Genomic DNA, 70,654 nt, shown 5'->3' with positions numbered 1-70,654 from the left:
GGAATTCCCAGCTCGGCGGGAGCCGAGGAAACAGGATCCGCCTCAACCTCCGTTGAAGCGGATGGGGCAGCATCTGTTTCAGGGGCGGACTGCGCCCCCCCCTCTCCCGCATCTGCCGGGCGGCTGGGGATGAGACCCCGCTCGGCGAGCTCCTTTTTGGTGGTCGCCTCGATCTCCACGGCCTTCAGTTTCAGATGAGCGGTAGCTTTGGAGCGCCACATGACTTCAGCTGCAATAGAAGAAATTAAAATCAGTTAGATAAAAAAGGTGAAGGGAGTAAAGAGTCTCTTACCCATACGGTAGGGAAGATTGGCCCGAACGGGAGATAACCCAAAAATATATAACACCCCCTTGAGCAGCAACTGGTCGATCTTGTATCGCTGACCAGACAACCAGTTCGCTGCATGAAGATAGGCTGGATTGCTTCTGAACTTGCCGAGCTCCGGCTGAGTCGGCACAGCGGTCTGCTCAGGAAGTCGGATATAAAAGAAAAACTCCTTCCAGTGTTTGTTGGAGGTCGGCATGTTATCAAAAAATTTAAAGCCTATTCTACTTTGGAAAATGAAAGTGCCCGGCTCGGATTGTTTGGGGTAGAAGAAGAAGTGGAATATTTTGGGGTCAAGAGGGATACTGTGCAGCTTGAAGAGGACGACCACCCCGCTCAGCAGCCTAAAGGAATTCGGCACAAGTTGGCCGAGCGGGATGCGAAAATAGTTACAAACCTCTACAATAAAGGGATGGGTAGGAAATCTAAGGCCACCTTGGAATTGGTCTAAAAAGAAACAGATTGTGCCGATCGGCGGATCATGCGGTCGGTCAGTCGGGTCGGCTATAATTATTTCATAGTTGTTGGGAATCCCATACGTCCGAACAAGGCGCCGAGCACCCTCCTCATCAAACCGACTCTCCATGGTCATATACCAGGGACCGTGAACGTTGGTGGCGGGTTCAGAGGAACTTGCCATCTCGGAGGGGCAAGAGGATAGCCAGAAATCGAAAGAAGGGGAGCGAAAGAGGCGAAATGGGCAGGGAAAACCTAGTAAGTGAAGGAAGAAGACTCACTGAGAAGGAAACGGGCAGAAAAGATCACCGGGGAAAAGGTAGCAGCCGGAAACTGGGACTGGATCGTCGGAGGCTACAGCGGCAGGGGAGGCAGACAGAGGAAGCACGAGCAAGCATGCGGCGAAGGGAGAAGACGGAGGCTTTATACTGCCGAGGTTGGTTGGCCTCCGCCGTCGGATGCAGGTCACGAAAGACGAGGCCCTCATCCGACCGTCTATTTCAAAGCAATCGCGTCCCATCGTACTAAGCATCGCCGCCACGTGAGAAGAGCCACGTGGCGCCTTGCCACTAGGCGCAATTAATGCGCGTCATACCGCGCATGCTGCGACTTAATGGGAAGGATTTGCGCGATTTTCGAGAAGATTTAAGCAAGCAAACGTCCACGTTGAACAACAAGGCATCCGAAACGAAGAGCCGAGCGGCTGAATCCGGCATAAGGGCCGAACGGCTAAAAGGAAGATTATGGAAGCGGCGACCGCCCGCTCGGACACATATAGTCCAGTCAGTCGGACTCACTGCCTCCTTCGACTAGACTTGAAGGGAAGGCAAGTAGAATGGGGGACCCACTTCCTGAAGGGTCTTAGCTTGAGAACCGATGAAGGGCTGACTAAGCGGTTAATGGCCGAGCCGATCAGCCGGGTTGGTCCGAGCGGAGTTAGAGATAACCCATCCATGGGGTTGGGTGTCCGACGCCAAGGCAGGAGGATCGAAGGGCCGACCGGGAGACCGAACGGCAGGGGCCAAAGAGCCGAGCGGGCAACCCGCCCGGACAAAATAAGGGCGAGGGGACAAAAAGGTGGCCGAGCGGCCTATGCGCTCGGCTCGGGATATGGGATATCGGTAGAAGCATGTCTGATGATTAGGCCGTACACAAGATCGCACGATGGAGGATCTTGCCGTCACATCATGGAAAGGTTGATACAGTAGCAGTATGGCCTCAGGGACGCCTTTTCTGACGGATCCATATCTGGGCATGGCCCTTCTGACAGACCCATACCCGGGCATGGTCAAATGCAGGTGATTGCTTTGATTGGCGCGCCCAGGCTTCTTCGAGGGGTCTATATAATGCCTCAATTTCTTCACCGGAGGTATGCACGTCTTCATCTTGAGGCCACCTTTTTGTCATTCCTCGCCTGACTTGAGCGTCGGAGGACCGTCGCCGGGACACCCCTCCCGGCTCGGTTTTGTTGCAGGTTCGCCGGAGCACTCGAGGATCCAGCAGAGAGCGCCACGTGCCCAGCGTCCACTGACTCTTGGTTCGGACAGGATCATTATTTATGCCAACTTGCCATGTTTTGTTTGCCTATCATATGTCATGACATCATATTTATATTTAGCATTCATATTTTATTATGAAAAATACAAAAATACCATGTCATGTTATACATACATCATGTAGCTATAGCTTGCTTTTCATTTTGAAAATTGCTTATTTTGATGTATGCCATGTAACATCATGCATTACTTTAATTCCCTTGTTATTTAAGGACAAATGGCATCTATTATAAATGGTAAATATCCCAACAAGAGGGATTATATCAAGTGGCATCCTAGATGGATGATCATGATTTTTACAATGCCTAGATAGAGATGCATGATCCCTTAGTTTAGGGCAAGACCAAATATACATCTCACAAAGAACTATAAGGTGACTTGTATGTGTTTTAATACACGTTAGATACAAGTGAGATGTTAAGATGGTGAACTAAATTCAAGATGTTGATCTAGTGCATCTTGTTGAGTTTTAGGTTCATCAAAACACATAGTTATGTGTCTTCCAATCATTGGGAAAGCTAATGTACAAGTCATGTGCATTGAGCTCAAAGAACGTGGTTGGATATTGGTTTTAAAAATGATTTCAAAATACTTTTGAAAAACCTTGGTGAAGACTATCTTTTGATAGTAATCATCATTGGAAAGTTAGACACAAACTAGGAGAAAACATTGAAATTTTCAAGAGTTTTCAAATTTGTGTCAATCTTTGAAAATAGGAAGTATTTTCATAGAAAACTATTTTTCCTTGATAAAGTATACTCTAAATAATGTCTACATGAGTTTTCATGATGAAAACAAGTATGGTTTGGTTAAGAAAAACCAAAGTGAAGTTTCGGTTGAGGTTAGTTTCATTATTGAATTTTAACCTCAAAACTTCAAGTTTTGGCTTTCCTAATTATTTAGGAACCCCAAGTCATTGTTGGTGCAATGATAGAAGTTTAACCATGTTTTTAGGGGGAGTTACTCCTTTAAAACATAAAAATCTTTTCCAAGACCAAAAGGACGTCAAATGTTAAGGTAGCACATGACATTGGTATGGGAGGTGTTGCCAAGGACAAGGGAGAGTCATCCAAGGCCAATAAGAAGGAATATGCTAGGGTAGCATATAATTATAGCAAGGATGAGGTGTCCAAGATTAAGGACAAGAAGAAATTAATCAAAGACAAGATGTCTAAGGTTAAGAAGGTGAGTTTAGTAGGCCAAGTGTCACCCGAGGTGCATCGAAGTGACCTAGCTATAGTGGATGAGTCACCAAGGGAGGTGACTAAGGTTAAAATTCCTAAGGTTAGGAAGAGCCTTTGGGACCCATGGTAGATGGGTTATCAAATGTGCCAAGTGGTTAGGAGACGAACTTAAGTCTCTAACATAGTGGGTTGGTACAATTGAGTTGAGTTTCATGCATAGAAATATGAATTGGGTTCATATTGCATGAAAATTAGTTTTTGATATATAGATGTCATATAAACTAATGCTAGTGATGCATTATGGTTTAGTATGGGCAAATACATCAAGAGGAAGCCAAAACTAGGACTTTAGGTCAAGGTTCAATTGAACTTTTTAGCTAGTTTTGTGTTTTGTGTCAATCTTGGGATTGGTGATAGATATATTTTTATATATATTTTTCCCAAGTAGATATTGATATAATAGACCTCTCCACAAAATTTGGGGATTTTTGGAGGTATGTGAAATTTCTGGCGCATTTCTGAAGTTGGCCAGAAAAGGCTGATTTTTTCATGAATAGTGTACCAGTCGACTGGTAACACTGTTCACGAGCACAGAATGTCTCTGTAAGCTCGTTTTCATGGGGGCAGTCGACTGGTACTTCTTGCAGTCGACTGACATGGTCTAAAATTATTTTTCAGCACTAGAAAATGACTAAAAGAGAGGTGAACATGTATGTAATCTTATGGGAAATTAATACATGATGTCTATGGTCATTAGAGGTCAAAGAGTCCGATAATTGGGATATTGTTGGAGCTCTTTTTGATGTATGGCAAAGGGGGAGAAATTTAGGTTTAAGTGGGAAACCTACATACCTTTGCAAGAAATCCTAACTTAAGGGGGAGCTTAGGTGAAGGGGGAGAAGTTTACCTCTGCAATAAATCCTAACTCAAGGGGGAGCTTAGGTGAAGGGAGAGCCTAGGATTAGGTTCCATGATTTATGCATGTGTAGATTGCATGTTTATTTGCATTATTATTGATATATTATTTCCCTAACTTAAACGGTTTGCCAAACATCAAAAAGGGGGAGATTGTTGGAGCAATCTAGTGACCCTAGGTTTTGATGTTTGGGCAAAGGTTTAAGTTAGTTTTATTGTTGTATTTGATATGCATTGTGAGTGTGCAGGATACAGGTACAACAAGGAAGTCCAAGTGTGATCTTGGCAAAGGAGGAAAGTCCAAGGATGAGTCTTGGCGGTGTAAGTCCAAGCATGTAGTCTTGGCAACGTAAGTCCAAGTGTAACTTGGCAATGGATGAAGTCCCGGAGGCGCGACCTCTTGGCAAAGGAAGACCCGACAATAATGACAAGGCCGATGGAAGCTCCAGAAGGCAAGACGTGAAGGATGGGGAGGCATCCGAGGGACGCAAGGCTGATGGAGGAGGCTAGAAGGCTAGGTCTAGGTTGGTCGGGCAGGGACGAGTGATGAGAGATTGTACTCGGAGTAAAATATAAGAATTAGGGTTTACTGTAGCAGTATTGTAGCATTACTGTAGCGTTACTGTAGCAGTACTGTAGCAGTCGACTGGTGCAGTCGACTGGCAGCGAACAGAATGTGTGAAATCGAGCCGTTGGGGTGTAACGGTCGAATTTCCACAGAGGGCAGTCGACTGCATGTTTTAGCAGTCGACTGGTAGGCGGGGTTTTCAACCCGCGGGCTATAAAACCAAAGCTTGGGAGCTTGGTTTGAGTTGACGAAATTAGACTTGGTTAAGGTCTAATTAGTAGTCTACAAGTGCTCAAGAGTTTTCCTTATATCCAAGAGGTCTTGGTGAGTTTGTGGTGAGGTTTCTCCACCCACAAGGAGTTTGAGCTAGCCGGAGGTCTTCCGGGGAGTAATCCACCGACGGATAGGGATCGTCCACCTTACGGACACGCCGTGGAGTAGGAGCTTTATCTCCGAACCACGTAAATGATCGTGTAGCTTGGTTTGCATTCTTTCTTGTCTTGTATTTTGTTTAGCTTGTTTATTTTTGTATTATTCCGCTGCGCAAGCTAACAACGTAGGAAGCGAACGATTTGGGTGAGCCGCTATTCACCCCCCTCTAGCGGACGTCAAGGTCCCAACAGTGCCTTTGCTGGCATCATCGTACGGCTCGACGGTGTGTCCGATGGGATATCGACGGTTTGAAATGAACGGCCCGATGGGGGCCTCGGTTCCCATGACCTGCATCGGACGGTCGAGGCCGATCGAGGCCGATCAAGCCCGACCTTATAAAGCCGTCGCCTCCTTCCACCGCCGCACTTCTGCCTCCGCGTTCCTCCATCTCTCTTCGGTGCTTCGGCGTCCCGGCGACTTCAGTTCTCTTCTCCGACGATTCTCCGCCGTTTTCCTTCGATCCTCAACTCCTTCGTAAGGTTCTTCCTCCTTTCTTCCTTTCATCATTTTGTTTTCTCCGTGTTCTCGGTCGTGTTCCTTTGGTTTCTGTTTTTCTCCTTTCTTTGCTCGCGCCTTTGCTTTCTCTTTCGATTTCTGCTTCTTCCATTACTCTGGCGATGGCAAGCTTTTCTCAACCTGCGGACCCGGCTCTCGGCCCATGGTATACCACCATGGAGTCGCGGTTTGATCGGCACGACGCCGAGAGCCTGTTTAACGCCTATGATATCCCTTCCGACTTCGAGCTAATATTACCTTCACCCTCCGCTCGGCCACACAGACCGCCGAGCGGCGCCTTTTGTCTCTTCCGCGACCAATTCGTAGCCGGTCTGAGGTTTCCCCTTCACCCCTTCATTGTCGAAGTTTGTAACTTTTTTGACATTCCGCTCCGCCCGGAGATCTTCTATTATTTTTATTACCCCAAACAATCCGAGACGGGCACTTATCTGTTTCAAGCTCGGCCCGGCTTAGTCTTTTTTGATAAGTTGCCTTCTTCTAATAAACACTGGAAGGAGAATTTTTTCTATCTTCGTGTTCCCGGGCGGCTCCCCTTCTGTACGAAATGGCAGGTCGGACCGTCCATCTCTCCCGAGCTGAAGAAATACAAGACCCGACCGGACTATCTTCAAGCAGCAAATCTGCTAGCCGGTCTGAAGCTCGACATCAATAAGCTCCTGCCTGAAGGAGTGATGTACATATTTGGTCTGAGTCCGAGCCGGGCCCCCCTCCCGAGCAGCTTCGGTAAGAACTTTACTTAGACCTTTGCCTTGAGTTCTAACTGATTTCCTTCTCTTTTCTTTTCAGCGAATATCGTAATGGAGTCGGTGTTGTTTGGCATTCTGAAGAAGAAAGTGGTCGCGCTCGAAGCGGCAGCGGCCAAGGAAATGGAGCAATTGGGCATTGCTCCGGTCAGCTCTCATGAGGACGAGAGCGAAGAGCAGGCGGGCGAGTCGGCCGCTCAGGCTTCGCCCATGGATGCAGCCGCCGGTGCAACTTTTGGCAAAGAACCGGTTGTTCGGGATGAAAGTTCTGATCCGGAGGATGAGCTTCCACTCAATAGGAAAAGACGGAGAGTTGAGAAGCCCCTCCGTTCGGCAACTTCCGCCGTGCAAGCGTCCGAGCGGATGGGCACCGCCTCCCCACGTGGCCAAGCACCATCTGTCGAAGCTCTATCTTCCGACCGGACTCCCTCGCAGTTGGAGATGCCTGCAGCTCCCATCGAAGCGGCTCCAGTTGCCTCCCTTCCTCCTGCACCATGCCGAGTTCTCCGCTCGGGCATTTTGTCCACCTTCTCCAGCCCGACCTCTGATCCTTTGGCGTCCGCTCAAACGACTCCGGGCCGGGGACGCACAGTTAGGGAAATTCTGCATCTCCCTACTGAGGCTTTTATGGCTGAGTCCGATCGGCCTACGACCCCCGAGCATATGATCACTATGAAGGGGCCTCTCGCTGAAATGTGGGCGGGACGCTCGGGCCCATGTGACCATGATACCACTCGACAAGCTGGCTGATAGCCACATGCAGCAGGCCACCGGGGTAAGGTTTACTTCTTTTTATTGTAGTTTTCCCGATCAGCCTCCTTAACATTTTATTGTTCTTCAGTGATGGGTGGAAGAGATCGCTGTCTCCAACCGCTTGGCGATGGTGGAGGACGAGTTGAAGAGGCTGAAGAGTCAGGGCGGCCCATCATCTTCCCGAGGCCCTTCTTATGCCGAGCTGCAGAAGGAGCTCGACAAAACCAAGGATTTGTTGGAGGCCGAGAGGAAGAAGACAGTCGACCAGGCTTATATGTTGGACCAGCTAGACAAGAAGGTCAAATCCTACGACCGCAAGATTGAGCTGGCCACCACTCGGAAGAACACCGCCATCGCCGATCTGGAAAAGAAGAACGTAGAAGCGCGGGGCCTTGAACAACGAGTCAAAGAGCTGATGGAGTAGTTGGACGGCGAGAAGACGAGCCGCTCGGGCGAAGCGCTCAAACATAAGGACGAACTGAAGAAATTGCAGGAGGCTCTTGAAGCTTCCCAAGCCACCTTCAAGGAGTACCAGGAGACTGAGCCGAGCCGGTTCATCGTGCTTAGGCAAAACTACATCCGCTCAGACGAGTTCGCTGAGAAGGTTTGCAACCGGATGGCCGAGGCCTTTGAACTGGCGATCACTGCCACGTCAGATTACTTGAAGGCCAAGGGTCTCCTCCCAACTTCAGTGGAAATTCCCGCCCGGGAACATGCGGTGCTTCTTACAACCATTCCCAAGCATATCTTTAATTATTTTGAGTGAATGTGTTTTCAGGAATGATTCCGATCGGCGTACCTACCACGTGGCATCTGTAACCCTTAACCGCTAATATTAAATTAAATGCCCACTCTTGCTATGTTATCCTCTTATTTCGTGTTCTTTTTTATTATGTCGACCGGTTACTAGACCTTTTACCCACAGGGAATTTCTTAACCTCTTTGCTTTACCGATCGATCAAACGCCCATCCATCTTGCCTAGGATTTCTATGAGCTTTTCGCTCTAAGTGTTTTTCTTTGCCTCGCCGATCGGTCAACGAATTTTCGTTCTTTCATGGACTCTCTGCCAATGCGTCGTTGAAGTAATTCGACGCGACGCTGCCTCATCTGGGGAGTTTATAGTTGCCAGTCCGACTCTAGAGTTTAACGTCGCCGCTCGACGGTCTTCCGACCGGGTGGTTTATAGTCGCCGGTTCGACTCTAGGGTTTAACGTCGCTGCTCGACGGTCTTCCGACCGGGTGGTTTATAGTCGCCGCTTCGACTCTAGGGTTTAACGTAGGAGCTCGAGGGTCTTCCGACCAGGTGGTTTATAGTCGCCGGTTCGATTCTAAAGTTTAACGTCGCCGCTCGACGGTCTTCAAGCCGGGGGTTTATAGTTGCCGGTTCGACTCTAGAGTTTAACGTCGCCGTTCGACGGTCTTCAAACCGGGGGGTTTATAGTTGCTGGTTTGACTCTAGATTTTAACGTCACCGTTCGACGGTCTTCAAGCCGGGGGGTTTATAGTCGCTGGTTCGACTCTAGGGTTTAACGTCGGAGCTCGACGGTCTTCCGACCGGGTGGTTTATAGTCGCCGGTTCGACTCTAGAGTTTAACGTCGCCGCTAGACGGTCTTCAAGCCGGGGGGTTTATAGTCGCCGGTTCGACTCTAGAGTTTAACGTCGGAGCTCGACGGTCTTCCGACCGGGTGGTTTATAGTCGCTGGTTCGACTCTAGGGTTTAACGTCGGAGCTCGACGGTCTTCCGACCGGGTGGTTTATAGTCGCCGGTTCTACTCTAGAGTTTAACGTCGCCGTTCGACGGTCTTCAAGCCGGGGGTTTATAGTCGCCGGTTCGACTCTAGGGTTTAACGTCGGCGCTCGACGGTCTTCAATGATGAGCTTGTAGCTCAGATAACATGCTCCTGGTCGAACGGCACGGGGTCTTCGTCATCGAGCATTTGGCTCGGATAATATACTTGTTGGAGTGTATACTGAAAGCCTAAGCTTTTGTAAACATTTATTTTGAATCAAGAATCACATTTGGTCAAATTATCTACATTTAGTTGTAGTTGTTCAATTAATTTATATTGTAGATAACATAGTATGTGGTGCTACATACAGAAGATGATGTTATCAGTATCTTATAAATTATAAACAGTAGCTCACGACCAAAATGGAAATGAACAAACCATTGGAAGGTCGTAGTGTAATTAGGAATTAGTTTATCTTGACTATATAATTACACTAGTACACTTAGAGTGTATTGAGTAGGACCATTTGAGGTTGTTTCTTTTATACTGACTTTATAAAGGAACAAATACCTCAGTTATTATGGAAGTGTGTGCTCTTAATCCTAATATAATAACAAGCACATATATTTGATATTTATTTCTTTAATTTATCAATGGGTGAGATTTAGTTCGATAAATCAATAAGCTCGATAAGTTGGGAAATGATATTACTTATAGTGTGTGTTGTTGATTATAGAAGGAAACTGTGTCCTAGTAATCTAGGTTGATAATGTCCCCAAGATGAGCTTATAAAGATTGTCATGTTAAACCCTGCAGGTGGACTTAGTCCGACATGACGATGAAGTTGAGTGGTACTATTCTTGGATAAAGATATTAATTAAATGAGTTGTCAGTAACTCACTTAATTAGTGTACATTTGACATCTTAAACACAGGGAGACTAACATACTCATAATAAGAAGGAGCCCAAAAATATAATTTGGGATTGGTGCGGTAGTTCAATAATAGTTCTCTAGTGGAATGAATTATTATTGATAAAGTTAAGTTGTGTGTTCGGGGCGAACATGAGATGCTTAATTTTATCGAAAGACCAAAACCAATTCCTCCTCTCGGTCCCTATCGTAACCTCTTATTTATAGAGTACTATACCCACCTATACCCACCTTCATACCCATGATAAGGGGGCTGGCCAAGCTAGCTTGTGGTTCAAGCTAGGGCCGGTCAAGCCTTAATTCATGGGTGGCCGGCCCTAGCTTGAACCCAAGCTTAGGTGGCCGGCCCCCATTAAATTAAAAGGAGTTTTAATTTAAATTTTTATTATGTGGAAGATATAATTTATTAAAAAGAATTAAAATTAAAATATTTCTTTTAAAAGGATCTACAAAAGATTAAAGAAAGAGATTAGATCTCTTTCCTTATTTGTAGATTGGAAAGATATTTTATTTTTTCTCTTTGAAAATTATTCACATGATGAAAAATTAAAATTATAGAAATTTCTTTTATCAACCATGAAGAGATTTTAAAGGGAAATTTTATTTTTTTAAATTTCCAAAGACAAATAAGGAAGTTTTAATTGTTGATTAAAAATTGTCTTATTTGCTCTCCATGAGGTGGCCGGCCATGATTAATTGATTAAGAAATTTTATTTATTTTTTTCTTAATTAATTGTTGTCAAGGAAAGTTAAGGAAATTTTATTATAAATAAATTTCCTTATTTGCCAAAGTCAAGGAATATAAAAGAAGGGGTGAGGGTGCCTTCATGGGTGACAACCTCTATTATTCTCCCCCTCTTTTCCTTGGTGTGGTGGCCGACCAACCTCTCTCCCTCTCTTCCTCTTTGTGGTGGCCGAATCCTTCCTCTTGCTTGGAGCTCTTGTGGTGGCCAGATACTACTTGGAGAAAAAGAAGAAGAAAGAGAGAAAGCTTGCATCCCTTGGAGCTTGGTTGGTGGTTTTTTCTTCATCCTTGGTGAAGCTCTTTTGTTTTGGCCGAACCTAGCTAGGAGGAGAAGAAAGAGCATTGGTGGTTTCTCATCTCGGAAGATCGTTGCCCATACAACGTCCGAGGTTAGAAGAGAAATACGGTAGAAGATCAAGAGGTCTTTCTAGAAGGTATAACTAGCAATTTTTCCTTTCCGCATCATACTAGTTATTTTTGGAAATAATACCAAATACAAGAGGCTTACGATTCTAGTATTTCGAATTTATTTTCGATGTAGTGTTCTTATGTTTATTTCTTTTCCTTGTGATTTGATTGTTCCTTTCGGTTAACCTAAAGTTATTTTAGGAAATTAAATATTAGCTTTCCATAAAAGGTTTTGTCTAGTCGGTGGTGGTTGCTCCCATATCCAAGAAGGCCATGTACCTCGCTACGTCAGTACTAGGAACCAATTATGGAAATTAATATTTAATGGAATTAATAACTTAAGGTGATTTGGGTCGAACGTGTTAAGTTCCGCAGAAGATCCAAGTCAAAACCAAAAGGAACAAATAAATTAAACTATGGATCAAATGTGTTAAGTTCCGCAGGCGATCCAGGTTTAATTTAAAAGAACACATGGTAGCTAGGAAAAAGTTCAGACCTTTGTACAAAATTTTTGTACAGTGGAACCTCTAGGTTTTCCGAGTAGCAACCAACAATACTCCCGGCCTAACGGCACGGGATTTTCACCATCGAGCATTTTGCTCGTATAACATACTCCCGGCTGAACGGCTCGGGGTCTTCTCCATCAAGCATTGGACCCAGATAATATACTCCCGACTGAACGGCACGGGGTCTTCGCCATCGAGCCTTTGGCTCGGATAATATACGCCTGGCCGAACGACACGGGGTATTCACCATCGAGCCTTTGGCTCAGATAATATACGCCCGGCCGAACGGCACGGGGTCTTCGCCATCGAGCCTTTGGCTCGGATAATATACGCCCGGCCGAACGGCATGGGGTCTTCCCCATCGAGCCTTTGGCTCGGATAATATACGCCCTGCCGAACGGCACGGGGTCGTCACCATCGAGCCTTTGGCTCGGATAATATACTCCTGCCCGAACGACACAGGGAGTGTTTGCTCGTAAACGATGATAACTTTTATGACCGAAAAAAGAATATAACTAAAAAAAAACTGACCTGCCGACTAGCAAAAAATCTGACTCAATTTCTCGACTCCCGAATACCCGTGGAGTGAGAAGAATACAATATACTCGTCGAAACACCTCAAAGTCGGGTCATCCGTCTTTGCGTTCCAGTCCAGGCTCGTTCCCATCGGCCCTTTGTTTTGGCCCCATATTGAGAGTTGCTCCGGCCGGTCGGCTGTTGCCGCCCGACCGCCTGAAGCCGACGTTGCCTGTTGCACTATCCGATCGACTTGAGCCTTTTGCTGTTGCTTGACCATCTCGGCCGCCCGCGCTTGGATGGGCGCGTCTAATTCTTCGGGAGAGAGCGTCACCATAAGTTGTCGTCCTGCTTCTTCCATCGTCCCTGCACGGATTCAGGTGCGTTCCCACAGACGGCGCCAATTTGATCCTGTCTTAGCGCTGAGTCGACGGACGCTGGGGACGTGGCACGCTCCGCTGTCTCCGACTGGTGGTGTAGCTCTTCGACGATCCTGCAAAGAAACCGAGCCGGGAGGGGTTTCCCGGCGACGGCCCTCTGACGCTCAAGTCAGGCAACGAGAGAGGCAGTGTAACGAGGCTACAGTAGAGATGTGCGTATACCTTCGTTAACGTCTGGGGGTCCTCATATAGGGCCCCGGGGAAATGCGGGCACGCTTCCCGATGTGTGCACATTTTTCCAAACTTACCTTAACGAGCCTGTGTCAGAAAAGTACCTCTGGCGCCATTCCGCAATCGTCCGAGCATATCCCGGATGTGACGGTAGAAGCTTCCACCGTATGATCCTGTGTATGGCTCGGCCGCCAACTCTGCTGTTTGTCGGCGGCAGGTGTCTCGAGGATGATGTTATCCCCTGTCTCCTTTGTCCTCTTGCGTCCTTTGTCTGTTCCAGGGCCGAGCGGGTAGGCCGCTCGGCAAGCATATTACTCCTGTCGTCGGTTATAGTCATCAGTCCGACCGGGATACCTCCCGGCCGTATGCTCGGATGATATTGCCCTGCCTATGTTGCCTGGTGCTCGGCCGAACGGACAGTCCGTTCGGCCTTGAAACCTTTTTGCCTTGAGCATCGGAAACCCGACCCTTAGTCGGGTTGTCTTTCATTTGGTTCGGGGGATTCACGGCCGGTCGGCATGCGATGCCCGACTCGGTAGGCCTGCTTCCTTCGGTCGGCCTATCTCCGTGTTGACTCTCCTGACCTTTGACCTCCACGTGTCGTTGACCTTCCGCCAACGAGGGTCCCCCGTCCTTATCACCGGATCAGTTAGGAAAGTGTTTCTCACACCATTCCTTAACAGAGCATGTAAATTTTTAACATGACAGTAGAACTTTTATTGTACGATTTACCTATTGATCATGCCCTATTGTCAGTGGCGCTAATTACCAGAAGAATATAACGAGATATAGAAAGGGTCCTACTGTTTAGTCGAGCTGAGGAGCTGCTCGGCTAGGATTCCCTACTTGATAGCTCAAGGATGTTCTTCTTTGTAGTCCCTCGGCTCAGTGTGTTGTCTCTTGTCTGATCGGACATGCCGTCTAGTCAGATTACCATTCACTTGGTCACAGTTGTGAGCCTTTGATGTCCTTTATATAGTCGTCCCTGTCGGATGAGCGATCTGCTCAGATGAGTCTCTTGGCTGATCAGATCCTTTCTGTCCGCTCGGCATGTTGCCACTCGTTCGATCGACTTTGGTTAGCCAACGGTTTCTTTCCTTTGACCGTCTTGACTTTAACCTCCACGTCAACTGTTGTTCTCACCTTTGACTCATATTTGATGGACTCCTTTTATTGTCGTATAAGAGAGAATGAATGATAGTAAAAAATAATGTTTAGATGGTGAGTTTGTAAACATATCATACGTGAGAGAGCAGTTCGGATCCTCTGTCCCGAAGGCGCGTCTGTCCCCGTGTCCCAGTCAGAAAACGATAAAAAAAAAAGTGCAAAACACGTGCTCTGTGGAGCGCTCTCTACACTCGCCGATTCTCACGAAATCAACTCTGTGCCCTAACCCAAAATCCAGCTAACCCTGCTGCTTCCGCCGTCACCGTCGAGCTCGACGACAGCCATCTCCGTCCCCTCCCCAACTCCAGGCATCCCTCCACGCCCTAAAACCTTTCCTCCCCAGCAACTCCAGCCCCTTTCTTTTACTGTGCTTTGCCCTAAAACCTTTCCTCCCCAAACCTTCGGCGACTCCAGCAGCCCGCGACGCCCCTTACATCTCCGCCATCTCGGCGACTCCAGCAGCCATCTCGGCGACTCCAGCAGCTCCGGCTTCCCCTCCCTTCGTCGACTCCAGCAGGTCTGTATCTCCCTCCATTGACAATTTTTAACTTTTTATAACCTTTTATTAGCTATCTCTACCACTTCACAAAGCATAATTCTACATGATTCAAATCAATTCAATTTGGAAAAATAAAAATCATCTCATGACTATCAAATCCAATAATAGTTAGTCTAATCAAATCCTTGCCTTTTGTTAATTTCTTTAGCATCAAAATGATCTTGGCTCTTGCGCAAATATGTGTTGATCTTCCAAGTTTTTGAAATGGTTATCCAATGAATGATTAATTTCAAAAAATATTCTTATATAATATCGAGGTGACAGACAACAAAAGGAGTGCAAAACAATTTCTTATGCTTCTGCAACAATATTAATCTAGTGGAAGATACCGCCTAAAACACTTAATGGAAATCCCTGGTGGCACTTAATGGTGATTATATTTATACATTATGACAACCAATTTTCTACCTACATTATCCACAATCCTACTTTACATAAGCACCTAGCAAATCTCCAAGGTGTTGATTGACACATTCATAGGTGAATCGCAATAAGGACTAAAATCACATAGGCTACCTTGACAAAATTCTATATATACTCTTGTAATGTATGGTTGTTACAAATAGATCTTATTGTAATCACAAGAAATCTTGCAGCAACATGTTTGATAACGAAACATTAACAAAAAAAAAAGTACCATAATAGTTTTTTCCTCTTTACCAAAAATTTACCTTGACAAAATCACATGTTGGGAGACAGTTTGGTGTCAATTATCATTCTGTTTTCCTCTTTACCAAAAACTACATATCTCTTGTGCCCTAAGTCTTTTTTCAACAAGGCTTGTGTTATTTATATATATACACCTTTTATGCCACTGATGTAGCATAGGCTTTTGAAGAGATTGCATTGCATCTAAATATGATAACTTAACGATTAAACAAATCCCCACTTTGTTAAGTCATGCTCAAGATAATATAGATATGATTTAACCAAAACAAGGAGCATGCTCTTTGTATATATAGGTCAACTCATGTTGTAGATTTTTTTAACATTTGTTGTTGATTTTCTAATGATTGTCATTGGTTTTATGGAATGCAGTTTTTATTTATGTATTGCTTAGATTCATAAGTATAATTTATATGTTATGAATACTTGATTTAATCATTTAGTGATAGTGAAAATTATGTTGATATCACTTTCAGTGGACTAAATGCATAAAAAAGTATGATTATTACTACTTTCAGTGAAGTTTATCAATTTTTTCATAAAAATATGTGATTTTTTATTACTTATCTAAATTGTTATTGTTTAGTTTAATTTTATCGAATCTAACTTTTTTGAGTATTAGGTTGCTATTGAATGACATCATCAAGTAACAGTAGCATCAACCATACCAAATTGAAAATGTACGATGCAAGAACTGTGGGCTAAATGCATTGGTGCTAGTCTCTAGATCAATCAAGAACCCAAGAAGATTATATTATGGATGTAAGCAACATGGATGGTTAAAGTGGGTGAGATCTGATGTTAGACAAAATGAAGACACCAGTGATATACATTTTAGGATGTTGTTAAGAGTGGAGTCAAGGATAGGAAGGGAACACATTACTTATCTTGGACATAATATGGGAAATTGGAATGTACCGCATATGGTCTGGATATTAGTAATAGTAAACTTAATTCTTTTGGCTGTATACTTGTTTTGTTTGTTAGTTGGTCTGGTTAAGTAGTGCTAGTGATATAATGTATAATTATGAATGATGTTGACATTTTGATTTTTTTTTGTTTATGAATGGATATTAATTATATATCATTACTTCAGTTAGTTTTGTATATCAGCAAATGATGTCAACATTTGTAAGTGATGAGATTTGTTCCGTATATGCATTTGTAACAATCTTGAGATTTGTTTATTTAATATTCAAGAATGAACTGAAAATATTGTTGTATTTTTTGCCCATCTTCTTTTCTGCGTTGTTACAATTAAATCTCTCATCTCTGCTGAGATGATGTAAGTGCCAATTTTTATATGCAACAATTGTGTGTTGTTACAAATTTCTTCTCATTTTATTTCTACCTAAATTTCTTCATGTCCTTATTTACTTAAAATACTTGCCATGGAGATTGTACTCATGATAGGAAAACAACTTGCAACTCTGTAGTCCTTCCATTTGATGCTCTATTTTGTGCAATTTTCAGTTTGTCTACTTTTTGTTTGCTTGCTTCCCTCTTTGGAAGTTGTATTTATCTCTTCAACTTTAAACCATGAAATTTTCAGGTTTAAAATTTATGTCTTCATATGAGTGAACTGGAGTAAAGGTGATACTTTGACTTGATTATCATATTGAAATCAACCTCACTGATGGCTTATGCACACAGATTATGCGTAGGTGATACTTTGGCTTTTATGGCTTATGCACAAAAGCTATTTGTTCACAATCTGAATGCCATTACATGATCAGAAATATGAGCACACAAGCTATTTGTTCACTATCTGAATACCATTACATGATCAGAAACATGAGCACATAAGACATTTGTTCACAATCCAATTGATTACCAATACATGATCAGAAATACATGACAACACAGAAGCTATTTGTTTACAATCCGATTGATTACCATTACATGATCAGAATACAACACAGAAGCTATTTGTTCACAATCAAGCTTGTACAAGTTTCATAGAACACTCACTAAATAAATGTTGAAACTAGAAAGTTCACATAAAAATAATTAGACAAAACAAATCTGCATAAAAATTATGCAACACAAAATATGGTAACCACAAAAGTTCCACAAAATATACAGCACATAAGTTCTTGGCTTAGCCGTAAATGAAGTATGCGTATTTGAGTTTTGAGGAGCTTGCTTCATTACATATTTGTTTGCATTCCATTGTAACTTGATGTCGACGATGCCTATATTGACATCAATCACTCTTTGTGGTGTTCTTTAGTTGATGTGCATTCCATTGTAGCAACATCCACACCATTGAAGCACCTGGAGAGAAAAAAAAACAAGGAAAGCCATGTAAGTCTACTAAAAATGGCAGATGCTATTAAAAATCTTATCAAATATCATATATATAACAAGAAAAGATACTAGAACTAGTGAAGTTTGATAAGCAGCGCATACTATACTATCACAATATTAGTGATGACATATTATTATCATTATCGAGTTATATAACTACTAAAAATCATATATGTTACTGTAGAAATCATATATGCTACGGTGGAGTTTTACAAGACTTATTTGGGACCTAAATCATATCTAAATAAGGAGGCACTCAATCCAGCTAGTGGTAATTTACAGATAGTAGCAAGGTTACAGATAGAAATTTAACTCACCCTCTCATGTGCATGTTTACCAGAAATAAAGTTACGATAGGCAAATTGCTATCAATTTGGCATATTTCAAACTATGCTAACAAGGTGTTAACAATAAATGTTTCCTCATTGATCGCCAAAAAATAAAATTGTGCTAACAAGGTGTTAACAAGCATACTGATACAACAAATTTAATCTTATGACAAATGGTTAAAAAAATAACAAAGGTGTAAACATGGTTAATTTCTTAATTGCCATCCTTCCCGATTATTTGTCTGAAAATAATCATTATCAGAGTGAACCTGAGACAGTTGTGTTGACAAAAGTGGTGGAAATTGAGTTTCGGTCATACTCAAACCTTTAACACAGCTATAATTTGTAGGCTAAAATAATAAAATATAGTTTTAGATAGTGATAACATAATTATTTTAGTTAACATACTAAAGTAATCCTTAACTTGATTGATCATCTGTTGACATTCTACACTTGGCATGCTCGATATACTTTCATAATGCTCTTCTACATCCTGTTATAAAAAAAATAGAATGATTTAATTCTATATACTTTCTCAAATGTAACGACAAAAAATAAACAACACTTTAGTAAGAATGGGGATGAAACCTTAACAATTGTTGAAGTTTGGTTGGTTCTTCTTGCTGCTTTCCTTTTCTTTAAAATCTTATCTAAGCCACCTTTCAACCTCTTACCTGAAACTGTTTTCTTCTTTGTTTTAATTCCTTTGACTCTAAGAGAATTTCCTTCACCAATTTCGAATTCTCTTTCAATTGAGTGTTGGCCAGTTGATTCATTAACTTGTAACCTCTCATCCACCATTTTAAACATACTCAACAAACCATCTTTAACAACCTTGTAAGTGTCTTCCCTCTCCGTTGCCTTGGTAACCAATTGAACATACAACCCACTTAATTCTTTATATCGCAAATTGGTGCAAGCTTTTGGATCCAAACTACCTTTGTTCGCAATTAAATCAATAACTCCAATGTATCCATCTTTTACTTTTCGTGTCCACCTTTTCAATATATACTCACTTGGGATCTTCATGATATTTTTCATTATAAATATTTTCAAAATATGAGAACAAAAAATCCCAATAAAATCATATTTCCTACAGCTACACTCAATTTTTTGACCCGGTGAATCAAGTGTAACTATATGATGGTAACTCTTTTTGTAAGAAGTAACTTTATATTTTGTATGTGATCCAACATCTTCACAAATTTCTACAATAGAATCATGAGATTTGTACCACTCTTGTTCAAACAACTTGTATACCTCAGGAGTATAAATACAACTTGCATGCTTTAAAATTTGAATTGGATACAATAAACATGGAACACTTGTATTTGACTTAAAATCAGCTTTTAACTCCTCATATCGACGATCATCAAATAGTCTTTGGAAGTGATTGAAAAAGTCTAAAAACTTGTGTTGATAAGTGACGTATCTTTTCACAATACTATTCATTCTCTCACTTCTTTGGGTTGTAGTCATATCCGCACAAAACATTTGTCGCCCATAAACTAAAGCCCATTTTTCCTTTATGCGAAATAGACGTCTCAACCAATCATTATCTTCAAGTGCATACTTGGTCAACATTATGTTCCAAGCTGAAATAAAATCTTCCTCTTCATCAAAATCATATATACATGCGGCAAAATCTTTAGTAAACTCTTTGAACAGAGAAAAAACTCTACTCAAATGTATTGCGACATTTTGATAAATGTGTCAAATATACAAACGATGATGTGTTTTAGGTCATCTGGAAGCTAAAGCCTTTGCCATTGCTGCATCTTGATCTGTAAGAATAGTTATTGGTTTTTTCTCACATATAGCCTTGGTAAATGTATCAAACAACCATTCAAACGTCAAAGATGTTTCATCATATAATAAAGCTGCAACAAAAATTATGGATTGCTTATGATGATTAACACCTACAAACAACGCAATTGGGTGACCTTCATTATTCTTCCTGTAGGTTGTGTCAAAGCAAACAACATCTCCAAAATTTCCATAATCAGCTCTCATCTTAGCATCACACCAAAAAATATTAGTTATCAAATTATCTTCATCAACTTGAATAGCATAAAAAACATTGGGATCATCGAACTGCATTTTCTGCAAAAACTCCAATACACCTCCTGTATCACCAACTCTCATATTTCTTGTTCTTTTGGATCGCAAGTAGTTTTTGTAATCTTCAGGAATAAAACCTAAATTCTCTCTTCCACCTACTTGTCTCACCATAAGATCATGAGATGCATTTGAGGAGATTTCCACATCACTTGCCATCTCAATATGTATCGTCGTAGAAGAAGATATATTCCTATGACATCTGTAGAGGTGAGTTTTGTTTGGACTTGAAAGATAATGATTATAATCTTTAACAAATTGCTCTACAGTCAAGTTGCCATTATTTCGACAACTAATCTTCATTTTAGCCTCACAACCAAATCTTGTTTTAGGACGACTTGATTTCACATAAACATCTCGTTTGTCTTTTCCCCTTTTTCCTTGTGCACTACAACAAAAAATTCTGTCAACTAATTTACCCGATTTATCATTGTGGCTTTTGCTCCTTCTTACGCCAAATCCAACTTGTTTAGCATATTTCAAATAAAATTCACATGCTTCCTCTTCTGTCTTAAATTCCATACCCATTTTTTGTATCAATTTTTCTGTGATAGATTGGTCAGAACTCATCAATAACATGGTAGAGTCCATATCCTCATTAATAACATCAAACTCATCATCCTGACAGTCTTTGTTTACATCAAAACTCAATCTATGACAACTTGTAGATTCAACCAACGACAACTCCATGGTAATTACAATTAGGCCTGAAAAAAAAACCAAGAAATGTATATTCATAATATTAGGTGCAAAAAGAACTTATGTAGTACCAAGAAAATGAATTGGAGTTATGCAACAGTAGGTTATTAGGTGCTGTGTTTGACTGAAATTATCTAATTTCAGTCCATTAAGTCATGTTTAATCAATTTAATGATCCCTAAACCTCTAAAGCGCTTGGGTAGCATTTAAGGATAAAGAAATACAGTAGCAACACAACAGTAGCATATTAAAATTTCCCACAACAAACTATCTAAACAGAAGTATGATAAACTATACCACAAATATATAGATCAAAATTTGAGGACTGCAGGTTCCAATTTCTTATGTTTGATTTTCACCCAAATCAAACTACAGAAACATAGATATTGGCTGGAGAAGGGGAGGAAGAATGGTAAAGGGGAGGAAGAAAAGTATACCAAGCTAGAAGAAGATGAAGCTGCCAGTGACCGTCAAGTTCGGGAGGAGACGGAGATGGCTGCTGTCGAGTTCGGGAGATCAAGCTGCTGGCGACCGTTTGTTTGAAACATCAATTTACGACTTAATTAAAGTTATAATAGCATCTTCATTGGAGGATAACTTGAAACACCAAATGTCGGGCAGAAGGAATAGAGCTGTGGAAATTTTGGAGGACCTGCTGGAGTCGATGAAGGGAGGGGAAGCCTGAGTTGCTGGACCGACAAAGGGAGGGGAAGCTGGAGCTGCTGGAGTCGCTGAAACTGATGACGGAGATGTAAGGGGCGTCGCGGGCTGCTGGAGTCGCCAAGATGGTGGAGATGTAAGGGGCGTCGCGGGATGCTGGAGTCGCCGAGATGGCTGCTGGAGTTGCCGAGATGGTTTGGGGAGGAAAGGTTTTAGGGCAAAGCACATTAAAAGCAAGAGGCGTCACAGGTTTTGGGAGAGCAAAACATAGAGATGGCGTCGACTGCGCCGACGGAAGCAGCGGGGTTCGGCGGGAGGGATGCTTGGAGTTGGGGAGGGGACGGAGATGGCTGTCGTCGAGCTCGACGGCGACGGTGGAAGCAGCGAGGTCGGCTGGATTTTGGGTTAAGGACACAGAGTTGATTTCAGGAGAATCGGCGAGTGTAGAGAGCGCTCCACAGAGCACGTGTTTTGCACGTTTTTTTTTGTCATTTTTTGACTGGGACACGGGGACAGACGCGCCTTCGGGACAGAGGATCCGAATTGGTGAGAGAGAGGAAGAGAAAAATTTGCTTTCCATGAGTCGGAGAAAGAGGGAGGGAGTGGAGAGAGAAAAAGAAAGATATTATAGTAAAAAGGCGAAACCCTCGCTCCCAGGGCCCCCACCGACCGGACCCACGGTCATTAAAGAAAAAAAAAAGAAAAAAAAGAAAGATATTGAGATTGCATGTGGTTGATGGGAGGGTAGAATGAAAAAATTAGATAAACTAATTTGTTCTTTGATAATTACTAAAATATTCCATTCAGGAAGATAGGTGTGTCCTTTGCTAAAGAATTTAAATTATATTTCGAATAATTAAATTATTTTACCAGCCAACTCAATCGAATAACCTTTTATATATATATATATATATATATATATATATATATATATATATATATATATATATATATATATATATATCCTAGAAAATAAATTTGCTTGTAAAATTAAAAAGATTTCCATAAAGTTACGTTGTTTCCGCAACAAAGAATTTTGAGCCTCATTTGAATATTTCCCCGCATTCTCCTCGCACGGCGGCAGCGGCAAGCCCAAATCTCCGAATCCCTAGGGGCGAGGTGAGGCAGTGGTCGACGCAGTCGAGAAGGGACTCCTGGTCCAAATCCCTAGCAGGTTGTTAATAGGATGGGAGTGAAGCCGATCGAGCAACGTCCTAGTGGACGCAGGCTTCTGCGCAAGGCTCTGTGATTGCGGGCTCAGCTTCCTACTACCAAATGAGAGTTATTGCTACTCTGCTCGATCGCTTTCCTACTACTATTCTTGAACGTGGAAATTGGGATTCGCAAATACTGCAAATGGAGGATCTACGATCATAATGCTGCAGGTCACATTGTTTTCTTTATCCTTTTTCATCGTGTTGCACTGATCCTCGAGTTTATCATCTATCAAATTATATTTTACATTATTCAATGCCAAAAATGAGCTAGGTTTGCATGCGAAATAACTTAAAATTTGCAATTTTGAAGGTATTTTATATAGAAATGATATGGAAGTTTGAATTATTATTATAATCTTATTGATTTCAAGCCATGCTGCTGCTTCATAAAGAACAGCGCTGATTGTCTGATCTAGGGTAATTTGAAATTGAATGTCAAATTCATGTGTTTCGCATATCTATGAAATAATTAAACAAGTGATTCTTTCTCAAAATATGTGAAATTATACTAATGATGCAGATAGCTGCTCTGCATTAAGTTTATTTCCATTTAAAAATCAGATATTATTACAAATTCCCCCTAATTGTGAGCTAACCTTAATTAATTCATGAATGATTTTAGTTCCTTATTTAAAACTAGTCTAGAATGATATGGTTAAGACAAAGCGTTATGCCATACAGTGTGCAAGTTTATTCATTTTCTAGTCAGTGAACACCAAGTCGCTTTCCCCTGAGGCCACAACTCTGCAAAGAGCTTCATGTGTTTCTGGGAAGCTATCAATTGGCATCACACAAGAGACGAGGAAGCCGCAGTCATAAAATTGGATTGTGAAAAGGCATTCAACAATGTCAATTAGGCGATTCTTGAACACATGCACTATTGGCAGCAATTTCAGATGTAGGGGGCTGCATTAAGCTAATACCTTATCACACTAACTAGTTATGCTTCTCATAATGCCTTTCAAAATACTTGCATAGAAGGGTAGCAATTGGGTTTTATATCTGGTCATACTTGAGGATGTAGTAGCACTGGTTTTAAATTTTACAATTTGCTAATTGTACAATCCAAGTCTCAAAACCACATCACCGGAGATTGGTAACTTAGATATTGTCAGGGCCACTTCACGTAGTGTCCGTCATATCAATATTGGTAGTCAGTAGGACATCACCAAAGATCTAGCAAGAGTCTTTTAGTTGTCCCTTGCACATCCTCCTATTGTGTATAAAGGATTCTGGTTACGCTTATGTATCTGACATGGATTTCCGAGATGAACTTATTGCAAAGATTCCTTGAACCTCGGCAAAAGGTCTACTTATCTCAGGAGGATGCCTACTTATTGACAGTGTGCTCTTAACGATGGTTTTCTATGCTGCCTAGGCCTTTCTTGCTTCTTTTTGTGTATTGCATGAATCGGGTGGCTCTTCATTTAGCAACAACACTCACCACAGCCTTGTCCCTCATGTTGCTTGGTGGCATGGTACATCATCTCCTTGCCCATCAAGTTCAGAGGCAAAATGGTTCTCTCCATTGAGATCCAGATGCCAAATATGAGTCTTATTCACCGGGGTGTTCTTTTGCAAGACTCTCATTGTGTTCTCAGCCACAATTAAGTTGCAGCTTTGCCGGAAGACTGTTCAATTGGTCTTTCATATTCCACCTTACTTGTTTACATTGTTTCATCTCCAATCTTTGAAAACTGTTGGCATTGGAGCTTGGATTGTTTGGTTGAAAGCTCTGTCAAAACAGGTCCATCATACTAGACTTACCCATGTTCTATCTGGATTTCCTGAAATGAGCTCATTTTGATGAAAAATTCTGCTCAGTCTCAGCTTTGTTCAGAAGATGGTTGGACTCTCTCAACAGTTGTAGTTCACAATTGCATAAAGAGGGCATTTTTGTTTCAAAAGCACCTATGTGTACCTCAGTAGTTTTTTTTTTTATTGAATCATTTTAGTGTCAGTCCTTATCTCCTCTTCAGTTAGCGAGCTTTTGGTGAAATCCCTCCTTTCGTCACTCATGTTAATGTTCTTTTTGATGGTGCTGCACACACCTGGAATGGGGCTTTGAGGTTGTTTCAATTGTATAATTTCTATCATGCTTTGTGGGCTTTTGTAGCAGTGTATGCTACATATATTCATGACTCTTCCCATCCCCTAGCCACTTGGCAGTCGGTTATAAGCCGACCTCATGATTTACCTCCCTTCATATATCTTAGGGATGGACTCTGAGTGGCGTCTAGGGTGAGCATAATCACCTTTTGCTACAATATATATTCAGCGAGGAGAATCAATTTATGTGTTGGTGAGACAAATGCACAACTCAAACAACATGTGAGCTTGTATATTTCCAGCACAAGATAATACTATAACCAACAAGCACAAGGCATATAAAGTCTTTGAATGGAATTGGATCTTTTTGCAAGAATATGAAGTATGAAGCTTCAATTTAACGAGCAATAGTCACAGTGTCTCAGTCCCATACTTCATTCACATTCTGTGGTTTTACTGTTAAAGTCCACGAGCATTGAGATTCACATTGTTGCTATATGCCATCTGCATAACCCCCTGCAGCCCTTCCTCCCATGAATTACTCACCTGTTCATAAACAGAAAGTTAAGTGCAGCAAAGAAAATGAACTTATATGAGTAGTAGAAAAGAACATATTGTAAACAAATACCTGCATTTTAGATTCTTTATATTCATGCACTGCAGCCAGTTGGATATTCATGGATCTTCCAAGCGAGTCGGGAGGGTTCGCCATGGCTTGCAACCCAGGTTGGACCAAACCCTGCTGAGATGTATGCACTGGAGGATGAACACTGCTTGATGGGAAAGCCATGGCTCCTGATGTGCCATTATAGGACTGAAGTAGCTGAAAATGAAAATAATCAAACATATCATGAGCTATTCTATGAAACAATTTAAGTTGATAAAAGCAGAAGATTTAACCTGCCACTTACGTATTTAGAAAGAACTGAATCTATGTCAATGCCCAACCTTGGATTAATAGCTGCGAGCTTCATGGAAAGAAACTGGCAACATAAAGTATGAATTGCATTACTCAATGTTCCTCTGACTATTTATTCAGGAAACTAAATTTGTTCATGACTTGAAGCACACATACCTCGACCTGTTGTTGCAGTGATTGAACATAGTTTATGATCTCATCGAGCATTACTGCCTTTCCTGTGACCTACAGTATCATGCTGAAGTCGATAAGAACCACAAAATTTGTTTTTCATATGTGGAGATTTAAGGAGAACAAAAGAAATCTGCCTTGCTGCAACCAGGAACCAGGTCTTGTAGAAGCTTCATCCTCTCGTTGATCTTTTCCCTTCTTACCTGTGACATATGAATGGATATCTACCATATAAATTTACTTTTGTACAGGTTCATCAAGGAGGTGGCATTTAAGGTGGGGGCAAGAGCTTACTCTTTCTGCAAGACTATGGCTGTTTGTCGCTTGGCCGCGCCGCGCTCTGATGTGAATGAATTCATCCTTCAAAGATTCATTGCTGTCTTTTATTTGCTTTCCTCTAGGCTTATCAGTGACAACAGATGGACTATTTGGCTCAGCATTCTGTTCAAACTCCAAATTCTCTTCCATTTCCCGAGATACATGTGAAGCTTCTTGTGCTTGATCCAATGGCATATCCTACAACACAGTTGCGCACATTAAGAAGTCTACTTGTGATCAGTAGAAGGAGGAAACATCACAGAAGTAATCAACTACATTAAAGGGAGAAATTAGATGAGAACTACCTCATTGTTTCTCTTTCTTTTCACAGCACCAAGAGCTATGCAGGAAGATGGATGATCACTCGAGACAACAACGCCATCAAAATTATTCTTATGTTCTTTATTCTTTTCAATCTGAGCTCCGGATTCATCACCTAATGTAGCATTAGCACAAAGACTTGCCGATTGAGCCAAACTAAAAGGACTCATCATGCCATCTATACTACTATTAGTGAAGCATGACAACCTTGCAGCTCTCCCAGCAAAAGCTTTGTCAGCTGGGAAATGTGATAGATTGGCAGCTTGAAGTAGAGTTCCTCCAATTGAAAATGAATCTGAAGAATTCCATTCCACATTCAAACTCGAGTTTCCGTTTACTGGATTGCTGCATGCCGGCGAGTTGTTTTTGCACAAATCCAAGTCTGTAGGTTTTGCAGACTGGTTCCAAAAGCCAATGCTAAATGGATCATCCATAGGAATTGACGAGCTTGAGAAAGGACCACTCTGGTTTGCTTGACCGATTGTGACCGAAGAATTGCCGGAAACTGACCTAATGGAGGGATTGTTTGGTAGCAGAAATGAGGAATTTCCAGGATTGCTATACTCCAAATTATCTTCACTCTTGAGTGAGTGACACTGATCCTTTTCATGCATATCCATCGAACACCCCTCTTTTGCTGACTATGAACTAAATCAAACAGTTCAGCAAATGTGAAGTGCTCCCACTTTGATCTCAATGCTATGAAACTGAACTGTGCTCAGAGTTTACAAAGAAAACAAGGTACATGGATCAATGAACATGAAGCTACTTAGAAACGAGTATAAAGAGAAGGAAAAAGGTGAAAATTCAAGATCTCACCAACAATGAAACAAGAACACTGGAAGTCTAGCAAGATCAAAGCAAGCCTTTTATTCAAGAAGATGGGTAGGGCTGACCAAATACTCCAAAGACCGACGAGTTGAAGAAAGACACAACTTGCAAGCACCTAGCTGTAACCAGAGGTGAAAAGTAATCAATCATACAAGGAAATGAATTAAGTTGTTCCATAGTTAAGATATTACTGTACCAGAAACAAACCTTTCATGGCCAGCACATAGCCACAATAAATTTTCTTGACTGGACAAAGATAAATACCCAAGCACCAGATTCCTTTTACTTTATATTCACGCTGCCTACACAACTGTAAGTCCTACTTCCATTTAATATTTCAGATTCTATCTAGTGCCTTTTTTTTTAATTGCATCTAGCATTTGATCCTACTAAACTACTTGATAAGATGAGTAGACAGACAGTTTTCATGGTCAAATTACAAGTCCTAAATTAGATTTCTCTATAAGAATTGGAGGGGATCCTAACTCCATAGGTCTGTTTCTTTATTCCAAAGCACCATTATAATAGTAGAGGGTGGGTTTCTTTAACTTTATCTAGGAATTATTTTATTCGATGCTTATTTTTAATTGCTCACTCGACATGCATATTGCAAGCTGACATTGCCAACCATTCCAGTGATATCATGTTTAAGATCTCGAAAGGTTCTCTCACAATGATTTGGCTCATTTGAATTGGTGTAAATTTTATGCAAATTTTATTTAGTCTCACATACGTCAACAGATAAGAAAATTTGTGATCAATATTCATCATTTACAGGAAAAATATGCATGCATCTGACTTAGCTTAAGAATTCATGGCAATTCTACTTGTTATACATATAAAATTTGCACGCTTGTCTAAGATTTATATGATTTTGGGGGTCCATGAAGATAATGATGGAATATAATGACCTTGGGAGGGTGCCTGAGGCAACGTTACGGACTTTCCTTTTATTAACCTCGGGAGTAGTCTTTAATTAGCAAAGACTAAGAAAATAAATTAATTAAGAATTTAGTGTATCTAAGTGGGTTCCTTGTAACTAGAGTTAAAATGGATTGAACATACAAAAAATAAAATGAAAATGAAAAATAAAAAATTATAAAATAAGGCAAAATTAAAGTTTGAGGATAGAAAAAATTTAAAAATTCTTTAAAATTTGTTCAAGTTAATTTATGTTAGCAAAAATGCTTTGAACTAAAAGGAGTGAATATATATGTTATATAATCCCTCTGAGAAGAGCTAATTAATTTCAAATCGAAATATTTGAGATTCTAGAAAAAAAAAATGAAGAATGATAAGATATCTTTGTAAATGAGTTGAGTGGATCCTAATTATAGTTTAGCTCACTCGTGAAGTTTGAGATTTTTATCCAGATATATTATTGTATTAAATATATTTTCTTTCTTCTCTTTTTAACATATTATAATAGTATAAAATTATATTGAATTTTATCGAGTGAATAAATAAATTCAATCTAGAGAAGAAACCATGCATTACTCTGGAAGAAGAGAAACGTAGAGTTTTATCTCTTTCCATTCCCTCACTTTATGAAAATAAAAAATTAAATATAGGAATTGATCATTTCATGACATATCAGTCATACTTCTGTCTAAATAAACAAGTAGACAGAAGCCGACTTAGCTTTGACTTTAAATTGGGCAACATTTATATTCACATGAGTTGCTATTTAATTAGCTAGATTTCCTTCATATTTGTGGTTGACTTTAACAGTAGATACTAGTACGACCAGCCAATGTCATTGATAATCTAAACCAAGCTTGCATTTAAATTTACATTTGAAAACCAGATTGCGTTGGAGTTTTGAAGAGAACATGAAAACTCAGGGGTTGAGACATGCTTTCATTTGAGAGAAGAACCCTAGTTGCGTTTGCAATCATTGCAAGGAAAAGAGAATGAGTAGGTAGATGAAAAAACCAGGCTTCCTTAACAAAGAGGGTTAGGAGTTATCTTGGGAGTCTTTTGTGCATTTAATTTTGCAAATGGCAGGTACCAGCAGGACCATCTCAAGATGTTATTCTACTGTTTTTGTTAAAGACTATTCTGGCTGTAACAGATGAATTCACCCAAGAATCAATACTCTGTCCAATGTCATTATTAAGTGTCCTTGGGACTCGAGCATGCTTAGACTATGCTTTATATTAATCCCCTGTGCACTTTGCTTTGTTAATTACCAAGGTTAGATGCTAAACTTTAAAGCGATGGCAAAGCGTTTCAGGAACATGGAATTGTACTTGTGGGTTTAGGTAAGTCACCTTGCTTTGTCTAATGCTCTCTTGTGACTTGTCTTGGAAATTACCCTCTGTTTTCTCTCTCAACTTTTCTCTACATACATTAAAAAAAGAAAGTTGATAGATTGTGGAATTTAATTATTCGTGTCGTCTTCTTTTACTTGTCAAGAAGAATGAGTAGGTTTCTTTAGCAAGTAATCTCTTTTCCTTGCAAGGGGAAGATGAGTGCATTGATTGCCCATAAGCTCTTGCTTGTCCAAGAGAGCTCAGGCAATGGACAATTTTAAGGAGGCATGGCACTCCTTTTGCGAAAGTAACATCCTTTCGAGAGATCTCTTAGGCATGGTTGAACTTTTACCTTTCCATAATCCAGTTTCAGAGTATCATCGCTTGCGCAGAGTGCATGCCACACACACCTCTTCCTTTTCTTCGAATGAAGGAAACCATCATTCTGTAGCTGTGCTGCAGCTTAAGGTTGAACTAATCCAACATGGATAGGTGTTGGTTTTCAGGATTTATGATGGATATTGCATTTGTACTCTGTGTGATTAGTAGGATTTATGATGGATATTGAATTAGTACTCTGTGCGATTAGTCCTCTCATGGAGGACCTTTGGAAGTTATTCCACAATCTATCGGGGGGATTATTGTCGGAGTTAAAGGGAACTTTGCTGAATTGAAATTACAGTTCAACTTTAGATTTATCTACTAGATAGTATGAGCGGATAATCTTAAGTTGTCAGTCTAGCTCTTAGGCCTGTTGAATTGCTCCTAGTGCTTCCCGAATCAGAGTGGGAAATCGCTGAACTGCTCCTGAGCATGTTATTGAGTACCGTGAGGTTCGAGCATTGATTCGGCTGAACGACGAATGCTCCTGAATGCTTTTCGAGTCTGAGTGGGAAGCAAGGTGTCGAGTCATCGAGTGCTGAGTCGACAAAGTGCTTCTGAGTGGAAGCCGAGTGCCTCTGAGTCCATGCCGAGTGACGGCGAGTTGTCGAATGCAGAGTTGGGAAAGTCGAGTCGGGAAACCTAACTACCCGATTGACAAATATCGCATGAGTGGATCGCTATACCAAGTCAGGATAGCAATTCTGAGTCGGGAAAGGAAACGTCAAGATCTGCATTTGATATAGTTTCCTTAAAATAGATTTGTCCCCCTCCGATTACGCTTTGAGATTACGAGGCATGTCTCTTTCCCATGATACAATGATAAACTGTGATTACTACTAAGCACTGGTCAATCGTGATAAACCGAGTTCCTACCCAAATACTTTCACAGAAAATGTAAGGCGGAGGGGAAGAAACAAGGAGGAACAATAGTCATTTATTGTCTTGAAATGTCAGCCATATCTGACCAGTATATTCTTGGGTCTTCTTCTTCCTATGGATTCCCAGCAAGCAGTGCAGTGTTTCTTCAATGGTTAGGTTTGTGCATCTCTTAGTCTAGTAGAACCGTCTTCATCACGCATTGCTAAGGGTGGACCTGTAGTCGTGCATCTCTAGATTGTGATAGAACTGTCTTAGTATGCCTAAACATTTCATTCAAGATCAAGAGGTTTACCTATTGTGAATTATTCAGTAACCATGATATTCACTTTGAGGTAACAAGGAGCCCAATTACTTAAGGTACTCTATTCTTAAGTTGAACAAAAATCAAGAAACTAGTATCTGTATTTGGTAGAAGTGCAGTATCACTCGAACCATTGAAGTCCATAAGAGGAATAAGACAGAAGTATCATAAACAATCAATGGATAGCAATTATCTCATGTCTTGCAACTCAAATTTAAGTAGTTTGCCTCATAAAATTGATCAAAGGTGAGCATCTGTTAATGAAACTCTAACAAACTTCCACATATCGCCCTTTTCCAGACTTAGCTGCAAAAGATGAAGGGAAAAAAAAACATAATATCAAAGGCAGTCGACAAACAATACACTTGCGTCTTGCGATTACCTTTTAGAACACCACTAACTGCTCTTCTTAGGAGTCTGCTTCTGTTTGGGAGTGCCTGTGGCTTCTGTTTCGTAAGATGATTGGTTCCTCTCTTCCAGGTATTTAATTGGGTCAGCAAATGATCTTGTACAAGGCCATCTATACAAAGGGGCAAGAAGACATGGATAAAAACTGAATCACTTTGAAACAAAAAGTAATACGAAAACTACCTGCTCGATTTTATAACCTCATTATCAATCGTAGTTTCGTGGTCGTATATATCCCCTGTGGAGGAATTACAGACAAGAGATGAACAGAATTGTGAGTGTTCTCTACATCTGAAAATTAGATTATATATTAGCATCTAATAAAATATGAAACCAGTTAATATTCTGATTGGTAATGGCTTTTTCTAGCCAGATCATCTAATAACTTCAGAATTCTAATCCCAAGAATACAGCAACAATAAAACATGGAATAACACAGATTAGGATCAAACACCATAACTGGTGAACAGCTGTGTTAGTAATCTAATTGTTAGTTTATTTCCTTGTGATATGTGTTCTAAAATATATATTTATATCTTTTTCGTACATATATAAACATGTACATGGAGATCTAATATCTAAAGAGATATTTAGATCCTCATAATACACTCAATTTGCATTTGCAGATAAACAGAGCCTTGCAATATAGTGATCATTCACATTCAGTTGGTCAATGATGGACTATGTTTATAACAACTTAATTTAGTTCCATGTATCGAGTTGTGAGCTAATAGGAGTGTTTAATGAGTTGTGGACTAATTGATTTAGGCTTAAGCATTTGAGCCACTATTTGGGTCTGATAATTAAGTTAATGAGTTGGTACTCTCACTGTGCAAATTGTGAGCAAACCTAATTCTAAGCATGATGAAACGTTGTTAAAGGCTGCCTATGTGATAGTGTAGACACTATTCGGTTACACATACCACTAGTTAGGATGATTTGTGATGCAACATGGGAGCAAAACAAAATTCACACAGCTAGGATGACAATAGAGTGGGGGAGATTATGGGATAAACTTATCCTCACCATCCCTTGCCCGCTTCTTCTGTGGGTTGGGTCCGGACGGGTAATAAAATATAATATAATGCATGATCATCTATAAAGTATAGGTTACAAACTGAACTTGATGCAGGGTATGCAAAGTCAGGGTGAAAAAACTATATCCCACTTAAGGCACGATCTCCCTGTCAGGCCTAAAATCATCCCTAATTAGCAATATGTGAAGTTCAACAATGGCTACAGTATCATGCAGGAAGCCTTCCCAAAGCCTCTCAATACCCAAAGACAATCAACCTTGAGAAAAAAAAAATCTGCTGATCTCTAAATCATGGCGATTACCAAATCAAGAACTACCAAACTCAACTTATTCTCCTGAATAAACGCATCTACCAAAATACGCTCTACAAAGTTAACTTTACAATATCAAATACTTTGCATTAATAAGTTAGACTATGGTTCTTGATGGAGGACATTCAATTTAGTCTCGCATGGTTATTTTGGGGCTAGAGGTTGAGATTGACAAGCTAATGGATTAGAGCTATGCAGATATTGACAATGTTGGGATGCCAAAGACTAAAATAACTGAAGTTATCGAGAATAAAAGAATATTTCCAGCTGCCAATAGGAACAATAAGACGCAAAAGCCATCATCATATGATTTTCTAAGCTGAACTTAAACAAATTTAATCTATACCTCCATCTACAGCCTTCTTGGAAAAGTACTTGGCCCTTAAACGTCGAGCATAAAGAGCCTCATACCTCCTGTGCTTCTCTTCATGCTCTGCAGCATCAATGTCCCTGTAACATTGTGACATACTTGTTCATGTCATTGCCGTTTCAGGAAACAATTCAGTGCCTGCATTGAAGACTCGAAAACAAAAAAATGTTGGGGAGAATTTCGATCCATCAAAAAGTTCTCGCAGATGATTACATTAAGCATATCGAACCAGGCGATAACGCTTTTCCTAACTAAAAATCTGCGATAAGCAGAACTCCATTTGGAGGACTGACTTGGGCTCATGATACTGCGGAGATGAAGCGGGGTAAGAAACATTTTGAAAAGATACTGAAAGTTGAGCCGAACAATGAACAGAGATTCTAGGAATTCGTCCGATCTGACTCATTCGACCGCCGAGTTCGTTATCGAAGAAAGACGACGGAAATAGAAGGAAGAGGAGGAGAAAATATGACTTACGGAAGCTTGCCTTCCTCGTCGGACCTCGTCTCCATGGCGGAGTCGCTTCGTCGTCGTCGTCCACGCCCGATCGCCGTCACTGACGCCCCCCGCCTCCTCTTCACAGGGGGGAATAAAGCTTTCCTCGAGGCCGGGATCCGCTCCAATTGTTACCTCGTCAGAAACTATCCCTAGCCGTCTATTTAGTGGGTTCTTCGCCGCAAATATGCTACGTGGACGGACAGATCGTTGCTTATCAGTAATAGTGGAAGACGATAAGGATCCCACGATGCTGTCCGCCTGCGTTCGCAGGTGGAAAGAGAGGGTTGTTCTGAGGCATCAATTCATCGCGCCACAAAAAAAGGCACGGCGGAGAGGATGATATCCATCTCCGCGATCGAGATCCACCACTCGATTGGCTCCTCGTCCCGCGAGAGCGATGCTCCAATCCTCTTGAATCTTAATTGCTGGCATCTGCCGATCAGGCAAGTGAGGAAGAGGCGGAGAAGATGGCGATGGTTGTGTTCCGGGCTGCTGCTTCGGCGACGACGATCGCGACCGCCGGTCCTCGAGCTCCCATCCCCAAACCACAGGAGCAGCCGATGAAGATTGATCATCGACGGCACTCTCATCCTCGGCAGCGGACTCCTGCCGCGCTCTCCTTTGTCGCCGTCCTCTCCGCCACCGCTACCGGCGAAGCCAAGGCTTTCTCCGAAGACATAATCTCTTCTCTCGCCAAGGTTCCACTTAAAAAAGTCAAGTTTTTTTTCCTTCTCTTTGTTAACTTTATCTTGTTCGACGACCAAATTTATCTAATTGGAACCCACATTCGACAAATTTACTGAAACCGATCTTAGGGATGATAAATCTTCAGGTTCTGAAAAGGGGAATAAAAATTTTAGGGTTAGAATTAGACATTTTCGTGACACAGTTAAATTCAAACATGCTCTGTACACTTCACTGCTAAATTGCTCTAAACTTATTCTCAGGCGGAGGATGCGGTTGATGCTGCTTCCACAGTTTGGGGCTTCTCGCTTGACGTGTTCAAGACGTTGATAGATACTCTAAAGCCGGGGGTGGATGCTGCCCTGCCAATCTTGCAAAGCGCGAGCAATGAGGCACTGAGGGCAGCCTCTCCGGTTGTTTCTGACGCTTCCGAGCAAGCCAAAGAGGCTCTTCTGAGCGCCGGAGTTGATCCCAGCCCTGTTTTCTCTGCCGCTCAGGTTGTTTCCTTGCTAATTCTCAACCTATGAGTCTTTGCCCATGTGTTCCCTTTATTTAACTCAATTTGTTAGACAAGTTTTTGCTTGGTCGTCGATCATCAACTATATCCAAGTATGTGAATATGAAAAGGATTGGAGCAAAATTCAAGAAACAACCCTGCAAAATCGCACTTTGAAGACCAAGTTAGGTTCTAGCTGAAGACTTAGAATTTCAGGTCAAAGCTTGCACACTTTTTGTGAGAAGGTATTGCCCAAAAATTTATAAGGTTGTGGAGACTATGGTTCAAGTTTCTGGTCTGCTAGTGTAGTTAATTTGCAATATGATTGAAGTTTGCTTTGATGCCTAGTCGATCATCACTTTAGTTGGGGATACTATGTTATGAAGAGAGATCTGAATCTGATAGATGATGGTTGACCTTGGCATAATCAAACTTGTCGCCCTGTGGTAGTTCCATGTTGATGTGAACTCAAAATGGCTTTGGACCAGCATGTACAAAATGGCATTATGATGTAGAGTAGGGACCTTCTTGATTGGGCATCAAAAAGGTCTGATCGTCTTGACCAAGATCTTTTGTTCGATGAGTAAGGCCCTTTTCAGTTGGAGGTCAAGTTTGAGGTACGACCGATCAGTTTGCAGAAGTTGCAATCAATCAACCTTTACTCTATTCATTCATCTAGTAGTTTGTGTTTTCCTTGATCTGTTAATCCTTTATGTAATCTTCAATTCAGTTTCTATCAAGAAACAATTCATATCCATTAGATTTTTTCCCCCCTTTTCTTGAATGTATGACCTGCTACAATAGATATACATTTTCACTTCTCTTTCTTTTCGACAGACAATTGCAGGTGCAGCACAACAAACAATAAAAATCATCGAAGTAGCAAAACCCATAGCCTCAGCAACTGCAAAGACAATCACATCCTCCGATCCCTCGACCCTGGTTGTTACTACCGGAGCATTGTTTGTCGGATACCTTCTTTTACCACCTATTTGGTCGGCACTCCGTGGCTACCAAGGTACCCAAGTGGCACATTCACAAAATAGTTCACTCTGAAATCTCCATCTGCTTGTATTTTAACACTTGTTCTGCCTCTGTGTATGTTTCATAACCAGGCAGTCTCAGTGCTCCTCAGACACTAGACCTGATCTCTGCACAAGATTATGTACTGATCGACATAAGATCAGAGAAAGACAAGAACAGAGCAGGTGTTCCTAGCCTACCCTCGAGTGCCAAGAACAAGATCATCTCGGTGCCGTAAGCATCACTGTCTGAATTCTTCGCGCCAAAAACATCAACAGGCGCATGCAATTGTCTCACCTTTCATTCTTGCAGCTTGGAGGAGCTCCCGAGCAAGATCAAAGGGCAGGTGAGGAGCCCCAAGAAAGTCCAAGCTGATTTAGTGGCGATGAAGATTTCCTACCTCAAGAGACTCAACAAAGGATCCAACATAGTCATCCTTGACTCGTGAGTTCCATCCTATTGCTACTCCACCACAATGACTCGTGTTCAAACATTTTGATGGTAAGCTGAATTTCAAACGTGCAGTTACTGTGATATGGCCAAAACTGTGGCGAGGACGCTCACCGAGCTCGGCTTCAAGAACAGCTGGGTGGTGGAGGATGGGTTCTCCGGAGGCAGAGGTTGGGTGCAGAGTAGATTGGGGTCGGATTCGTACAATGTGTCGCTCGTCGAGGTTCTTTCTCCGTCGAGGGTGATCCCTGCCACAGCAATTCGATTCGGCACCGCTACTAGTGCTGGACCAGCACCAGCAGCTCCTCAGTCGACTAGGAAACTTCTTCCAGGAAGAAGTGTCGATAACTGAACGTTCTTGCAGTCTGTCAATTCTTTTGTAAAAGGAAGCTTTCACAATTTGTTCATCCTCACTTGTGTGCTAATGGGTACGAGTGCAACCGAGCCCGTTCACCCCCGTTGCAAGTAAGATCAAAACGGGTGCGACCCAAATTTCAGTCTCTAACCGTTGTATTCACTGAAAGATCACCATACTCAATGTGGTGCAACGGTTAAGGTGTAACGGTGCTAAAGGAAATGTTGTGGTTTGATTCTCATGAATATGTACTGTACTAAATTTAGTGGAAAAATTTGGATAGACGACGATGGACCGAAGTATCGATTTGACATGGATGGCCTTACAAGGATGGTGAATACCATGGGGTCCATTGTCGTCTACTTGATAGAACACTTCCATAATTTGCTTTGGAGATCGATAGAAAATTTTTATAGGATTAAATCAGTTACCTCTAGAATTAATTGAGTCGTAAGAATTAGATATTTGAATTATAAAAAAAAAGTTCAAACTTTATAAAGAACCAATGATTACAAACTTTTGAGTAGTATTTTTTTAGGTCATTTTTGCAAAAGATCATAATCCTAGATGCCCTACATATGTGGATAGGTAAATCAATAAGAAATTAAATAGTCCATCACATGATAGAGTATTCTTATCGGTTTTATTGAAAATCAACCCTTATTGTTATAAATTTACTACGGACTAATTATTGATAAAAAGAATTTTCAAATTTCACAAGTTGTTCTTATTTGATTGCTGATGCCATTACACCAAAACCAGCCTTTCATAAAGTTATCAACCTTCCCTTTCCGGCCACCCAGCCACCCACTTTCTCTCCCTAAAGCAATTAATATGCCCTCCTCCTCCTCCATCATCTTCCCTTCACAGCTAAGAAAATGGAAGAAAAAAAGAGTGGCTTGTGTTTTGTCGAGCTATAATATCTCTTTACTCAGCACTCTCTACTTCTCTCCTGTCGATATCAAAACCAAAGTTAATGTCTCCATCTCTTTAGCATGCTTTTATACGTATATGTAGATCCAAGCAGATACATAGAATAAGAGCACATGCATCCTCAAGTGGCTTCTACTGTTGACAATGGAGAAAGAAGAAGCATTAATTACATATGATTTGCTGGAACAGTTGACTTGGATCCATGTTCAGTTGACTGGTGATCCCACAGACACGAGTGTAGGTGAGATGCAAAAGTAGTGCCAATAGTCAACTGTGCAGGCCTGCCAGCTTCTTTCAGCTGCATGATATGTTGCCATTTTCCTTCTTTTTTTTTTGTAAAAAAAAAAGAAAAGAAAAGATTCTCGATATGAAACAGATACATGCACTCACTCATCTACTGGTTGTGAGAGGACTAGCAGCAAAGAAAGAAGACTCTGGACTCTCTTGTCTCCATCATCTGCAAGTGATGATCTCCAGTAGTAATTAGCTTAGCTTAGCTTTCGACTAAAAACAAAAACCTGAATTAATTATGTATGCACTTGGATCTTGTTTCAGGGGGGTTGCCAGTAAATGTATAATAATATGTTTTAGTTTGTCTGTAGGTTCGAAGATGTACACAGAACTCTGTTTATCATATATGTCATAAAACTCCAGAGTTTCTACATTGCTGCTACTGGTTGTGCATGTGGAGTTGTGTATATTGTTTTTTTTTGAAATTTATCTGAAAATTTTAAAGTATTTAGCTGAAACATACATACTTTTAAAAATTTGTGTTTAGTCACTTTCACCTGATTAATCAATCAATTGCGGGCTGTCCCTTGGAAAAGTGATGGAAATTGTCTAAAAGCTTTCTCTACATTGTATCTGACACCAAAAGCTAAGGATGCCTTGTTTCTTGCTGGCAGAATTATCTATTCATTGTGTCGTTTGTATATTCAACTAAAGAAAATTATATATTGCCAAGGATTTGATAGGGCGGTAAGAGACCGGATTTATTTTTTAAATAATGAGAGTTTAATTTTTACATAAGGAACACCTCCGACGATTGTACTAGTGAAGTTGGGTCGTCACACATCAAGTGTGTCGTGTGTTTCTTAGATTTACTTGATAGCAAAGGATTTAAAGATTTAACTTAATGGAAAATAATTTTATATCAAATGTACTATATTATCAATTAATTATGATACGCTGAAAAAATGATGAAGCTGTTAAGCTGGAGATGTGGCTCTACTGTTGATCAAATGAAGATTTCGTACTGTCTTATAACACAACAAGCGTTAGTATCGGATCAGGAAAAGGATCCCAGTGTTAATTCTCTGATTCTCAAGTCAGTGATCGGTTTGTGGAGAGGAAATAGAGAAGACGAACAACAAGTGAGCATGTAAAATTATAGAGCATCGCATACTTCCGTCTATAAATGGAGATTCCTTTTATAGTGTAACTGTTGCGTTATGCACTTGTCTCAAAGTATTGACACGTTTTTCAAATTTTACTAAGAAAGGGCAAGCCATAAAATGCTCTTGACATCTGCCCTTAAATGAGGGTGTAAATCTCTATGATTTAACAGGCTGGAAACTTCTAAAGCATGATTGCGAGATATTCTCTATCCTTTATAGTATAAACTTTCAAAAGAGTACGCTATAAAAGGTATCTGGGTTCCATTGTGAGTTGATTAGTTGACACTCGGTCGGGGGATCGTTAACTCGACCTTATAGAATGTAGTCAACAACTTGTTCTTCATTTGACCCTTCATTTCATCGAGGAGGCACAATATGTCCAATCGATCCTTAGATCCAATTGGATAGGGTGGTGGGTCGGGTCAATTAGTATTTAGCTTCAAATATCTTCTGTAAGTTGTGAAGGACGACCGCTCGGGAGGTCCGGTCGACCCTTCATGTTCGACCAGCGATGCGAGGCCCACTCAACCAACCTAGCCTGGTCAGCAGTTCCAGATTCATCCGATCATGTGACTTTTGTAGAAATCAATAGGATTTCTCAATTGGTGTGAAGTGGTGATCCACTTTCTAATTCTGATTCTCCTGCTCCATCTTCACAAATTCCTGTAGACTCGGTGGCTAGTGGAGATCCACTCTCTAGTTCTGATTCTCGTCCGTCTGACCACTCATCACCGAGTAGCTCTGATGATGATATTCCTCGGCGGATGCTTCCTCTAAGCGATATTTATGCACGATCTCAACTAGTTTGCACTCAATATCCTCTTCCACCTGCTCTTCTTGCTTCTTCAAATTTTGTCGAACCTTTTAGTTTTACACAGGCAGTCAGAGATCCAAATTGACGTGCTGCGATAGCTACAAAATTTGATGCTCTTTTTCTCAATGCAACTTGGAGCTTAGTTCCTCGTATCCCATCTATGAATATTATGGGCTTTAAATGGGTTTACCGAATTAAGTATTGTGTAGATGGTTATATTGAACGTTACAAAGCTCGTCTTGTTGCTAAAGGCTTTAATCAACAGCCAGGTATTGACTCCAATGATACTTTTGAAGGCGCTGGAATTTCGTTCTGTTTCAATTTCCCCTGTACAAAAATTATACAAGTACAGAACTTTTCTTAGCAACCCGCATGATCGATTAGACATGTGTTTGATCAATCAAGCAAGTTCTTGACGGATCAAAGCATGCCTTGATCGAAGTACAAGATCGTTGGTCTCTTGTGTTGGTATTCAGGATCGATACAAAGAAAACTAAACTGATTACACAGTGAAATCAAATAACTAGTTATACCTTTCTTTTGTAGCCAAAGACCTCTTGATCTTCTTGGACGTCGTGTGGGTGACGATCTATCAAGACAACAAACACCCTTCCCCTCTTTGTTTCCAAAACCACCGACCACCAAGAGAAGCTCTGGGATGGGGCGCCTTTTCCTCTTCTTCCTCTTTTCCAAGCCACCGCCCATAAAAGATTCTAAGCAAGAGGCACCGGCTTTAGCAAGGAGGAGAAGAGAATTGTGGGAAAAATTAGGTTTTAGGGGGCGCCACCTACTCCCTTTTATAACCCTTGTTGTCAGCCCTAGGAAGGTAAGATTAACCAAATTGTGGGTAGGTAGATGCGAGACTTTATATAGAGGCTACAAAAGAGACCTAAAGGAGTAATTGGTTTAGGCCTCCTGATGGGCTTGGGCTTCCTGTGTTCGGCCCGAACACTCAACTCAAGTTCATCAATAATAACTCATACCACTAAAGGGTTATTATTGAACTACTACACCAATCTCATATTACAATATGGACTCCTTCTTATCATGAGTGTGTTAATCTCCTTGTGTTTAAGATATCATATGTCCGTTAATTAAATGAGTTACTGACAACTCAATTAATTAACATATGATTCCAAGAGTAGTACCAATCAACTATATTATCATGTCGGACTAAGTTCACCTGCAGGGTTTACATGATAATCCTTATGAGCTCCTCAAGGGGACATTATCAACCTAAATAATTAGGACACATATTCCTTCTATAATTAACAACACACCATATAAACAGTACTATCTCACAACTCATCGGGCCTATTGATTTAACGAATAAATTTCACCAATTGGTAAGTTAAAGAAATAATACTAAGTATTTGTACTTGTTATTATATAGGGATTAAGAAGACGCACATCCATAATAACAGAGGTTTTGTTCTTTTATGTAATATGTACAAATCAAATAACCTCAAATGGTTCTGCTTAATACACACATAGTGTACTAGTGTAATTTTATAGTCAAGACAGACTAATACCAAATTACACTACAACCGTTTCAATGGTTTGTCCCAATCCATCTTGGTTGTGAGCTACTATTTATAATTTATAAGGAACCGATAACATGATCTTCTGTGTGACACCACACAGTATGTTATCTACAATATAAATTAAATGGACAACTGCATTGACATATATATAAATATAAAATGTAAACATTTGACCAAAGTAATTCTCATTTCAAAATATTTCAAAATAGATGTTCATACAAAAGCTAGGCTTATAGTATACATCCCAACAACTTTTAGTCCAGCTGTCAAAATTACAACTATCAGATTGTTACTATCTACAGTTGTTAGCTCCAATTGGCCAACATAATAATTAGATGTTTCCAATGCTTTTCTTGATGGGCACCTTGAAGAAACTATTTATATGGAGCAACCCTCTGGATTCATCCACCCACAACTTTCAACACATGTATGTCATCTTCAGAAGTCTATATATGCTCTTCGATAAGCACCTCGTGCATGGTTTCATCGTCTATCTATCTAGTTTCATTCTCAGGGATTTTCTGGTTCAAAAACAGACTCTTCCCTATTCTACAAATGTCATGAGGAATTTTCAATATTTGTTCTAATTTATGTGGATGATATATTAATAACTGGTAGTGATCAAAATGACATTACTATTTTACTACATCTTCTCCAGCAAGAGTTTCCTATTTGAGATCTTGGCAATGCCCATTTTTTTTCCTTAGCATAGAGTTTCTCTCACATTCTAAAGGTTGTCTTCTCTCTCAGAGCAAATATATTGCTGGACTCCTACAACGAGCTAAAATGGATGGTGCACGTCCTATCTCCACTCCAATCATTGAGGGTGCTTTCACTGCACCTTCATCCTTCTCTTCAATGTCCGATCTCTAGATCTACCGTAGTACTGTTGGTGCTCTATAATATGTCATAATTACACGACCCAATATTACTTTCGCTGTAAATTCTGCTTGTCAATTTATGCATGCTCCTACTGAACATCATTGGGAAGGTGTTAAGAGAATTCTTCGATATTTCAAAGACACTATTTACATGATCTTCTTTTATATCATCAGTCTTCACGAGAGTTGATTGCCTATAGTGATGTAGATTTGGCTGGATCTCCCGAAGATAGACATTCTACTAGTAGATATGCTATATTTCTTAGGCGAAATCTTATTTCCTGGTTTTCAAAAAAGCAACCTACAGTCTCTCGCTCAAGTATTGAAGCTGAATATAAAACTATCGCTAACATAACGTCAGAAATTATTTGGCTACAATCTCTTCTTTCGGAATTGCACTTTTTCCCAACTACTACGCCTAAAATCTGGTGTGATAATATTGGAGTAACTTATCTTGTGGCAAATCCTGTTTTTCATGCTCATACCAAACATGTAGAGATTGATTTTCATTTTGTTCACGAGCTGTGGCGACTCGACAACTTTCGGTTTCTTATATCTCTATGAAAGATCAAATTGCTGATATATTTACCAAACTATTATCTAGACAACGTTTCACCAAGTTAACACTCAAACTCAACATTCAGGCACTCTCGTTGAGTTTGTCGGGCGTAATGATAATAATGAAAATAATCTCTAATTGATTTCAATCAATTGAGATTTATTATATTTGGCACACAATCAAAATTGACATGAATTAAATAGTAAAAATAATATTTTCAAGTCTATTATATTACTGTGTTTATAATTATTATGATTATATACCTTATTTAATCTTTCCATTATTGCTTTAGATAATTTGTATAAATAAATCTATTAACTTTAATAATAATATTATCAAAAATTTTATATTATTTCTTTCTTCTACCTATTGATTTCTATAACTTTGATCTACTTTTTTTTGGAAGGTCATCTTTATTACCATATCAAATTATAAGGGTTGTTTGCCCTTGCCAGTGTAGTGAAGTGATAAAAGAATAATAAGAGGATGTGTCTTGGAGTCTCAAATGAGTAGATTGACTTCTGAGTGCAGGTAAACTATGCTTTAGATTTATCAAATAGATGAATCAGGAAGAAGAAGATCATCTAACCTACTAATCAGATGGATCTTGTATGCCTGATTTAGTAAAAAAAATTATAAGCGTAAATTTATCTATCATTTAATAAATGATAAAATCATTACTTTATGAGTAAGGATTCTTAGAGATTTATATTCATAGAACTTGTTCAAATGACCATGGTTAGATATAATACTCAAGATCTATTTTGTCACCCTACCCTACCATGATTTTAGATTGGTTTTATTGATGATATTAATGTTTTGTCGATCGAGGTGTTCTTGAAGCAATCTCGAATTGACATGTGTGACCGTGATGTTGATATAAGATAGCTAGCCTTCTCTTTTGAACTATGAGATTGGTGAGCAAAACCTAATTGACCATTGCAAGTAGGACTTCTATAAGATTGGATAAGTAGAACCTAATCGACTAGCTAGCCAAGTAGGACTTGCTTAGCTCTTGTGATCTAGGAGTGTATCAATCGATCGATCGATCGATTTCAATTGAGCAAGCAACAAAAGATGGATTAGATCTCTTTAATATAGCAAGACATGTGATGAGAAAGAGGTGGACAAAAATTGAAGGTGCATTTGGATGATAAGATGCCTGAATTCCAACGCAGACCATGGTCCATGTGCCACTGATGAGTGAACTGGCTCTGGCACAGCCTGAAAGCTACAAAAATGGTGCCAATGAGTTGGCCATATTGTCCCTCATTTTCGCCTCGCGGAGTTCTACTTTCGGTATTTTTTTTTAACTCGGGTTGAACAAGTGAACCAATGACTATCGGTTGAAAGAATTAGTTCAAAAGAAAATTTTTAGTAGAGTTTGAATCTCACTAGAACATGAATATTCTAGAGATAAGGTTTTGAGCATATATAAATTTAAGTTGTGCTTCAGATTTATTCAGTAGACGAATCAAAGAAACATCGTCTATCCAATTTATATGTTTTTAATTTTATTTTTTCTTTTTTTATACAATGTTTTTATAATATTTTAGAGAAATTATAAAAAGGTAAACTTTTTCACTAGAATATAAAAAAAAATGTGAGTGATATATATATATATATATTCTAAAAAAAATAATTTAATAAAATATAAAAATAATATTTTTAATGTAGACTAGAAATAATTAGATACGCTAGAGAAAATAGAAATATTTTATCGTAAAACAGAAATAATAAAAAACATTATAAGAGAAAAATAAAAAAATTTAAATACATTTTAACAATAAATTAAAAATAATTTAATGGGAAAAAAGGAGAATGGGTTTTATTGTTAAAATATTTTTATTTTAACTGAAAAATAAAAAAAAATCTGTGTATTTAATAAAATTTATATTTTATAAGAAGGCTGCCTTCTTGAAAATGGCGATATTTTTTTTTTTAAATTTTTTTGAGATCAGGGGTAATTTCGTCCTTCCGTCAAATATTCCAGGCTATAAAACCCACCCCTTCCTCTTCCTCAAATTTGGCCGACTAAATTAACAGAAAACCCCCTGAAAAAAAATTCAGTCGCCAGACAAGTCCTAATCTCGCCGGAACCTCCAACTCCGGCGAGGGAAGTCGACAAAAATCCCTCCTTTGAGATTCTTCCTACCAGCCACCCGACTTCACCCTGACCTGTACGGGCTTATAGCATAATCCGGCGGCCCTTGCCGGAAGGTGGTGTGGAGGGGTTTCTTCTTATCCGCTCGGGCTGAAGTCTACGCCGAAACCTCGAGTGGCATGATGGGGTTTTCCCTCTACGCCATGGAGACATCAACGCGCCTTCTGTGGAGCACCAGCTTCTTCCGCCACAAGTTCTTCTCCCTCTTCGTTTTCTCCTGCTAAGCCGATCGACAGATCCCCTTCGATCTATCCAACTAGGTTGGGATCCAAGGGAGGGAGAAATCAGACGCGTAGTATTTTTTTTTTCTAGTCGTATTTGTTCAATTCAGATCCGATCTGTTGATCGTTTAGGATCTGAGAAGAGAGGATGGATTCTAGTCCCCATCTGATATTTGATTCCTCTTTGTCATCCACTCGCGCACGGCTGCTCGTGTTGGGCGATGGGAACTCCATCTTCCGAGGTACTGTTACTATTCCTTCTACTATTTCATTGACTTCGACTTGGATTTGGTTTAAGTTATAATAAGCTGTTCGATTTGGGGCGGAATTAAAGGGTTGAGGTCGGCGGAGGAGCGCGGCGCTACCAAGAGGCCGTTCTTCACATCACCGGATGAGATTTACGAGGAGGAATACTACGAGGAGCAGCTGCCGGAGAAGAAGCGCCGCCTAACGCCAGATCAGGTTACTCCTTTACTCAAATTTCAGAATCAAGCTACCAGATTTTTACAGTTTAAAGAAAAGATAACTTCCATATTCCCTTTTTGGCTCCCCTTATCGTTTACCAGCAACTTTGGAGAGAGCTATGCTCTTCTTTTAAGAAATAATGATTTCGATTCTCATGTGATCATGCCGCCAACTTTGGGAGGACAGAGCCTGTTGGTTTGTCTTGTTTTGGTAGAGTAAAAAGTTCGTTTTGTTCGTATCCAAATCTGGGCGTTAGATCATTGAATGCATAATTGGCGACAGATCAACGTAGTTGTAGTAAATTTTTCGTTGGGTTTACTATTGGTAAGATGTAATAAGAAGATAATTATCGACCAACTTCTCATTGTTTTACTCCATTTGTTCTGTCGCTGAATATTTGATTTGGATGCGGGAATGATCGGCTTCCTTTCTCCAACAAAGGTAAATTTATTGGAACGTAGCTTCGAGGAGGAGAACAAGTTGGAGCCTGAGCGAAAGAGCGAACTGGCTCGAAAGCTAGGCATGCAACCGAGGCAAGTTGCAGTGTGGTTCCAGAACCGGCGTGCAAGGTGGAAGAACAAGCAACTCGAGCAGGATTTTGATCGGCTCAAGTCCTCATATGAGTCACTCCTTGCTGATCATGCTGCCCTCTTCAAGGACAACGAGGGATTGCGGTTGGAGGTAATTCCCCTCTTTCCCCTCAGATCCATAGAGTCCCTCCCAATTTTGCAAGTTGGACTATGAGTACGTTATTTGTTAATTTGCTACAGCTTTATTTCTAAGTTATTGTTTATAGTGTTTGTCATTTTTCATCGACACTAACTAGGTGAAATATTCTGGGGTGATGAAGACTCTTCGAATCTTCATTTCCTTCTTAAACTCATAGTTTTAAGCATCTTACATTTCCATTAACTTCCATAAATGGTCATCCAAATGACTGTAATACTCTCACATTTCTAAGTCGGCTGTATTTTGATTCCACTAAGTTAAAATTCACCATCAATGCAATTGGTGTAGGTATATGGAAACGATCTGACACAATATAATAATAATAATGTGAGCAATTTTGATGAACAGTTGTGCACACTGTGAATTCAACTGTTGTTTGATTCCAATACCGAACTAAACTTTCTTGTCAACAGTTGTCCTTCTACTCACATGTCTTGCTGCTGAGTACTGTATAAGGAGATTGGATGAAATGGTACATAAGGTGATCAATGAACTTTTTCATAACCCAACAAGAGTGGTTGTGCAAAGAGAGCTGGAATGTCTCAAAATGCGACAACTAAATTAACCTCTTCTTTATAACATTTAGATAAACGAGCCATTATTTTCACTGCTTGTTCAAGATGTGGTTGACCTCGTTCAAGATGTAAATTTATGTAGTCAACTATGTTGCAGGTGAAATCACTGCTTGAAAAGCTAGAAGCAAAGCAGGGTGCTCCTCTGATCGCTAGTCTGAAGTTGGATGGCCAGGTAACATCAACTGCTGATCTAGTGTCTCAGAAAATCCCTCAGAAGTTGGAGGATATGCGGAGCCCTGGAAGTGGTGGGAGCACAGTGGTTGAGATGGAGGGTGCAAACCATCTGGTGGAGAGCAGTCGAGAATCTTTTCTTGTGGAGGGCTACCACTGTGAAGGACTGGTTCATGGCGAGATGCATTCTGAGGAGGAGGACTTGAGTGATGAGGGCTGTAGCTACTATCCTGATGCGTTCATTGAGCACCACAATCAGGATTGGTTCTGGAACTGAAGTCCTTGTGGAAATAAGTTGCAGCCTTGGATAGTTGGATACTGCATTCTGCTGCTGCTGCATCTTCCTTTCTAGCTTGTCTAAATGTTTGATAGCGTTGTAGAATATGTACTTATTGTTCGAGTTTGGTGAAACGCATGAGATCATATCTAATGGTTTGAATAAATGCTTAGTGGAGAAAGATTGCCTGTTTGACTTAATTATCCTAGTAAACAAAACAAGCCCGCATGCTGTTAGATAGCTGATTCAAATTATGATTCCGGCTCCGCTCAAATAATCAGACGATGCAATATCATCACTCCATCAGAATGTGTTCTCCTTTTCATTACTTGATGGTGTCCTAGTTTAATAATTGTATAACTTCTTTCTTTGTTCATTTAGGTGCCCCAGTACTTGGATCACTCCAGCAGTATCAACTACAGGTAAAAGGTTATACATGTAATAAGATAGTCTTCCTCTACAGACAACAGATGTTTACATGTGTGAAAAAGTAAAGATGCGTACATTTTTACTTATTTTATTCTCTGTGTGGAGAACTATTGTCTCATCTCAAGCATGAGCATTAAAATTCCTTTTTAGATCCATTTGTTGCAGGCTGACTCGGGAAGCCATTACCACTCAACTCCCATCTTGCAGCTCTGCTCAAGGAACAGCACATGGGTTTGGTCCCTTACAGCTCAGGTATGGACCACTTTTCCACTGCCTTGCTTTCCTCTTTGATTCTTCCCTTTATTGACGTAGACACTCACCATCATTCACCATGGTTACTTGATCCTCTTCACTTGTAGTTGTGCCATTCCAGGGGTTCCTGGTCAGAGCCCCAATCTGTGTGTTCAGTGAAACGATGCATGATTTGTTCCCCACATGGCCCTTTGCTGATACGTTGCTATTAGCTTGTTTATGAATTTTAACAGGAAGGAAGGAGACGGAGACCACCAGTGGTGCCAGTGGAGGTGGGGCTACTGTGGCTGAGACAGTGACTCAGCTTCTAAAGCAAACAAGATGCTTCTGTCCACTCTTCTTGCCGCAATCAACCCATCACTTCTCGTTTCCCCCCCAGGAAGATGCTCGAGGCAGTTGGATCACTGTTCTTACTGGAAAGAAAAACAGTTATTTTTTTTTCTCTTTCTGAAACTGAACTCGACCGGTCAGGTTAACCAGTTAATTCAGAACTGAAGATCGATCCAATCTAGTTCAAATGGAAGGAAGGATCTCATCTAAACTATTGACTCTTTTAATTGGTTGTACAAAAATGTAAAAAAGTCTGTGGTTCTTGAAACTTGCTTCCTCTTCTGTGGTCCATATATAACTGTGGTATTGTTATCTACTCATGTGGTTTTAGATAATTTTACTTGTTCTTACCTTTAATTTGATCTTTCGTTTCTACTAACCAGATTTGATTGTGGTTGTTATTATTATTATTGTTGTTGTTGTTCTTGTTAAGAAGAGGTTAACTGTGTTTTGTGGGTCAGATCCTTTGTGGCTCAGTTTGGCACGACATGGACCATGTTGGTTCAGCTCGACCCCATCAACTTGAATTTGTAGCCCATAGGCTGGTCATAGCATGCATGGTGACCAGTCCTGCTCTGGAACACTTGACATCGCATGGATCGAGCTCGACTCATCACTTCGACTAGAACCTCATTTGATTTTATTTTTTAAACTTAAAGTTTATTATTAATATTAAATATAGCTGGTAAAATAATATTTTATTTTATCTTTGAAATTGTTTATTTATTTTCTAATAAGTCTTTAAAAACAATGATCTTGACTCTTTATGCATTGGGCCACCTGAATTACCCCACATATGTCACCCAAAATGGGCTTTTACCAGTGATATTACAAATGGTAAATTCATTAAAAAAAATTTTCTCCATAAATTATCAAATTAGATAATTGAGAACAATCATGAAAATCAACTAGATACAATAATTAATATGTTTTAGAATCTTTTTTTGATGTGTTCATTATTATGGTAGCATAAATTATGTTAAAAGAACTACCTCTCTACCCTTGATGTCTATCCCACGTGTGCCAAAAGACAAAAGACAAAAAGATGAAAGACGACTCGCTCACCTTCAAATGTTGTTCACAATCAACCCCACAACATAATCTTGTTGAATCCTAAGTGGTGAGCCATGGTTATTTTAATGTGTTGTCAAATATGAAAAAAATTAGGGGTTGTTATGTCTCTAATATGTTTACCTAAATGTGCTCATGATTCGATGGAGTACGGTGAAGAGTGGAATGAGACACTCGAGGGCCCGGATAGGACAAAGAGCATCAGATACGATGAGTTTTGATAGAAGATGCAGCGAGTGAGAAAGATGATATAGAAAGGGAGCCGACGAACTCGGTGTATATAAAAAATGATGAGCTGTGGAAGAGTACTCCAAGTGAGAAAGATGACATGAGGAGTGAGCATTTGAAGAGCCGGAGGAAATTGTTCGAGGAGATAGATCCAGTTGACCGAACTACCGAGAATGATCGACCAAATGCAAGGATTAGTCGATCGAACCTACAGATCGATCAACTGAACGTCACATCAGTAGAGAGAAATGATCGTTGAGTGGATAAGAGCGTTGGTCACACCAGAAAACGGTCAAGAAGTTGAGTATAGATTATGTATGTTTTTAAGTATAATTTATTATATATCTTATTGTATTTCATGAGTATAATTTACATTCGCACATCCTATTCCTTTGGATTTCATTATTTTTACTCTTTTAGTACGGAGAACTGATCTTTGCTTATTTTCATTGGTAGGATATGAATTTGGAGCTAAAATGGAGCATTGAACATCAAGCCTCATTATCAATTTGAGCAAACGAAGCACCCACAAAGAAAAAGGATTCAAAAGACCATCAAAATAAATTTAATCAAGGAATTAGCTTTAGCAATATCCTATGACACAAATGGATTCATACGGAAGAAATCAAGAATAAAACAACCCTAAACCACCTCCCAACAGAGCCCACCATGGGCACTCATGTTGGGCACGACCCCAGCCCAAATTGGGCATTTTCCCGAACGCGGGTGCCATTGTTGGGCACCATGAGTTGTGCTCGATTTGGTCTACACTACAGGTCAAAAGTAAAACGACTATAACTTTTAGTTCAATTCGAGTTATGAGTCGAACTACCTATGGAAATGTAAATAATTTTAAGATTTACAACTTTGATTCAGGGTCAACTCGAGAAAACTGGGTCTAAGGGTTGAAAAACCCATTTTGGTGGAGACATGTAAACCTGTAGATCTGCACAGCTTGGGAGAGGTATACAAGAGTGAAGCAAACCCTTGTTTGAGGCATCTTGGACCAGAGGACTTTGTCCTCCTCCTAGGGATAGAGTTTTTCCCTCTAGGGAAAACCCTAGAGCAATCACCTTCATCCACTTCGATGATTCGTCCACCTCCAGCGCAAGGAACCACTCCGAAGATATCGAAAATCTTCTCCCTAAGTATTTCTTATCTCTATTCTCTAATATAAATTATATAAATACTTTTATTAGTGTCTTTAGTTTGTAATTCCTTTGTTATAAAGTAATTCTCTTGATTCTAGGATATAGGGAGTAGCCCTTTAGATATGTAAATGTTATTCTATTTAATTTATAGAGTTTGCATGTTTCTTATTCGATGAAATATGTGTTTATGGTTCGAATCTACTATGTTAACATGATCTCGATGCCAAAAGCATGAGATTTGTATCCCATGAGAGTTTGGGGATGAACCAAAAGGTGAACCCGACCCTTCGACTCATAGACAACAGAGACGCAGAAAGTCGGATATGAAAGTACAACTCGGTATGCTACAACGAACCCTAGGCCGTTATAGAGTTTAATGGATCAAACATAATTTGTTATCATGTAATAGGAAAATTGATTAATTAGAGGTCATGAGATCATGTGATAAGTCCCCTATAGATACGATCACTAGTTGTGATCCTTCCGAAAGTAGATAATGATTAGGGTTAATACGCCGTTATAGTACCAAAAAATCACATCGAATATCATAGGATGGTCTACCTACATAAATACCTATTGAGATTAAGAAACCAAACATAGATTAGGTGTTTATAATTATATGGATAAAACTAAAATCCTAAAATCAATTCCCCATTCACTCACTTCTCTAACTCAGCTCTCTTCTCTGCCTTTCCCTCAAACCTCTCTCAACTCTCCAAACTCTCTCAACTCTCATTCTCTTAAGCTTTCTTGTGACCACACACACCCGTGATTATCTAGATAACATATTTTTCCATTCCGACTAGTACTTGATTCACAGTCCTGTTAGAGTGTATACTAAAAGCCTAGCTTTTGGTATAAATAATAAGAATCACATTGGTCAAATGTCTACATTTATGATAAATGTAGTTGCTCAATTAATTTATATAGTAGATAACATGGTGTGTGGTGTCACATACAGAAGATCATGTTATCGGTTCCTTATAAATTATAAACACTAGCTCACGACCAAGATGGAAAGGAACAAACCATTGGAAGGTCGTAGTGTAATTAGGTGTTAGTTTATCTTAACTATATAATTACACTAGTACACTAAGAGTGTATTGAGTAGGACCATTAGAGGTCGTTTCTTTTATACTGACTTTATAAAGGGACAAAGACCTCAGTTATTATGGAAGTGTGTGCTCTTAATCCTAATATAATAACAAGCACATATATTTGATATTTATTTCTTTAATTTATCAATGTGTGAGATTTAGTTCGATGAATCAATAAGCCCGATAGGTAGGGAAATGATATCACTTATAGTGTGTGTTGTTGATTATAGAAGGAAACTGTGTCCTAGTAATCTAGGTTGAGAATGTCCCCAAGAGGAGCTCATAAGGATTGTCATGTTAAACCCTGCAGGTGGACTTAGTCCGACATGACGATGAAGTTGAGTGGTACTACTCTTGGAGCTAGATATTAATTAAGTTAGTTGTCAGTAACTTACTTAATTAGTGGATATTTGTTATCTTAAACACAGGGAGACTAACACACTCATAATAAGAAGGAGCCTAAAATGTAATTTGGGATTGGTGCGGTAGTTCAATAATAGTTCTTTAGTGGAATGAATTATTATTGATGAAATTAAGTTGTGTGTTCGGGGCGAACACGGGATGCTTAATTTCATCGGGAGACCAAAACCAATTCCTCCTCTCGGTCCCTATCGTAGCCTCTGGTATATAGAGATTTATACCCACCGCATACCCACCTTCTTACCCATCCAATGGGGCCGGCCAAGCTAGCTTGGAACCCAAGCTAGGGCCGGCCAAGACCAAGTGGATGAGCCATGTAGGTGGCCGGCCAAAGCTTGGGTCCCAAGCTTAGGTGGTCGGCCACTAGAATATTAAAAAAGATTTTTATTAAAATTATTTCTTATGTGGATATCATGATTTTAAAAGAGAGTTTAAAATTAAATATTCTCTTTTATAAGTTTCTACAAAAGATTAAGAAAAGATTTGATATCTTTCCTTATTTGTAGATTAAAAGAGATTTTAATTTTTAGAGATAACTTTCTTTTTATCCACATGTTAAAAGAAAGATTTTAATTTATTAAATTTCCTTTTTATAAACCAATCATGAAGGGATAAAATTATTGGAGAAATTTTATAAATTTCCGGAAGCAAATAAGGAAGTTTTAATTAGTATTTAATATTTTATTTGCTTGGAAGTTTATTGTTGTGGCCGGCCATTGAAATTTGAAAAGAAAAAATTGTTTTAATTAAATAAATTTTCCTTTTCATTGACAAAAGAATTAAAGAAGTTTTTATTAAATTTTCCTTATTTGCCAAGACCAAGGATTATAAAAGAGGGGGTAGAGGAGGCTTCAAGGCTAACGACTCTATTCTATTTTTCTACCTCTTTTCTTCCTTGGGTGTGGCCGGCCCTTTGTTTTCTCTCCTCTCCTTTGTGTGGCCGAAACTTTCTCATGGTGGAGATAGCTTTGGTGGCCGGATCTAAGAAGGAGAAGAAGGAGAGAAAAGAAGCCTCTTTTCTAGCATCCCTTGGAGCATGGTGGTGGTGGCCGAACTTCTTCATCCTAGAAGAAGTTTTGATGGCCGAAATTTGCAAGGAAGAAGAAGGTGCTTGGTGGTTCTCATCTCGGAAGATCGTTGCCCACACAACGTCCGAGGTTAGAAGAGGAATACGGTAGAAGATCAAGAGGTCTTTCTAAAAGGTATAACTAGTAATTTTTCTTTCCGCATCATACTAGTTATTTTTGGAAATAATACCACATACAAGAGGCATACGATTCTAGAGTTTCGAATTTGTTTTCGATATAGTGTTCTTTTGTTTTTCTTTCCCTTGTGATTTGATTGTTCTTTTCGGTTAACCTAAAGTTATTTTAGGAAATTAAATATTAGCTTTCCATAAAAGGTTTTGTCTAGTCGGTGGTGGTTGCTCCCATATCCAAGAAGGTCATGTGCCTCGCCACGTCAGTACTGGGAACCAATTATGGAAATTAATATTTAATGAAATTAATAACTTAAGGTGATTTGGGTCGAACGTGTTAAGTTCCGCAGGAGATCCAAGTCAAAACCTAAAAGAACAAATAAATTAAGTTTTGGATCAAACGTGTTAAGTTCCGCAGGCGATCCAAAATTTAATTTAAAAGAACACATGGTAGCTAGGAAAAGGTTCAGACCTTTATACAAAATTTTTGTACAGTGGAACCTCTAGGTTTTCCGAGTAGCAACCAACAGTCCCTGTGGATTCAATCTTTTATTACTTGACGACATTGTCGTGCACTTGCTATTTGGACACATCAATCATTCATTACAACAAATAATGCTAATTCACCACGTCATCAAACGGTCAAGCAAGTGACTGTTGCGTGGATAAAAGCTTATCTGCAATGTTAGATTTTTAGGTTGACCGAACAACTCAATAGGTTGATCGAACATGCCTTAACAACACTCTGAACAGTGTATATAAATAGACATGAGGAGTTCAGTTGTGAAATACACACTCGAATTACATTCTTGTTTAATTGCTTTTCAATTGTATACTCGTGTTCTATTATTGTAAGAGGTTTCTTCGCTTTCGGGATATTTTCGAAGAGGAAAAGATAGTGGATCTTTAATAGTTCTTAGATTAGCAATCAGTTAGTTGTAAACCAAGTAAAAGTACCTAGACTCATTTTTTATGTATTTCATTTTGTTTACTTAATGCACATGTGCTCTTAATTGTTAGCAAGAGAAATTGAGATTTTATTTGTACGACAATGCCCTCTCTAGTGATTTGAACCGCATCTGTTGTACTAACAATTAGTATCAGAGTGAGACTACTCAGAAGATTAACTGTTGATTAACAACTAGATCAGGAGGAATGATTTAATTAAGCATCCTTCCACCAAAATTTAAAGAGGAATTCACTGCATAGAAAAGAAAAATGGAGGAATTTTTTTAAATAGATTTTGATATTATGTTATATATTAAATTCAGTTTTGAAGTTCCCAAGAACGAAGATAAAGAAGAACTTGAGGAATACAAATGAACCAAAAAAATAGCGAGAGAAGCTCATCGTCAATAGTATGGCTTTCACTTTCTAAGCGTACTACTAGTGCATGAACTCAACCTAATTGGCTTCTATAACTCTGTCAAAGATCTTTGGAAAAAAATTTTGAAACTCCATGAAGGCACCTCAGAGGTAAAGCTGGTAAAATAAGATCTACTCAGAAATCAACTCAGCAACCTTTAGCTAGAAAACAATGAGAAGGTTGTGCAATTACATACCAAATTGAAAGAGATCCTCATCGATCTTAGCAACCTCAGAGAGATAATCATAAATCGAGACATCCTCATCTATACACTCAATGTTTTTCTACTAACACAAAAATGGGTATCGATACTAGACTCCTACTACATTTCAAAAAAGCTCAAGGTAAGTAGTTTAGAATATTTCTTTTCTACTATGAAATTATATAAAACTAGATGTTCAGATATGAAAGAAACACAAAAGATGAACCGCAACATCGCTCTACAAGAAAAGATGAGCAAGTCAAAGTTGAATACATTCTTGGACTGAGATGAAGAGACCTATCTAGTAAAAAAGATGAAGAATTTTTTTAAATCTAAAAAGTTTGACAAGACACAAGCCTCAAGATTACTAAGAAGAAAGGAGAAAAGGAAAGTAAGGTATTTTAATTGTGATGAGAAAAGACAGGTCACATCAGGATAATTGTCCCAAGCTCAAAAAAAAGAATAAAGAAAGGAGCAAGGACAAGAAACTTACACAAGATAAATAGAAGAATCTAAAAGTAACTTGGAATGATTCCTTAGACTATTTAGAGTCAGAACAAATAGCGGGGCTTATAATGATGGCAATTTATTAAGAAGAAAATTACTATTCATCAATCGTAGAAAGCAATAGGATAGAGGAATTTCAATCAACGAATTCGACATGGTAAGTGAGATAAACTTCTACCCTTAGATCAACTTTATGATGTTATTAAAATGTTTTCTACTTTATTGTGTAAATTAAGAACTAAGCACATAGAATTGAAGAAAATTAAAATTGAATCAGAAAATAAGTTAGCTGCTTCTGGTTCATATGAAGATTTTGAAATCTTAAAGATGAGAATGCAAAATTAAGGGAACAATTAGAAACCCTTAAAGTAGATTTAGAAAATATTCTAATGGTTCAAATTATCTAAACTGGTTGCCAAAGAACAAAAGAACAAAACTTAGTTGACAAGGTTTAGAGTTTGACAGACTAAAACATTATTTAAGAAACCCTAGAAGTCAAATTAGAAAAGTACCAAAACTTTTGATATCTGAATAATATTTGATAAATCTATAGTAAGCATAAATTTATTTTAAGTGCCTAGATCAGTGTTGAACATTTAACAAAACCCTAGGATAGTCAACCAAAGAAAATTATTTTTTTTAGGTTGGCTCGATATGCTTGAAGAATATTTTTTCAGAACATTCAGTATCCTTTTTTTTTTTAAAAAAAAAATTTCAAAGAAAATATGCAAAGGGTACTATCAGTAGGTAAAATTTCAGCATTTTTGGATGTTCTAGTAATTTTTAATAATTATTTAAATAAAAATAATTAGAAAAAAATAGAAAATTAGGTGAAGATTAATTTTCTATGATAGAAATTACTGTACTTCATATTCTTTAATTATTTTAGATTATTCTGCTAATTGGATAATTTTTATCATATTTTTTCCTTTCAAACCTTAATTTTTGTTGTTCCCCAAAGGGATAGAAATGGAAAATTCGGAGGTAAATGTAGGGAAGTATAGGATAGCTCATTATCTAGCCCAATGGTTGAATTTGATTCATTTGATTATTTTATTTTTAAATCCCAATTTTTGCTTATTTTGATAAATATTAAAAAAAAGAGGAGATTGTCGAACTTCGAGTGGTGAGCCACAGTTATTTTGATGTGTTGTCAAATAAGAAAAAATTAAGGTATGTTATGTTTATAATGTGTTTACCTAAGTATGCTCAAAATCTAATGGAGTCGGTAAAGGGGGGAATGAGACACACAAGGGATCGGAAAGGATAAGGAGCATCAAACACGGCGAGTTTTAGTAGGGGACTCAGCGAGTGAGAATGATAACACAGGAAGTGAGCCAATAGACTTGGTGCATCTGAGAGACGAGTAATTACGAAAAAGTACTCCGGAGCGAAAAGAATGACACGAGTAGTAAGCATCTGAGGAGCCGGAGGAAGCTACGCAAGGAGCTAGATCTAGTCAACCAAATGCAAGGCTTGATTGACCGAACTCACAGATCGATCGATTGAGCTCCACATCAGTAGAGAAAAACGATCGCTGATGAGAGCATCGGTCACGTCAACATGACACATCAACAAACGATCATCTACCACATCAGCAAATGATTTTTGCTATGTCAGCAAACGGTTGAGAAGTTGGCTATTAAAGCAGAAAACATTGATCCACCGCATCAACAAACAGTTGAGCAAGCGACCATTGCGTGGATACAAGCTTATCTACCACGTTAGCTTTTTCAATCGACCAAATAGCTCAATTGGTCGATTAAATGTGTCTCAACGACACTCTGAACAGTGTAAAAGAAATTGAGATTTTATTTACATGACTACATCCTTTCTAGTGATACGAATCGCATCTGCTCCACCAACAAATCTATTTTGTTGTTTAAAGATTGAATTGACCGATTTTCACAAAATGGATCCATTAAATCAGTGATCTGATTCGACTTTTATGACTATGGTTTACTAGACGTATTGGTAAACTGAATCTAGTCTCAAATTAAGTATTTAGATTTAAGTTTTGTCTTACAAAAATCCCATTGAGCATTTAGTTGGAACAAGGACTAATCAACTGTAATGATTTTTTCCACTGATTGGTCCTGCGTTTCTTCCTCTGCATTCATTTGGCACACCGATTTGGACTGCCATTTGGCGCTCATTTGTTAATCACTTTGTCAATCGAATAACAGTAGGATCTTTGATCTTACAGGTAACGTCTGAAAGCCACTAAAAAAAGATCTAGCAATAATTTAATGCACCATAATTAATTAGAGCCAATTGAAAATTCAGCCTCACAACTCCCCGCTTTCTCCGCCGGCCCATCCGGCGTACACGCGAATCGTTCATTAGATTTGACGGCGACCAGACATGGAACATGTCCCCGCAATCGCTAGGATGTCTTCACGTGAGAATCTACGTAATGTCGGAAAGTGATTCAATCGCACTCATCTTTCCAGCTTACTCTGCTAATCCGCAGCCTTGTCAATTCTAGATAAATTATTTAAATTGTAGATTTGTAAATGATAATTTAAAAATAACTTTTAAATTTATGAAAATTAATCAAATTTATATAAGTAGATGAGTTTCATTTTTATTTTCATTTTTATTTTACTTTACTATCAAACTCATACCTATAATCATTCTCATCATTTAATCAAATGTCACCTTAATTTAATAATCAAGACAGAGAGAAGACATGTTGTAATCATGTAAATAATGATAAACTCAGTTAGTTATAAGAAGTGGTCAATCTAGTTTTATAGAATTTTTTCACCGGCCATCAGAATAAATCAGAAAATGTTTACGGCGGACGGCTAAGAAGCCCAATATCTTTTAGTTGCACGTCCTATTTGGAGGAAAAATTTCTACAAATTTATCATAATTGGGGATCGAACTGTAAGTGCCTGGATGACAACTTGAATGCCCTGTCACTGCACCATAGTCACTGCACCATAGCCCCGAAGGCTTATAATCATTTAAATAAAAATGATAATCCCAGTTAGCCTCATTGACTATCCTTGGGGTGGCTAGCCCTGCATCACGGAAGTTTTCCACTAGCCATCAGGGTAAATCGGGAAGCGCACACGGTGGCCAGCCCAGAGATCCAGCATCCTTTTGGTTGCACCCCTCATTTAGAAGAAAAATTTCGACAAATTCGCTATAGCTGGGGATCGAACCGTGGGTACCTGGATGATAACCTAGATATCCTACCATTGTGGCATAGCCACGAGGACCTTGTAAACAAGAATAATGTTGTAGCAGGTAATTACTCACCTCAAATGTTGTTTACAATCCTTCCTAAATTATTCGAAAGAAAATAAATTATAAAGTTAGTTTATAGTCGACCGTCAAATGATAAGGCGTGAAGAGTTTTTTTTAAGACATGCACTCACTTAGTGATATTGTATCTTATGAGCGGATTCAAATGTGACGTGACAGTCAAAGTTAAGGTTAAGTGATGGTTAAAGTCAAAATGAGGTGGCACTGTCAACAGGGCTTAGTTCCTTACTTAGCACTAAGGCCTTCGATATGAAAACAACCGCTTTAAGAGTCGGTTGGACTTGAGAGATATAGCACTCCACTTAAGTTTAAATATCCAATTTATATCCAGTCGGCCCAAAGGTCGAACAAACTTATAGGACCTAGCTCCTATTTTGAGCACGTCTCTCAGCATGCGATCAGGCGACCCTATAATCGATCAGATTTAAGAGATTTGTCGCTCCATCCAGTGCTAGGATGTACAAATTTAACCACAACCCTAGCGTCGGTTAAGCATATGGGATCCAACTCCCTATTATTACAATATAACTCTCCGTATATAATTTGTTGTCCCAATAATCTATCAGACTTCTGAGACTATGGCCAGTCAGTCGAGTTTAACAGGAGACCCCCTCCTTGGTTCTCACTTTAATATTCCGTTTGCTCTCTCTAGTGTGCAGAGAAAGGATTGTCGAGTTTCATCCTCTTCTCTAGTTTGAAGTCTTCTCTCAGTCAAAAGCAGAGTCACACACCCAGCGCACCATCTCCTCTAGTTTCAAACAGGATCGCTGAGAATTAATTCTGATCACATTATAGTAAATTTATCACCTTCTAACCAACTAGACATCCCGTGGGAACCTTGTAAACAAGAATACATTATAGTAAAAGATGTTTACGCTCCTCCCATATGTCACTCATAATCCATTCCTAGAATATGTAAAAGGAGGTTGATTCTACTTGTGAATGTCAACGTATGATTCATCAATGAGTTGATTCTGTTGTCAATTTAATTATCAATCACTGAGTAACAACGAGGATGATGAAATTATGAGGAGCCAAATGACGGTAAATAAAAAAGAAAAGGATTAAAATAACGACCAGAGATTTTTTTGGCGCTCAAGTTAAATGATGAAGAAGATGATTATTAGAATCTTTGTCCTATGTCATCAAGAGGCCGAGAATCCAAAAGGGATAGTAACTCAATATCAAAAGATCCGACGATCTAAAAGTCAGGAGCTGGAAGACCTGAGAAGCTGAAAGAAAGTTGAAAGATTAAGGAGCCAAGAGACCCTAAACTTTTTTTTGGTTGGAACAATTGTAATAATTTTCACTAATCTTTACTTATCCGCGTGACACTTATTAACCATTTCTCATATGTAAATCACGGGTTTCGGTTACACAGATCCATATACTCCGATGAAAAATTCTTCAATTAGATTACAAAATTATCCGAGGTCTGTGTTTTTTTAAAAGAAAAAAAAAAGTAAAAACAAAAAAAAAAAAGAAAGAAGTTCATGAGTTCAATGGCTCCCTTTCTTCCATCTTCTGATCACCTGCAACAGCATCTCGTTCCATGAATCGATCGGCCCAGGTAAGCACCAGTGCACGCAGTCGTTCTGTACTCTGTCTCTGACCTCGCCGCCGGCGAAGGGATGAGGATGCATGTATGGGCCTGGGTGGCCGTCCGGCCGCAGCAATGCCATCTCCGTGACGTCCAAGGCCTCCATCTTTACCTTCCCTCCTCCTCTGCTATCCGCCGCCGCTGCTGACGCCGCCACCTCCTCCACCGCAATCCTCCTCATCAGTGCGTCCGTGTAGCCCATCTCCTTCTCCCCTTCCCTGTACGGCTCCTTCCTCGGGCATGCCCCCGCCTTGTCCCACTCCCCTTCGAAGTGCGCCGGCGAGAAGGTCGTCACCAGCACCAGCTTCTCGCCGGAGCTGTTCTGCCTCCGGCTGACCTCTCCCAGAGCCGTCCGCACCGCCTTGCGGAACACGTCGAAGAAGCCGATCTCGGTGAGGTTGAAGTCGAGGCAGGCGTGGCAGCCGAGCACGACGCCGTGCTCGTGGTAGATCGCCGGGAGGAGGTACCAGTGACCCGCCGAGAACAGCACGACGTCGATCCCCTCCAGATCCGCCGCCCACCGGTCGTCGGCAGTCTCCAGGAACAGAGTGTTGTGCTTCCGCCCCGCCGGCTCGTCCTTCTCCACTCCCTTCACGAGGAAGGGCGACCAGAAGATGGAGACGGTGGCGTTCCGCCTCCGGAACACCCACCGCCGGAACTTGTTCTCCTCGCCGTCGCGGTAGACGAGATCGGGCTCTTCCGCGACGGCGAGGAGGCAGAGGAGCGACTCGAGCTGGTTGCGGGCCATGGAGTCACCGACGAAGGCGAGGTGCTTGTCGGCGATGAGATCGAGGAATGCGGCCGGGTCGAAGGGCGGCAGCGAGCAGCGCCGCGGCTGCCACCGCCAGTGGAGGTAGCCGGCGTCCGGGCGGCCGTGCTCCATGCAATTTTGGCCCTTTTTGATGGTCTTGCATGCGGTCCCGCTGTAGAGCGGGCCGCCGGAGTGAGAAACCCACTGACCGTCGGAGAAGTTGCAGGACGTCCAGCTCGGATGCTGCTCAGCTACCGTTTGTGAGTCAGAGGAAGAAGAAGAGACAGAGACGGAGGTGGAAGCGGTGTCATTTGGTGAAGTAGCGGGGGAAGAGAGGGTGGAGAGATACAAATGCAGGATCGCCAAAGGGAGGAGGATGTAGAGAAGCCACGGAATGAGCTTCTTGATGTGGAAATGGTTGGGTTTCATAGTGGAGTAGTGGTGGTGGTGAGCATCAAGGAAGGAAGAAGAAAAGGGCGAGAGGAAGAGCAGTGTGAAGAAGACTGAGTCACCGACAAATAATTAAATAAATATTTCTAAAGTTTCTCTGCTCCTGCAGAGTACAAGTGTTCGACGCACTCTTCACGCAGGCAGCGTGGGCCTGCATAATTGTTTTCCATCTCCTTTATGGATTCATTCTCCTGATTTTACATCTAAATAAACAAGCTCTTAGCTTGTCGTCTCTTGCTGTTGCTATGGGAGTAACGGGAGAGTAGTTTGGGTTAGTGCCGCCGAAACGTTCGGATCATGTGGCAGAAAGAGAGGGGTAACGACATATAAATTAAAAAATTAATTTTCTCTTATGAATTAATTAATTAGTAAGGACACATATTAAAAATAAAATAAACATATAAAAAAAAAGTCATGTTGTTAGTTAAGAACGCTGAAAACTCAATTATCTTCTCCTCTTCGAAAGTGATCCGGAGACCGACAAATTTTTTACAATAGTTAAGCATGAAAAGAATAAAAATAAATGAATAGAATTGAATACGAGTGTATTGATTTTATTCTTTGAGATTCAGTTTTATTTATAGCTTTTGATGCGGTGATAAAGATGGGAAAAGTTATTAATGTGAAGGTCAAAATTAAGATAGTCAAAAAAATCATCCCATCATCAAAGTTGGCAGAGCAGATGGCAATGAGTCGATTAGGTATGAAATTAGTACCTACTCAATAACATGAGAGCCTAGGATCAAGGTATCGCTTAGAGGCTCGTCCGACCAGCTCGCTCATCCGGCTGGACGAGAGACAACATCCCATCAGCCGGACGAATAAAGGAAGGAGAATAGATGTGCGCAACTGTGACAACCAAATGAAGGATAGTCCGACCGGACCGCCTATCCGGCCGATCAAGGAACGCCCTACTGAGTCGAGTAACCATGGAGAAGAACAACCTTGAGTGACCGGGCGAGGAATCCTAGTCGAGTGGCTCCCCCGTTCGGCCAAATAGAGGGACCCCTTGCTTAGCTCATCATATCCTTCTGGGAGTTAGTGTCACTGACAACATGATATGGTTCGTCGTCAAATTGTACGGTGGAAGCTTCCACTATCATGATAGAGATTTGCACGTCCTGTTAAGGAAAAGTGTGACACTTTTCTAACTTGTCATTTCATAGGAGAATTGGAAAAACGTGCACACCCACTACAAGTGCACTATATAAAGGGAGGTTCATACACCAGCAGAGGTATGCTTTATTTGTATTCATGCTCTTATTGTTGCTACAGTTTTTTATCGTCTTTTTACTATTCTGGTGACTGATTTAAGCGTCGAAGGGCCAATGCCAGAACCCCTTCCCTGACCCGACACTGACGTTCTTGGTTTTCCAGAGTGGAGTCTTCACACTGTCAATCACGGAGTCACATCCAGTTATCTTCATCGCTTTCGGATAGGATCAACCTTCATCTCAATCTAACCGTTGTGTTGACGGTTGTGTTGACCGTTTCCTCTCCTGTCACTTGGACGATGCTGACGTGTCCTTAAGCTTTATCTACTTCGATAATAGCTATAGATAATTCAGTACCCTCTGGTCGACCATATCCTCTCTAGTTGCCTAGAGGCTTGTTGACATGGTTGTTTCGACAATGATCTTGGATGAATCATCAACTGGCTCCCGGTTACCTATAAATGCTCAACCTTAGACTTGGCAATTTGCTAACTTCTCCTGCTCTCGGTTGCCTGAATGATTCCCGATCGCCTGGACATGTAGTTGTCAGGACTTCATCTTGATCGCTTTACACGGTCTTCTTTCTGGTTTCTCGTTCCTTAAATGCATCAAGCCCTTTCGGCTCACTCCCGTACTTCCTTCTCACTCCATCGCAGTATCCTTCCATAGCTCCTCGTACGTCAAATGTAGATAGCTCATCAGCTCCTTTCCCTTGTCATCCTTCTTGCTCACTCGTGTCTCACGCTAAGATTTATTATCTTCAATGTTCCTTAGCCATCATATACACGTGTATTTTCCTAAGTCCTTGTATACTTAGATATACATATTAAAATACCATAAGAATCTAACTTAAACTTATTTGACAACACATCAAAATATCACTAGTGTTTCAATATTTTTACCCTTTTTGATGTACATTAAACTAAATTTAAATTAGGATAAATGAAAATAAAATAAGCATAATATCAATAATTCTAACATTACAAATAATTCTAGCTCCCTGCATTTATGCCTAATTTTCAAAAAAAAAATAAAAAAATTCTCCACTTATTTTGAAATTCAGTAAACATATTACAAATTTAAAGAAAATTCTCAAATATTTATCAAGTATAAAATGCAATATTTTCTACTACAGAAAATTGATTTTAATCAAAAATTCTTTTTCATTATTTTTTAATATCAATAAACATATTTTTCTAAAATAATTTTAGAAAGATTTCTATGTTCCAAAAATGATAAAATTTTACCTACTGATTGAAAACATTATCTATTCTTAAAAAATATTTTGCATAAAATTTGGATAAGAGTATTCAGAGAATAAATTTTTGATTTCATATATGCATATCGAATCAACCCTTTATTAAACAAATTTTGTTGATAGTTGACTGTTCTAAAATCTTTGTACGTAGTCATAACATATTTATGTACCCAAAATAAACTCATGCGATTTATTAAATATTTTTGAGGAATAAAATATCTTGATATTTTTCTAATTTAGTCTCTAGGGTATCTAAAATTATATTTTGGTCATCCATACTCTTATCCTTTTTGGCTAAATTTTATTCTTGGACTCTTTAACATCATATTCAGATTATTTAAACCAATAAAAAGAACTTTAATGAAAATTTATGAGTGTCTACCTTATTTTCTTAATTTTGCATTTTCATCCTTAATCTTTTCAAATTCTTCAATTGAACTAGAGATAGCTAATTTATTTTCTAGTTCTTTAATTCCATGCATTTATTTCTAATCTTGTGTGGCATTTATTTCTATCTTGCTCAAAGAGCTAGATAACATTTTAAAAGCTTCCTATAATTGATATTAGGGAAGATATTTTACCTCACTTATCGTATCAAACATGTAGATTAAGGCTCCCCCTATATTGTTGTTGTCTTCTCTTGATGATGACCTATCCGGCTCTTCCTTCTTGGTGAATTTCCATCCGTGCAAGATTATATATGTGCTCATTATCTGAATCCTCTAAAGATGAGGTGTGATTCCATATTGCTTTCAAAATTGTTTCTTTGGATTTTATCTAGTCTTTGCCTTTCTCTTTAGACTTTCTCTTGAGCTTAGGACAGTTATTTTTGATGTGACCCTCTTCATCATAGTTGAAATATCTTACCTTTCTTTGCTTTTTTTTTTTAGCAATTTGGTTGCTTGTCTTCTTTTCTTAAAATATTTCTTCATTTTCCTTACCAAGTCATCCATTGAAGATTCTAAATTTGATTTGATTTGCTTTGCATTTTAGACTTATGTTGTAATTCATCTTTTATGTTTCTTTTATATCTGCGATTTGTATAAGGGTGTAAACGAGTCAAGCCGCTCGTGAGCTATTCGGGTCTTGGTTCGAAAAAAAGTTCATTCGAGTTCATTCGATTAAGTTAACGAGCCAAGCTCGAGCTCAATTTTGAGCTCGAAAATATTATCGAGTCGAGCTCGAGCTTAATAGTATTTGGTTAGTGAGTTCATGAATATGTTCGTTAAGAGGCTCGTGAACATGTTCGTTAAGAGACTCGCGAACATGTTCGTTAAGAGACTCGTTTATATATATATATAGTGATGTGTAATAAATTATGTGATAAAAAAATTAGGCTCATTTATCCTATTAATCTATTATATAATTATGTTAATATAATATCAATGATGTGTTAATATACTATATACTTCTTTGAAAAAAAACACAAAAAGAAAATTTAAAAGGCAGTTCTTAAAGTCCAAAGACAAAAATAAATTGTCCCTGATCCAAAGGCTGAGATGGTGCTGATCAAATGAAAAAAAAAAGGCCAAAAGACATCCTTCATTCCTTCTCAGTCTCTCGTAAACCCTATCCCTAGTTCCTTACCCCTTCGTCTCGCCGCTTCACTCGCCGTCGCCGCCTACCTCACGAGTTTCATGCGGTGACCCGAGACCGAGAGACTATCTATCTAGCAACTCCTGATTAGTGATCTCCAAGCTCAAATCCCACCAGTTTGGCTGCCCTTGATCTCCATTCTCTAAGCTTCTGTTTAAGGTTTGATTTTTTTGATTCGTTTCCTTCTATTACAGGTTTAAAGTGGAGTTTGTTTGCTTCAAGTAATTCCTTTCTTGTAAACACAAGCCAAAGCTAAGCCAAGATAAGAAAATCCCCTGGTTCATGACTTCTTTTCTACAAGACCCTAAATCCCCAAAATAAAACCCCAAACTATCCTAATTCTAACACACTATTTAGAAAATTCATGATAAATAGCACAGATGAAGAAGAAAGTTCGGATTTGCTTCCTCAGTTCCTCTCTTGTATTTCTCTTCTTTTTTATATGTTTGTGGTTTGCACTTGTAGAATTTTACCTTCCCTTATATTTTCCTACTTTTGTCTTTTGTCTTATTTAATTGATTGTCTGAAATTGTTGATATTTTAAGTGATTTGTCTAATTTTTTTTATATAGGCAGTAGGATTTTGTATTCATATAAACCATGCAGATTAGATGATATATTTTGAAATGCCAATTAGTGATGTAGCTATTAGATTGAAATTGTTGGTATCCTGGCTCTATTCACTAATGTTGTAATATTAGTGATGTAGTTGTATTTTAATGTCTAGTGGCCTAAAAAAAAGGAACAATCCAATGTCAACTCCACACTTATCAACTGAAGATTCGGCTGCAAGTCCTATTTTGTTAGAAATTGAACCTTCAGCAAATAATACCAATGAAGCAACTCAAAACAATAATGAGCAGCAACCTGACACCATTGATGAAGAGGATGAAAGTCCTCATGCTCCAAAGAAAAGAAAATGTGCATCCAAAGTGTAGGTTGACTTTGAAGAGGTTACTCTTCCGGATGGAATAATAAAGGCTGAATATATTTATTGTAAACATCGGCTCACAATTAATAAGACTGGTGTTACATCCCATTTTTTGAGGCATCTCAAGGGTTGTATGAGGAAGCAGATTAGTGATAAAGGTAAAATAAAAATATTAGTGTCACTACAACTATTGTTGAATCAGAAACTGCCAATGCTGTCTAGAATTTCAAGTATGATCATGGGAAGATTAGGGAGATTCTTTGTCACATGATCATGTTGGATCACATTGGCCGGTTAGAAGGGGAGGTTGAATAGCCCTAAAAAAACACAAACACAAAGTACCATTCTCGGACTTTTAAAATAACACTTGCATATAATTAAAGAAAGAACTAAAAGGTAGAGGCGCAGAAATTTTTACTTGGCTACAATCGGGAAGGTTATTAATTCAAGGAATGAATTGCACTAGTACCTCCTTCAGGCAGAGAAGTCTCTTACAGCAATAATGTACAAGATGAGAAGCTAAACTAGACAAGAGAAGCGCACAAGTGTAGAATTTGCAATTGCTTGTTCTATTTAGTTTCTTGGACTAAGGCTATATTTATAGCCTTGGTCGGGGCGCCTGGAAGCGTTTCAGACACCTAGAAGGGGATAAAATTTTATCCTTTTCGCATAGATCGTGTTTGACCGCGATCTGGATAAAATTCAGGTCCGGACACCCGGACCAAGAAAGTCAACAATGTTGACTTTTTCGGTCCATGCCCTCTGCTCCGGTTCAGCTCGTCTCGCTCAAGGTCTTCCACTTAGGCTCCGCTTGCTTGGGTGATCTCGGTCATCTGGAATAAGGCTCATCCGAACCCAATTTTCGGCCTTCTCGAGCAGGCTTCCGCTCTGGCTTCTCATCCCTCAAAATCGTCGTGTGCTTCCTTCTCGTCCACCAGCATACTCATTCACAGCTGTTCATCCCTCGGATGCACCGAGCCTGTCGGCTCTCTCCCATGTCGACCTTCTCGCTAGCTGCGTCTCTTGCTCCTAGAGCAATCTTCCGCTCCAGTTTCTCGTCCCTCGGAAACACCGCATGCTTCCTTCTGGTCTGCCGATGTACTCTTTCACAGTGCACCGTCCCTCAGACGCACCGAGCCCGTCCCTGTCATCCTTCTCGCTAGCTGCGTCTTCCGCTCGACTTCATGTGCTCTTAAGTTCCTGCACACTTAGACACAGGGTTAAAACATCACAGGACCTAACTTAACTTGTTTGATCACATCAAAATAATCCTGGGGTTCCAACAATCTCCCCTTTTTGATGTGAGCAACCCAAGTTAAGTCAGGGTTAACCAACATAAATTAAAGGTAATAATTAAATTTTGCAAGAAAGTGCAAAAGATAAAAAAATTGTAAAGCTACCTCCCTCTAGACTTAATATTCCCTTGTCCCTTTGATCACATAAAAAAATGAGGTTCCTTAAAACGTCTAAGGTTACATTTTCAAGACAAATAAGAGAATTTAAACTCTGAATTTATCAAGTTAAAATTACTTGAAAAAAATTGTTAATCTTAAACACAAGTTAAAAAAATGATAATGAAAGCCTTAAGTCAATTTTTGAAATCTTGAAATATTTTTTGAAAAATAGGACATGCATTTTGACAGAAGAAAATACATTTTCAAAATTTAAACAAATTGTATAGAGATAAGCCTTCAAAGCAATTGTATAAACTCAAACAGAATTTTTTTTGTAGTAAAAAAAAAATTGCGAAAAGAATAGTGCTAGCATACTCTTGAAAACAAGAAAATTTTATGTTATTGTCAATTCTTTTCATTGTGATACTTAAATTTCCATTTTAGTCTATTATAATTTCTCAAATTTAAAGCAGAGAATTTTGAATATACAGAAAATTTTAAACTCTGTATTTGTTTCTCTAACATGTCATTTTCTATTTTAGTTTGTCGAAATCCTTTAATTGACAAACTATTGCTTGAGTTTCTTTTAACTCACTATTCTTTGTTAATAGCTTTTTAGGTTTTAATTCGCAAAAATCTTTCAAAAACATGATTTCTAATTTGCAAAAATCTTTCGACAATATAATTTCTAAGTCACAAAAATCTTTTGACAATGTTTTAATTGAATTAATCAATTGGTCAGGAGGTGGAGACCATGTCTGACTTACCTTGTCGACTGTTGATTCTTCCCCTGTTGAGTTATTTTCTTCCAAAGACTCTCCCCCTTCATTGATGCTCATATGAGATGAGCTTTCTATGTCCTCAGGATGGAATTCGGTTGTTAGGCCTGTCCCGGCAATTTTCTCGGTCTCAGACTCTTCTGACAACGGCTTGGTGTTCATCGAGGAGTTGGATTCGACTTCTAATGGTTCTTCGTAGAGCTTCAAGAACTTTTCCCAAAGTTCTTTTGTTCTTCTGTATTTTTCGACTCTGTCGAGATCCTGGGCAGGTAGTACGCTCAAAAGACTGGACTCAACCTTACCATTTGCCATAACATCATTACATTGCTCGTCAGTCCATTGATACTCCTCAAGTTCTTCTCCTTCTTTGCTTTTAGGCACTTCAAAACCATATTTCATTGTTAGTAACATATTAAAATTGGTTTTAAAATAAACCTCCATTCGTTGTTTCCAAAAAGTGAACTCCCCCTCGAACGTTGGTGGATAGATGTTAGTTCCGACCATCTTGTTGCTTCGTTTGACGGTTAGTCCTCCTGAAGCATCCTGACTCTGATATCACTTGTTGGACCTCATTGACCGGTTAGAAGGGGGTTGAATAACCCTTAAAAAACACAAACACAAAGTACCCTTCTCGGACTTTTAAAAGAACATTTGCATATAATTAAAGAAAGAACTAAAAGGTAGAGGCACAGGAATTTGTACTTGGTTACAACCGGGGAGGTTGTTAATCCAAGGAATGAATCGCACTAGTATCTCCTTCAAGCGAAGAAGCCTCTTACAGTAATGATGTACAAGAAATAAGAAGCTAAACTAGATAAGAGAAGCACACAAGTATAGAATTTGCAATTGCTTATTCTATTTAACTTCTTGGACCAAGGCTATATTTATAGCCTTAGTCAGGGCGTCTGGAAGCGTTTTGTTGGAACCCCAAGGTTGTTTTAGTGTGATCAACAAGTTAAGTTAGGTCCTGTATGTTTTTAACCTTGTGTCTAAGTGTGCAGGAACTTAGGAGCACATGTAGTCGAGCGAAAGACGCAACTAGCGAGAAGGACAGCACACGGTGCGTCCGAGAGATGGGGCGCTGTAGAAGAGTACACCAACGGACGAGAAAGAAGCGTGCGGTGGTTCTGAGGAACGAGAAGCCGTAGCGGAAGACTACTCGAGGAGCAAGAGACGCAGCTATTGAGAAGGTTGGCACGGGGTGCGATCGAGGGATGAAGACTGCGGATGAGTACGCTGGTGGACAAGAAGGAAGCACGCGGTGATTCCGAGGGACGAGAAGCTGGAGTGGAAGCCTGCTCGAGAAGACCGGAAGTTGGGTTCGGGTGAGCCCTATTCCAGATGACAGAGATCACCCAAGCGAGCGGAAGACTCGGTCTGAGGCGAATGGAGCCGGAGCAGAAGACCCGGGTTAGAAAAAGCCAATGGGGTTGACTTTTCCCTCCAGGGCGCTTGGACCCCTCCGGGGCGCCCAGAGTTGACTTTTTAATCGGATCGAGTTTTGACTTGATCTGAACATTGGAGGATAAAGTTTATCCCCCCAGGGTGCCCGGAACCCTCAGGGCGCGCCGATCAAGGCTATAAATATAGTCTTGGTCCAGAAGTTTTTTAAAACAACTCAATCAATTCATTCTTTCTACGCTTGTACGCTTTCTCTGTAGTTAAGCTTCTGTTTTCTGCACTTCATCATTGTAGGAGGCTTCTCCGCCTGAAGGAGTTTTTAGTACGATCATTCTCCTTGGAT

The 70,654-nt window shown here is 39.7% G+C and overlaps 6 protein-coding genes across 10 annotated transcripts; 2 read left to right on the top strand and 4 right to left on the bottom strand.

The window, feature by feature from the left end:
* Positions 1–19,671: 19,671 nt before the first annotated feature.
* LOC121969130 (protein FAR1-RELATED SEQUENCE 5-like) lies at positions 19,672–20,736 on the bottom strand. The gene has a single exon (XM_042519051.1). The coding sequence runs from the start codon at positions 20,734–20,736 to the stop codon at positions 19,672–19,674; it is 1,065 nt and encodes a 354-aa protein (XP_042374985.1).
* Positions 20,737–24,959: 4,223 nt separating this feature from the next.
* Positions 24,960–27,540, bottom strand: LOC121969367 (transcription factor bHLH49-like). Of its 4 annotated transcripts, XM_042519431.1 has the most exons (9): positions 27,439–27,540; positions 27,220–27,350; positions 26,385–27,112; positions 26,056–26,277; positions 25,899–25,964; positions 25,747–25,815; positions 25,583–25,654; positions 25,300–25,494; positions 24,960–25,217 (listed from the first exon to the last, which is right to left on the bottom strand). In XM_042519431.1, exons 3-9 carry the CDS (start codon positions 27,018–27,020, stop codon positions 25,131–25,133), a joined length of 1,347 nt encoding a protein of 448 aa, XP_042375365.1. In that variant the 5' UTR covers positions 27,021–27,112; positions 27,220–27,350; positions 27,439–27,540; the 3' UTR covers positions 24,960–25,130. The 4 variants fall into 4 exon arrangements, with proteins under 4 accessions (XP_042375365.1, XP_042375364.1, XP_042375367.1 ...); XM_042519430.1 differs by having other exon boundaries at positions 26,385–27,350; XM_042519433.1 differs by lacking the exon at positions 27,439–27,540 and having other exon boundaries at positions 27,220–27,366.
* Positions 27,541–31,122: 3,582 nt separating this feature from the next.
* Positions 31,123–33,831, bottom strand: LOC121969366. Its single transcript, XM_042519429.1, has 5 exons — positions 33,653–33,831; positions 33,152–33,255; positions 31,642–31,696; positions 31,433–31,570; positions 31,123–31,356 (listed from the first exon to the last, which is right to left on the bottom strand). Exons 1-4 carry the CDS (start codon positions 33,685–33,687, stop codon positions 31,447–31,449), a joined length of 318 nt encoding a protein of 105 aa, XP_042375363.1. The 5' UTR covers positions 33,688–33,831; the 3' UTR covers positions 31,123–31,356; positions 31,433–31,446.
* Positions 33,832–33,937: 106 nt separating this feature from the next.
* On the top strand, positions 33,938–36,980 carry LOC121969365 (calcium sensing receptor, chloroplastic-like). 2 transcript variants are annotated; one of them, XR_006108554.1, is made up of 6 exons: positions 33,938–34,371; positions 34,621–35,470; positions 35,691–35,871; positions 35,969–36,110; positions 36,189–36,320; positions 36,402–36,980. XR_006108554.1 is itself a non-coding variant. In XM_042519428.1 (6 exons), exons 1-6 carry the CDS (start codon positions 34,141–34,143, stop codon positions 36,676–36,678), a joined length of 1,197 nt encoding a protein of 398 aa, XP_042375362.1. In that variant the 5' UTR covers positions 33,949–34,140; the 3' UTR covers positions 36,679–36,980. The 2 variants fall into 2 exon arrangements, 1 of the variants encoding a protein (XP_042375362.1); XM_042519428.1 differs by having other exon boundaries at positions 33,949–34,371; positions 34,621–34,854.
* A 7,859-nt stretch (positions 36,981–44,839) lies between these two features.
* Positions 44,840–47,611, top strand: LOC121969364 (homeobox-leucine zipper protein HOX16-like). Its single transcript, XM_042519427.1, has 4 exons — positions 44,840–45,436; positions 45,529–45,656; positions 46,101–46,340; positions 47,061–47,611. Exons 1-4 carry the CDS (start codon positions 45,343–45,345, stop codon positions 47,409–47,411), a joined length of 813 nt encoding a protein of 270 aa, XP_042375361.1. The 5' UTR covers positions 44,840–45,342; the 3' UTR covers positions 47,412–47,611.
* A 12,700-nt stretch (positions 47,612–60,311) lies between these two features.
* LOC121969363 (protein ALTERED XYLOGLUCAN 4-like) lies at positions 60,312–61,926 on the bottom strand. Its single transcript, XM_042519426.1, has one exon. The coding sequence runs from the start codon at positions 61,716–61,718 to the stop codon at positions 60,438–60,440; it is 1,281 nt and encodes a 426-aa protein (XP_042375360.1). The 5' UTR covers positions 61,719–61,926; the 3' UTR covers positions 60,312–60,437.
* Positions 61,927–70,654: the final 8,728 nt, after the last annotated feature.

This window comes from Zingiber officinale, chromosome 4A (assembly GCF_018446385.1).
Source record: "Zingiber officinale cultivar Zhangliang chromosome 4A, Zo_v1.1, whole genome shotgun sequence".
Classification (NCBI taxonomy): domain Eukaryota; kingdom Viridiplantae; phylum Streptophyta; class Magnoliopsida; order Zingiberales; family Zingiberaceae; genus Zingiber; species Zingiber officinale.
The sequence above is the reverse complement of the archived record's forward strand: the minus strand, read 5'-3'. Positions and strand labels throughout refer to the sequence as shown.

What these genes read in the sequence shown, in the direction of transcription:
- LOC121969130 (XM_042519051.1), bottom strand. Translation starts at nt 20,736, where the DNA reads ATGGAGTTGTCGTTGGTTGAATCTACAAGTTGTCATAGATTGAGTTTT.
- LOC121969367 (XM_042519430.1), bottom strand. Translation starts at nt 27,020, where the DNA reads ATGGATATGCATGAAAAGGATCAGTGTCACTCACTCAAGAGTGAAGAT. An exon ending in AAAGAAAGAGAAACAATGAG is followed by an intron (nt 26,278 to 26,384) that starts GTAGTTCTCATC and finishes ACTGTGTTGTAG; the next exon opens with GATATGCCATTGGATCAAGC. An exon ending in ATTCAGTTCTTTCTAAATAC is followed by an intron (nt 25,495 to 25,582) that starts GTAAGTGGCAGG and finishes TTTCATTTTCAG; the next exon opens with CTACTTCAGTCCTATAATGG.
- LOC121969366 (XM_042519429.1), bottom strand. Translation starts at nt 33,687, where the DNA reads ATGGAGACGAGGTCCGACGAGGAAGGCAAGCTTCC. An exon ending in GACGAGGAAGGCAAGCTTCC is followed by an intron (nt 33,256 to 33,652) that starts GTAAGTCATATT and finishes ACAATGTTACAG; the next exon opens with GGACATTGATGCTGCAGAGC. An exon ending in GAGGTTATAAAATCGAGCAG is followed by an intron (nt 31,571 to 31,641) that starts GTAGTTTTCGTA and finishes CCCTTTGTATAG; the next exon opens with ATGGCCTTGTACAAGATCAT.
- LOC121969365 (XM_042519428.1), top strand. Translation starts at nt 34,141, where the DNA reads ATGGCGATGGTTGTGTTCCGGGCTGCTGCTTCGGCGACGACGATCGCG. An exon ending in CTGTTTTCTCTGCCGCTCAG is followed by an intron (nt 34,855 to 35,690) that starts GTTGTTTCCTTG and finishes TCTTTTCGACAG; the next exon opens with ACAATTGCAGGTGCAGCACA. An exon ending in AACAAGATCATCTCGGTGCC is followed by an intron (nt 36,111 to 36,188) that starts GTAAGCATCACT and finishes TCATTCTTGCAG; the next exon opens with CTTGGAGGAGCTCCCGAGCA.
- LOC121969364 (XM_042519427.1), top strand. Translation starts at nt 45,343, where the DNA reads ATGGATTCTAGTCCCCATCTGATATTTGATTCCTCTTTGTCATCCACT. An exon ending in TGGGAACTCCATCTTCCGAG is followed by an intron (nt 45,437 to 45,528) that starts GTACTGTTACTA and finishes GCGGAATTAAAG; the next exon opens with GGTTGAGGTCGGCGGAGGAG. An exon ending in ACGAGGGATTGCGGTTGGAG is followed by an intron (nt 46,341 to 47,060) that starts GTAATTCCCCTC and finishes ACTATGTTGCAG; the next exon opens with GTGAAATCACTGCTTGAAAA.
- LOC121969363 (XM_042519426.1), bottom strand. Translation starts at nt 61,718, where the DNA reads ATGAAACCCAACCATTTCCACATCAAGAAGCTCATTCCGTGGCTTCTC.